The sequence below is a fragment of the Cyprinodon tularosa genome, unplaced genomic scaffold (assembly GCF_016077235.1).
Source record: "Cyprinodon tularosa strain WSP-4 unplaced genomic scaffold, ASM1607723v1 ctg457, whole genome shotgun sequence".
In the NCBI taxonomy this organism is placed as follows: domain Eukaryota; kingdom Metazoa; phylum Chordata; class Actinopteri; order Cyprinodontiformes; family Cyprinodontidae; genus Cyprinodon; species Cyprinodon tularosa.
The window spans coordinates 75,503-132,811 of record NW_024039182.1 but is presented as its reverse complement, the minus strand read 5'-3'; the positions used below and the strand labels follow the sequence as shown (position 1 = coordinate 132,811).

The window sequence follows — 57,309 nt, the reverse complement described above, 5'->3', positions numbered from 1 at the left end:
GTGCATGCTCCTTCTTTCTCTTGCAGTTTCCTTTTTATCCGCCTGTATTTTATCTCCTACTTGCGAATTAATCTTTCTGTTCTCTCAGGTCAACTTTTGTCACTTTCAGGGTGGGACCAACAGGATAAATTAAGCTACTTAAGCTACTTATGATTTGCTTTTAGGTTATTCCGCCTCTTAAGACAGAATTATTTTCTTCTTAGTTGCAGCTAGTGATGTTAGCAAAGTGTTTTCAGGCTAACATTTTTCTCATAGTAGCTTCATCTGGTCTGTTCCCGTTTGGCTGTGACACCATCCTGGAGAGAAATATCAGCTGTGTTGCTGCCATCAACACCTTTCTTTATAGATGTATAGATGTTGGTGCTCTGCCTCTTTTTCAGTGCAGTCTGGTTTCTCTGACTGTGACTAACTGTATGTGTTCTCCTTCATCCTCTGACATAAGAACTAGCTGTGGAGCTGGTTAACGGTTGCCTTTTATATCTCTGCTTCTTTCTGTATGTCTGCATCTGTCTTCTTGAACCCCAGTCGGCCTCGGGAGATGGCAGTTCACACTGAGCCTGGTTTTGCTTGAGGTTACTTCCTGTTAAAAGGGAGTTTTTCCTCTCCAATGTCTCTACAAGCATGCATGGTGTGAGGGATTGCCTTTCAATTAGTCTATGCAATCAACTGGTTTTCCTTAGATATAAAACTTTGAATCAATTTGACTATATGATTTGGTTGAATTGTAAATTGTCTTGAGATAATGAATTGGCGCTATATAAATAAGCTGAACTGAATTGAATTAGCAGCTGTTCCTTTCAACAGTAGAATTCCTGCTTTATATCCACCAGCCATATTTGTCATTAACTGACATTTTTGTAAACACAAAACAGGACACAAAAGGATACATCTTTACAGTTTCTGCAAACTGCTTAGAAATGTAAATGTTTGTGTTCAATTATAAATGAGAGTTCATTCTAGCCTCACTTTCCTTTAATCTAAACAGTGAATCTACCATTAGCTTAGCTCATAAAAAGTTCAAAATTTAACATTAATCATCATTTTAGAGTATACAACTCCTGCTCTCTGAACACATTTATGACTGAGTCAATTTAAGTTATTCAATGATGACTTCACTAAACCAATCTCTTTATCTCTTAAAGAGAGCAGTAATTAGCATAAAGGTGCGTTCCCAATGTTAGTAGCCAAAAATTAGAGAGAAAACAGTACTTTCTCAAGAGATGGAATTTCCTTAAAAGTAGGCGATCACAGCCAGCTTAATTTGTACCCTTAACAAAAAGGTTGACAGCTTCACATGTGAGTAGGAGAGAGGGTAGACGTGGAGGTGGGCCATACTGGGAATCTTTGTATCAATCCGAGACCAAGTAAATACAGTGTTAGTATCGCCCATAACAATACGTTTTATTTGTAACCTTGATGTATCACAAAACTATTGATGTTTTGCTTTTTACTATATCACTACAGTTGAACGGTGGAACATTAATTAAAAAAAAAAAAAGCTTTAAAGCATTTTAAACTGTGCAAAGGTTTTACAGTAGAACCCAACAGCTACCAAATTCTCTTAAACTTCCTTGACATCATGAAGCTCATCTTTCTTTATTTTTACCCAACAAAACACTTTTAAACAATTTATGTTTATGGATTTATGTTAATATTAACCTACATGAAAATTGGCTCTATTAACCAGTGTGTGACCTGTGAAATTAATCGTTGAGTTTATTTTGGGGTATATGACTAAATATTGGAGTTATTATTTTGCATTTAATCAACAATTATCCATAAAGTTATAGAAAAAAACAAATAAAATACTTAAATATCATAGTTATAATGGGACAAAATCTGAAAATTAACACTTTGCAAGGGAATTTATAAATAATGAATAATATCTGCATGTCATGCATAATAATAACGTGCAGCTTTTGTTTAGGTTTATTTACATTTTTAATGGCCATTTTCAGCAAAATAAATACATGCAAAAAAAAAAAAAACACGTTTACCTTTTTAAAGTTAATATTTCTTATATGATGATTCACCAACTTTTTCTTTTAATTAAATCAATAAATTTCACTTTCTTTGAGCTATAAGAAAGCCGGTATGTTGCTTTATGGTCACTAGGTGGCCTCGTAATACAGAAATTAAACAGCCCTATTATATATTTCTGATTTAAGGAAGTTACTGATTGAAATAATCTTGTTGCATACTAGTTTATTAGTAAATTATTAAGCAAATATTTAATATTTAGTACTGTGTGACTTTAATATTGTAATTGAGTTTTTAATAGCTTTTATTGCATTGTATGTGTTTGGCAAAATATCCTTTTTTAAATTGCACATCCACTTGATTCATTAAGTTTTAACTACTGTACATGACCAGGTCTTCCTTGAAAATAGATTTTATATCAATGGACCTATTGGTGTAAGAGTGGTTGAATACATGAATGGAATTAGTATCCAGGCAGATATTTACATTTTTCTATGTGAGGTCATCATGGCTTTAGTCTCCAATCTGACCTTACACTTACCATACTGTAGGATGTACCAGTTTTTCAAAAAGGCTGATTTGTAATCTTGTTTGGTTATCAAACCGAAAGTATTATCATACTAATTTCTTCAAACCGAAAATGACCAACAGTATAACAATGTTTGTCCCATTAGATAAAACCCAATGTCTGTTACAGCTGGCCTGCTGCTACACATGGTATGCACATTTAGGATTAAAATTCCCACAAAAAGCTTTTACTTCAACTAAATATGTGCCCTCTTTCATACCTTTGACAGGAAAACTGGCTCAGAGCTCGTCTGCTTCTTTTTTAGAAGGAGCCAAATGTGGAACTAGTTTATCAATACCTATTTTAACATAGAATCTATTCATAGATGGGTGCTTCTATGTTCATTTTGTATGTCTGTTTCTGTCTCCTTGAACCCCAGTCAGCTTTAGCAGAATGCCACTCACACTTAGCCCGGTTCTGTTGGAGGTTCCTGGTAGAAGTGAGTATTTTTCCTCTCCACTGTCCCCGCATGCATGCTCTGTGTGAGGGATTGATGTAAAAGCGTCAGCAAATACAAATATCTACTCTCCCCGCGTGCTCATCTAGGAGGAATGTGTCCTGAAAACTGAATTGAACTGAAAGTGATAATTGATCATAAAGGTTAAAGTCTTATTTGAGTTGATACCCTAGTTTTAAACCAAATGTCTAGACTCTGTGTGTTGGCAAACCAGGATTGCAAAGCACAACTTACAACATCAGCTTACTTCCCATTTCCCGCTTAAGATTTCCCAACAGTCACATTTCAAAGTCCATTAAAAAAAGGGGGACATTCAACTACAAAGTAAAATCTTCACATTAAAATAAATGCCCTTCCAGACATTGAGGTGACCTAAAATTCCCTCTGACTCAGTGTGATCATTACAGTCTTATTTGAAATGATCAAGGACAGAACGAACACAGATGGCAATCGCCTGATGTGATGTGGAAGTACATTGCTTAAATAGTTTCCATGCTGAGCCGATTGCCAAATCTGCTCGACTTCCTGCAGGACAGATTAAGGTTCTGCTTGAGCTACGTCCCTCGGTGGGAAATCAAAAGCAGCCAGTTAAAGACTAACTGTCAAAGCATATCAGAAAAAATATGTAGAGCTTACATTATAGGGAAATTTTACAGTTTTTCTTCAAACAACCTTTTGAAAAGGCATTCACGAATAAAAACAGAAAATAGCTTTCTGTTTAATTTTGATTATTACTTTAATATATTGTGGAAGTGTTGGCCTGGTGGGATAGAGCAGTGCACTTTGTGTTCTGAAAAGGTTGCAAGTACCTGGTTCAATCCCCACAGCCTCCACTCTGGGTTGCTGGGCAAAAACCCTTAAGCCCACACTGCCACCCGGGTGCCACACAATGGCAGCCCTCTGCTCCCCAAGGGGATGGGTTAAATGCAGAGTGAATTTCCTCATTGTGGGAAAATAAAGGGATTTACGTTACACAATATGAACTTTTCTACACAGATTTTAAGCCCTCTCACTAAATCAATAATTTTTTCCCCCTTCTACAGTTCCTATTGTTTCTGCAAGGGTGAAGTGACAGATGTCCATTTGAATCTTTTACCCATTTTCACAAAAAAAAAAAAAAAAAAAAAAATGAAATCAGATTATTACAAAGGGGATTGGGCAATTTGTTTAGCCTGACAGTTGTTCGGTTTCTGTCACATAATAATAAAATTCCATTAGAAATAAGCCCAGTAAAATGTATTTCTGGAGGAGGGTTTATAGGCTTGATGTCTTTTACTGCCTTTACCTTGAACTGAGTGTACCTTTCTAATCAAGGTGTAGAAAAAACAATCAGATGCTTAGAAGATAATTCAGTTTTTATTTTCTGTAAATGTACTAAGATAGTAAAAAAGGAGAGATGGCAAATGTGGTAGTTGGTGGAAATTCAGCATTGATATTGAGATTAAGTTGCTGCAGTTATACTTGTTTCTTAATCATGGGTGGAGCGAGATGGGGAAGCAGGGGTTGCCAATGATTGGCTAAGAGTAACCACGGTAACCATGTCCACAAAGGCTGTGTTCGTGTATTATATTAATCTGCACTTGCAATATTCACCAATATTTGTCACCATTTCCCTTATTCCTCTGAGCACGGAGCAGCCAGCTTGTTTGAACCCACAGTGAATCATGGGATACCCAAAGCTACGGAGGACACACCGGACCTGTCCTTCAAAATGGGCAAAAAGACGGCTGCATTTGTTGCCTTTATAAGAAGGAGTCTTCGATTCCGAAAAGGCCACGATGCCACACTGACTTAATTCGCAGATGAATCTGGCCTTTGGAGGACAAAACCGCCGGATACGAACACAGCTAAAGGCTAACCTTGTGGTTCCAACCACCGTTTTGGTTTTATATTTCATTATTTTACCTTTTCATCAGAAAACCTAATCCCATTTGTTCCCAAAACCAAAGGATTACATTTAAGATCTTTCTTGAGTCTTTTTTTTTAATGTAATTGTTTCTCTTCTGAACTGAAAGCCCAAATATTTATGGCACAACCAAGTCTTACCAAACTCTATGGTATTATGTTATTTTTTTTGGTGCAAAATGTGATATCTGTACATTTCCACAGAAAGTATAAGAACAAAAAGTAGAATAAAACCCCACAAACAAAAAGAGCATACTCTTTTAAACTTGTGTTTTTTATTTGATAATACTGAATATTTTGTCCTTTGCCTGGACTTACACAAAGAATCAAAAACATGCAAAGTCCTCTAATAAAACAATGTGTACCTAGTTCTCTACACTTCCCCAAAACCTCACTCTCACGTTACTCCAGCGTAAGAGGTTCATCTGATTAAACATGGCTAAAAACATTTGCTGAAAAACACAAACATTATGACAACTTTAATAATAATAACACATTAAAACACAAAGTTAATGGAACTGGAAAGAGTTTTCTTTTAAAATATGCCTCTAATATATATATATATATATATTAATATATATATATATTAGTTACTGTAGCCAAAGGTGTATAAAACAGCTTTCCAGGACAGCGATAAAGCTTTTATGTAATAATTTGAAAGACAAGTCAGAGCTAACATTAAGCATGTACCGGTAGATAATATTAAACTGCTGTTTGCATTTACAATCATAAGACGGAAATATCAACCCACAAACTCATCTCAATCCCTCCTTCACACATTCAGTCTCATCAAAAGTTTCCAAATACCCAGAACTTTCACATGTCTGCTGTTTCATTGTATTATTTTATTTTGTGATATGCCACATACAGCACAGACCTGCACATGTTCTTTTATCACCAGACAAAATCTGCATCAGAGGTGGATTTGGCGGTCTGGGCAAACAACAGTAAATGTCACATCCGTGTGCTCCGGGTCTTGTCTTTATCCAAATTCATTCTCAAAAAGTGCAAATCTAGTTCTAATGCAGTAAATAATTATCAAGTAACAACAAAAGGATATGCATAGGTACTGTACAGCTACATAACATAAAAAGGGAGGAAGATTTAAAGATAAGAAAAGAAAGAAAGAAAGAAAGAAAGAAAGAAAGAAAGAAAGAAAGTTTAACTTTAATTTAGATGGGTAATCCTAAACTACATTTTCTGTTTAAAGGAAGCATGTTGTGGGTGTCTAAAGTTACCAGCTACAGTGAGAAAATGAGAAAAGTGTTAATGAGACATTTAGATCTTAAAATCAAGAAAGGCAACTTGAAATTTGCTTTGGAATAAAATGCAGAATGAGGTAATAAAATTAGAAACAAAATGGAGAGTAAATGATGGTCTGAGAGAGCAATCAATGACTCATAGGGCACTGCTGCCCTGATTAAGAGCTATTTTTTGGGAATGGGAGAGCTCCATCTCAGCAAGAATTTATTGCCTCCTAACGCCAGCCTCAGGAGGAAGTTGCACCATCATTCCACCAGTCTATCCTTGTGTTCAAATTGTCCACTCTTTTCTTTCTAAGGTTCACTATAAGCATTTCAGCCATTTTGTAAAGCACAATACAGGGAATTACACTCCAATAGGAAAAATGAGTAATTAGCGACTAAGGTTTTACCTAACAGAGTAAGTTAGCTGTGAACATTAGCATTATTATCTCAAATGTTAGCAGGATTTAAGAAAAAACAACATTGGTAACTTTCAAAGGTTTATTTCTAGAGTAGCATTAACACTTTTCTTTTGAAATAAAACCAAAGTTAATGTTAAGCATTTAGCGTTAAAATTAGATATTAGATTGTAATCTAGTGCTAGCTGCTATCGCTAGGATGGTAACTGTTAACGTTAGGCACAGCTAGCTATCGCTTTGAATGTAAAATAGCACGCTGACTCTAATTTTGTTGAGTTTTTGGAATTTCATGAAGTAATTTCATTTAAAAAACTGAGGAAACAAATAGCAAATAATTTGCCATTAGAGTTAACATCACTTACTGCTAACTTAGCAGTTATTTGCCCTAGAAATCATCTGCAGATTTAGAGTCTTAAATTTGTGCTGAAATATAAGTTATTAAGTCTAAACATTCGTTATCTCACAAAATGACTTTTTTCTATGACATGCTAAACTGCTTTTAAGGGTAATATTTGGAATTGAGGAATATAGAAATTGCCTTTTAATGGGTACTCTGATTTCAGTACAAAAATGTATTTGGTAAATAAGTCAGATAATCCTAATTTCCATTATGTTTTTGTCTAAAACAGTAAAAAAATAAGGGTATTACTTCATATTTGGGCAGCTATATCTTACTGAGGTTCATTTATGAGATAAAAAGCTGTAAATACACTTGAAAGCGAACCTTTTATAAAGAGGGAGTGAACATTTCCAACACAGCCTTTAATCTGATGGTGCCATTTACTTTTTTCATGAAGATGCTGCATCCAAGGACAACCTCTGCACGTTTTAATCATGGGAAACTTTAGAAATAAAGTGGTCACATCAACAAGAGGCTTAAAGTTATTTTCAGAACAGCAGCTAATTTCTATTACTATAGCTTAACGTTTTTAAATAGCCTAATGTTATTTTTCAATTTCAATTGCCTTGTTTCCGTTTTTTTTTCTCTGTCAGATTGCTGACTTAAGGGTCCTCTGCATCAATAAACTCCTTCTTAGGTGGCGCTACCCCACGGTACCAAGAGCAGGAGCCATCCGCTCTCTTGACGCAGGCATAGTGGTTAGCCTGGCGTCCGTGCACCTGCTTCTCAATCATCAGGTCCGTCCACAGACACTCTTCTGGAGCAGAGATCTCACAGGGGAGGGAGGGACAGCGCACAATCTGCAGAAACACACAAAAAAAATGAAAAGTATGTACTGAGAAAACCTGAGATTTTGCTTTTTTTTTTTTATTATAAACACCTCTAAAAGGTCTCCAACATTTTCTAGATATAAGTTTTAGAGAACGATATATGCAGTTAGTGTGAAAAGGCATTTCTTTCCAGACTTAATCAAGATAACAGTCAAAGCAAGCACCATTCCTTATGGCTAGATAGTCAAGAGCCTAGAAATTAAATGCAATTCTTTGTTTTAATGATCAGTAAAACATAATCACCCAAATTGACAGAAACTTACAATGAAACAAATCTGAGTTTTTTTAATAGAATTTAAAAGTTGCCGCATTTAACAGAGATTATGAGAAACAATGTTTGTTGTGGCGTTTTTTTTAAAGTACAGTGGCCGAGGGGTGCAAATGGCATTCAAAAAAGATTATTTCATTGCAGATTCAAAAATGGGTCCTAAACAAAATGAAACCAGTGAACACAAAAAAAGAAATAGACCAAACATACAAAAAAAAACACACATGCAAAGAAAAAATACTGAAAAGAAGAAATATTGCAATCACAGAAAACAGAACAGGAGAATGGAAATTCCCGCAAGCACAGACCATAATTATTAGCCTACTATAAACGAATGTCTTCTTCAAAAACATTAACAAGATCTCAACCAGAGAACACCTGATGTGAAGATTAGTAAAGGTGAGTTTTCTTATGAATCTTTTTTTAAACACCATTCTCTCTGAACATCCAATTCGTTACTTTACTACTACTATTTATAAGTTGACGATTGTCTCCCCCTTGTGGTCTGGAGCTAGTTATTGAGAGCTTTTTTTTTTTTTTTTTTTAAAGGTTTTTGCTATTTGTTGCATGTATTTTGTGTGTTAACTTTGTGTAAGTATTTATTTTCATAATCGTACCTTCTCAATTTTGTCGCCCTCAACCTTCTCTGCAATTCTAATTTGCAAGTTTTCTTGTTAGTCTCATTTTAGTGTTTGCTAGTCTTGGTTTTATTTTTTTCTGTACATTAGGGCACCAAAGAGACTACATTAATCCTCACACAATTTTTCTGGAGGGTTTCAAAAGAATCTACTCCTTTAAAAAATAATAAATCAACTAGGGCTGCAACTAACGATTATTTTAAAAATCGATGAATCGGCCGATTATTTTTTCGATTAATCGATGAATCGGACAAAAAATATTTTTTTATATTAACCTCTTTATTCCAAAATAAACATTTTAGAAGGAACAAACAAGCACACAAGTACAGGTTGCTCATTAACTGTACTGGTGCAATATGAAAAATAAATGTTTGTGTTAAAACTACGCAAACTTACATGAGAAATGTAGCTGTACATCCACAAAATATAGGGTAGTTTGTTTCATAAAGCACAAAAAAGACAGGCATTTTTGTTTTTAAAAGCCCCTAAGGGGTTCAAACAATATGTCCCCCCATTTCAACAAATTAGTTTTTTTTAGACTAATAGAGTTCTGCCTTTTAAGACAGGAAAGTATAGCAGTTAAAGTTGCTACTTGAGAAAATACTGAACCATAGAGATAAAAATAGCCCTGTGGTTCAAATTATAAATTGTATTTGGAATAAAAATGAGAGAACTAGGGGTGCTAAAAAACACCTCCTCCAAAGACAGATATTTACATGGGAATGTGGCAGATAATTAATTGACATATTACTGATCTTGCTGGATTTTATTCTGCTTTACTTCCATAAATTGCAGGATCTTCTTTACTTTATCTTTGCCAGAAGATTTAAACTTTAAAAGCCTTGCCCTCATAATTTGCAAGTTAATTTATTTATAAAGGCTATTTTAATTATTGTGATCAATTTGCACCGTCAATCCCGGTGCATGTGCGCTTCATTTGTTGTCTGGACGCTGAAACATCCAGCGGGTCTGACAGCAGCGCTGAGAAGGACTCCTGCGGGAAAACGGGGTTGGGATGGGGGAGGCGCCCCACGGCAGCAGCTGCTGCTGCAGGACAAGAGTAGGAACGATACATGCTTTCACTTAAGAGTCTCCAAAAGCCGCCAGTGACACCGTAAAAAGTCGCCAGATTTGTCACTAGTCGCTTTTTAAAAAAAATAGTCGCTGGAGGGGTCTGAAAAGGCGCTAAATATAGCAACAAAGTCGCTGAGTTGGCAACACTGCGCACCTGCAGCGCTGGCTCGCTCTGCCGTATATTTTTTTTCTCCCCCTGTTTCAGTCAAGTGGTAGTGATGACGGCGGCGGCTGATGACGCATTAATCGCGCGACACAACTAATCGATGATGAAATTCGTTGCCAACGCTTTTAAAAGTCGATTTTTATCGATTTTATCGATTCGTTGTTGCAGCCCTAAAATCAACACCAATTGTATTCAATCATAACTTTGAAATTAATTGTTTGTTGTTATGATGCATGTTCTGTTTTCGCACTGCTCAGTTGTGTCTGGGTTTTTCCAGCAGGAACAAAATACCTGCTGCCTTTTTTGCTGTTTTGTTTAGTCATGCTGGGAATTAAAGAGACACAGATGGTCCTCTGCCGGCTTACCTTGCAGTCACAGCCCATCTGGTAGCGCTGGCTGAGGCTCTTTTTCTGGGTGGCGCTCAAGGAGTCCCAGAGCATGATGTAATCACAGAGGGTCACGTGCATGCGTCCGCCTGTCTCGGCCTTGCCTGGAAAAGAACGAATCGTGGCAAGGGGCATCAAAACAGCAGATGTGAAAGAACATTTTAGACAAGTTTAGGCAGAAGAGCGCTGGATGTTCCCATTTAATGAGCATCAGATAAGTGATTAGTTTATATAACAGATAAAGAAGCTGCTGCTTTCCAGACTGATGCCTGCAGGCACCTAAATAAGCACCTTTACCAATGTCTGTGCCGCCCACACAAGAGGCACTAGACAAAACAAGAAATGTCGAGCAGAGTTTACGGATCTGCTGAGATGCACGCCCCTTGGACAATATATCAGGAAAGCACATCTCAACTTGCTGAAAGCTTCACCTTGTGTGTCTGCACACAAGGCTGACTCACATTCTGCTGAAAATCTTCCAACTTTTGACCCTTCAACCAAAATAAGATGAATAGCTTTTCAAAGATGCCCCTCTCAGCAGAAAACCAACTTTCTTTGCTACTGTTAGAGACGTTGGAAGGAAACGCTGACTTTAGCAGTTCCTCCTCTTACAACTCCATGTAATTAGAGGGGGACGGATGATTGCGGGTGCATCTCTGTGTGTGATGGAGAAACCAGAGCACGAATAACGTCACGGTCTTCTAGGTCTCCTCTGCTCGGTCCGCTGTCTTATTCAGATGCTGTTGTTCCTCTAATTCATGACACCAACCTCTCTGAACATGAAGGCATTACAGTATGGGAACATTTTTTCAGGCTCCTTAAACTTCCTCAGAGTATAACTACAAAGTTCTAGTGATTGGGGTAAATAAACAGGAGTTTATAACTAAAAGGGAAAGGTATTTTCTACAAATAATACTAAATCTGAAAAGTGTGGTCATTAATTTGCATTCATCCAACCTGATTCAACATTTTATAGCGCCACCTTTCTCTGCACTTTAAGCGGCACTTCTTTTGGCACGTTTGAATAAGCTTTGGTTATCTAGCAATTTAAATGTTTACACTTTTGACACTTTTTCTTCTTTTCTTAGTAGCTCGAAATGTATCAGATTGCATTGAGAGTATTTGTTAACATTGATAAAACCTTAATTTTTGATAAAGCTTAAAGCTATAGTGGCTCGGGTTATTCTGATATATTTCTTTCATTATGCTGCTATAGGCTTAGATTGCTGGAGGACATAGGGAACAGTTTTCATCAATCTGCTTCATACTAGCCATCTATTCCCAGTATTTATAAGTTCAACCCTTAACTTTATGCTCTCTATGCTTTTTATTGTCTTATTAGCTCCATCTGGTCCTGTGTGTTGGATACATTCCAGAAGCTGATTTGTATTGGGATGAAAATATAAATAAAAGCAACAGTGGGACAGATCTTATTTTCTTTGCTTGGTTTTGCTAGTGTTTTTTGGAGGCCGTTTTTGAGTGGTCAGTTGCAAATGATCAGAGTTTTGCTAATAAGTTTGGCTTTGGCTTATTGAATGTCTTGTTGGCTTATATTAGAAATGCTTCACTCGGTGCTGCTACATGTGTTGTTGAAAAAAGGCCCACCAAAACACAAAGTTGGTCATTTTGGCTATCTGAGTGCTTTTTGGCACAGTGTTGGAGCTGTGGTCAGTGGATATTAGAATTAAGGAAACAGTCTTGTAAAGGAGTTTCAGATGAAGATCTGGACATATGATGAGTGTGAGTCAGTCTCAGAGTTAGTCAGCTAGAAGCTTATTATTATTGTTGTAAAATGATGATATTTTCTTTTTTTTATTACATTTTTTTTATCAAAAATATGAATCAAAAATATTACATTTTACTGAACACAAATGTATATAAATAATTGTTTTATAAATTTTGACAGGCCAAAAATATTTTGTTCTAGTCTCAAAAATGAAGGAAAACAAGGGTGAACATCAGTCAAACCTTTGAACGGTTTTGCTAACCTAAAGGAGCGATAAATGAAATTTTACCACGAGGTTTGGCTGTTGATTTCTATCTCTACACCAAAACAAGATGTGTGTCACTACCACACTATAGCTGCAACTCCACTCTCTTTGTAGAGAGAGGTGATGCTTCTGACAGATCGTGTTTCGGTCTACACACAGAACTCAATAGCAAGCATGAGGAACTTATCACAGTTAAATCTCTATGTAAGCAGAGCTCATCATTACATCCCCAATAATTACAAGAATAGATTGGTCTTTCATTAGAAAACATTGACAAAAGGAAAGAGTCACACGCTCTAATTTGCCTGTCGAGTAAAATATGTTCTATGAAAAAACAGCAGTTGCTAAGAGAAAATAAGACTGAAAGCAAAACATAATGTGACTTCAGACGGGTAAAAGTAAGAGGGCTTAATATTATACCCTGTGGATTTCCAGGGTGCCATTTCTAGAAAGAGGCATTTACCCCTTAAAGCTTCCCTGTGTATTAATATAGACACAATAATTACACCTGATTCTAGTTGTTAAACTATCAGAAGAGACACTGCATTATAGACAGCTACTCAAAAGGCCCTTAAAGACTCAAGTGTCCCACGGTAGAAGATCAGTCTCCACAGGGTTTAGACAGGAACGTCTCATTATCTATAATGGCATAAACAGTTTCCTCCCCCAGCATGCTCACTAGTCTTTATCTACCCTGCATTTTTTCTGGTTTTGCACACCTGCATGTTCCTATGTTAACATTAAAGCTGCAAACAAGAAAAACACAAAATATGTTACAAGGTTTAGTTATCTCTATCACTTTAAAAGGCACAGATCCAGTCTAAAGTTGAGGTGGTACTACCTTCTTTAAGTATGTGCTTATTGGCACGCTAGTTGTATAGCATCTAATCCGCATGAAAAAGGCATCAACACTAATTACGTGCACGAACCTGAGATTAGGTACTCCTTCTTCCCAGTTGCATCAAGGGTAACACCACAGACAGCAGAAACTGGTGCAGTGAAAACCGCCTCAATGTCCTGGTCAGGTCCTTTAAACATCTAAAACAGAAGGAAGCATAATTAGATTAGAGAAAGGAACCAAGAGACGAGTACTTCAACCTTTTCTTCTGCAAATATTTGCTACATTGTAGAGCAAGTCAGACCTTTATTTGTTTGACATCATACTGGATCCTCTTGATGGGATTTCCATAGATATCATTCCCAGAATCCACCTCTCTTACCCCGACCACCTTAGCACGGATCACTGGTAAGAGACACAGGGATACAGAGTCAAACCCAATGATTTAACTCAGAAATATAGATATGCACAGATTACCTACCCAATCTGAGAAAGTATAGCACTTTATTTTGGTATTTTCTAGGTGTGGATAAGTATGGGAAACGAGGAGTGTGGAAAAGCATGTATTTCAAGCTTGTATTTTCTACTCTGTTTTCTAAGTTTTCACATTTCTTCTTTTCTAATTTTTGTTTTGCTAAACCTCTCCATCCTTTTCTGAACTCCTTCATTGTGTCATGATGGTATTCTTTCCTTCATTTCTTAGGTCTTTCCTTCCCTTTTCATCTTTATTTTCCATCCATCTCTCCTCACTCATGTCATTCCTTATTTTCTCCCTTCTGTTAAAGCTTCCAGGTTCCGTACTTAAATCTGACTCTGTATAAATATAGGCTATGAATACAAATTGAACTTTTAAATATTGATATAAAAGACAAAGGACTATGGAAAGATGAGTCTGAGAAGTATGAAACTCTTTGTATAAAAGTGTGTGAATCTATGTCTATTTATCTAAGACAAATACATTCAAATATTACCATGAAAATCGATTTATCACATTAAATTAAAAAAAGTGGAATAATATATATTTTGAACAATTACAAAGCAAAACATTTTTTTTTCCTTTCTTTTACTTGTTAAACAAGTAAACATGTCCCTTATGACCAAAGGAGACTTGTAGTTTCATTGCAATTCAGTGCTTTAAAGCAGTGTTACCCAACCTCTTTTTTTTGACTTATGTACCCTTTTCCATCTCAAATAAAAAACAACATAAATATTTTGCCTGGAAGTTGATAAGAAATCAAAATATTCAAAAATAAAATCATATTATAAACCTGTACTTATCAAACTGGAGTTCCTCTGAGTAACTCCTTTATAATCATGTTTAAATTATATGAATTAGGAAAAAAATACAGAACAGAAATTATAGTAAGACGGATTTAATTAGTTTGACTTTGTTTTCATCAAGACAGCTGAGCTGCTTTATTGAGCTTCAATAGCTCAGTGTGAAGAACAGCTGATCCCAGGCTGTTCTCTACATCCAGTCTTTTCCTCTGCTTGGTTTGGATGTGTGTCAAAGCTGCAGGTGAACTCAAACATATAAGAAAAACGTACTTTTTGGTTGATAAAGGCTTGTTTAATTTTTCAATTAGGTCCTCACAGAGCAAAACAGATCCAAGCCCCATTTTATTTTACTACTTAAAAAATAAAAAATATTTTCATGTACCTCTTGCAATACACCCGCGGAATCACAGCTTTAAAGAAGCAGGAAGATTTTAAATTATTTTCTTTACAAACAGTAACAGTAACATTTCCATGTCGGTAGTTAAGGTCCTGGCAGTATTTTTTTTCTCCTATGAGACTAAACTGTGTTTCATTACAGAAACAATCCAAGGCACATAACAGTGTTCTACCCTACTGAAAATAAAATGGAGTCCTAACTGAATTTATTAGTTTTATTTGACTTTATGATCTGGTGAACTGTAAAGTGCCTTGAGATGACATGTGTTGTCAATTGGCGCTATATAAATAAACTGAATAGAATTTGGAAAATTTGGTTTTGAATTAATAACCCATGGGTTTCTTGCTTTGAGACTGAGATATTGTCTCCAGAGATCCAAAATGAAAAAGCGCAACAAAATATTTTATACCAAGAGGGATAAGACACAAGTAGCCTTCAGAATACAATATGAATGTTGCTGTTCACTGAAGTAGGAGCTAAAGCTACAGAACAGATTTCACTGCCAAATGTTTAGATATGTTAGCATAAAGCCTTACTTATACTGTTAACAGTAATAGCAAAGCTATGCTTAGGCAATTAGTGTCAGGAAAGTTTATACAGCATATAATACGTACAATATTCACAAGAATGTTTTTGCCTGCTGACCAAAACTGGTCCAAAAAAGAACTAAGTAACTTATAGAAATCAAAATAATGGATAGTAAATGGAGGGAGCAGCAATGCAAAGGAAAAACCAGCCATTTACAGCAGAACATATCGGCTGTTCGATGTCTCGGCCTATCACTAGTACTGATTCCCTGAGCATGAAGCATGAGTATGAAAAAAAAAACCCAAACCCTTACATCATCCTTCCTTCACTGGTTTGTCACACAATAACTAAGAAGAGTAAAGCTGTGTGGTAACAAAGTGAAGAGGGTTCTATCTTAAAATTCTAAAATATGGTTAAAACAAACACTTTTTAAGGTGTAATATTTATTAAATTACTAAAAGGGCAGATAACAGATAACAAGTGACTAAATGTACCTTTAAAGCATCAAAATTTTCAGTTTTCAATTTTAAAAATGGATTTGAATGAGAGGCTGCCTATTGCTCAAACTGAAGAAATGTATTCCTCTAAAGATGTTCTTTAAAAAAATAAAAAGTTAGATCATCAGCATAACGGCTGATTATTTCACAAATTACCCTCCAGATGGTGAAAATGATGCAAGATTTTCCTAAAGGATTTAAGGCCAGAGATTTAATGACGGGCTTAATCCTGTGCTAAACATTTAGAAGATTACATTCTTAGAAACAAACATCTAGACTCCTACGTTGTCTTCTGGCCAAAGTCTCATAAACCACCATGTGTCCCAGCAGCTAATTATAAACTTTGTGCAACCAACACTTCCTCTTAATAATCCCTCAAACCTCTGATTCTCCATTCAGGCTAATAACAGAGTCCAGAACACCCTAAAAACCACAACAACCTGAACTTGCAGCAAAACAGAAGCAGGAAACAATTGCAGGATCAAATTAAAAAATTGGACTCGCAGACTGCAGCTGAGGGAACGACTCGGCTGTAAGTGTGCCTCTTATTGTGTGTGTTTTAATAGCCCCACTGACTTCAAGCTTCAGCTATGCTCAGAGTATTTATTTTAGAATGGAAAATATGAGCAATAAGACTGTGGGTGTCTGTGTGTTTGGTGGTAGTGGCTACAATTAGCACGAATAGAGGATATGAACAGAGATAAATACACATACATTATCGTCTTGCTATATATATAGTGATGACCACGTCCCCATAACTATAATTGATTTTCTATTGTTTTCAACCTTTTCTATGCCTGATTATAAACCTAAACAAGCCATTTTGAGTGCATTCACAACCTTAACCTGAACTCTCTTCACACCTTCGTTCTAAACTGTTAGAAAAAAAAAAGAAGTGTAGACGAGCAATGTGTCCTCACTTTGGTACAAACAGTCCTTGCACTGGTGCCAAGCAGGAGCACACAACTAACGTCTGTTTTAGGCTCAGTTTACTCCGTGCTTGGAGGTTGTTTTTTTTTTGCATTCTTTATAATTTAACAAATTTAATGCACAAGTTTATGGTTAGAATATACGGTTGAGCTAAAAAATGAATCATACTCCTCTAGGTTTTTTCTTTTCAGTTTGTCTGAGAAAAATAATAGGATTGCTCTGAAGAGAAGATTATAATTTATAGGCTTCTTATTTATGAGCAGTTTGGCCTTTTTTTGGTTAAAGAAAAAGTTGGGGGTTGGGTGGAGGATATGGTACGATTGGTGCGGGGTCTTTTGTTTTATGATATTTAATATGCAGAAAATTCTACTGGTTCAATGGTTACTTATTTGCCTCAAAGCGGAGTGAAATTTTTGATTGGGTACAGCCTGTCTAAGATAAGGAAAAAAACAGACATTATACATGGAGGACGCAGTGTCCCGAGGCCTTGCTCGGCACCGCGAGGTTAGGGGAAAAAAACAAAAAAGGATTACAATGGGTGGGATAAGGGGAAAAAAATCATGTCAGTTTATGCTTAGTGGGATACACTCTGAGATCATATAGGACAGTGTGGCCGAGCGGTGGCCCGCGCTGGATTAAGTCTCCAGTCTCTTCAGGGATATGGGTTCAAATCCCACCGCTGCCATCATCTTTGACAGAGATGGTAAATCACCCGTCCAGCAAACAAGAAGCCTGGGTTCGTATCCATTGGCGCCGCCAAAAATGTTTCATGGGGCGGCGAGGTGGGACCACTAAAAATTTTGGGGTGGGCACACTGAAACTAAAAGCCATAATTTCGGGGTTTGAATCTACTATTGTGGTAAACCTGCCTGTAGAAATCATAAAGACTTAAGTAAACACCTACTCATATCTTGGTTTATTCTGTGATTTTTAATGTTACGTTGCTGGCTGTGCATAATGGGTGAGATGCTAAATTGATGCTACTACAATTAACCCTGGCGAGTGGGGTGGCCAGTTAGTGGCCACCTCCAGGGGGTGCCACTACTCGTATCCCAGCTAAGGGAAATGAGCTGCCTGTGTGTGTCATTAAGACCATTCAATTCCTGCTTTGGGGAGTGGCGGCCTAGTGGTTAGGGCATTGCTCTTAGGGTATCCTAAGATTCTGCGTTCAAGCCTCACTCCCACAGACTGCCACTCTAGCTCCCTGAGCAAGACCCTTAACGCCACACTGCTCCCCGGGCGCTGCACAATGACAGGTTTGTTTGCTCTTTTGCATTCCCCAAAGGGATGGTTTGAATGCAGAGAGTTAATTTCGTTGATCTGTACTTGTGACAGTGTAATGATAATAAAACGCTGGAAAAAGCTGGAGATTGCCAAAAACCTCAGCACAAAGAAGCAACACAGATAGAAAATAACTTCTTGCAGGAGGAACGGCAAAGGCGGTATGAGGGGTGCATATGTTTGTATCTGTGAGTAAAGCCATGCTTTTGTAACCTTGTGGGGAGGATTTCCAGTAATGTGCTACATTTTGGGGACTTACAGGTACATGTGGAGACAAACGACTGGTCCCCACATGTAGTTCCCTTCTTAGAGACATTATGCCATTCACTCCAGCCCTTTAGGTGACTGTAACACCCTTTTGCCACAGTACAAAAAGGAAGAGAGCGATGTAGGTAGCACACACTTGCATGCATGTGAGCTGGAAGTTAACATCAAAAACAAATTCCTGACACTCTGAGCGAGAGCAAATGATAAAGAAAAAAAAAAAGGCACAGCCGCTAGTTCAAAAAATTCAAAAGACCCAGAAAAAACCTGTATAATTTAGCTGCACTTTGAAGCTTATGCAAATATATTCAGAAGCATCAGCCAGGGTACACATACCAAGATACATGTTGAAGTATACCTGGCTGGAAATTTGGGCTGGATTCCTATAAGTTTTTCTTCTCTCTCTTTCTCACATTCTGAGTCTAATAAATAATATTTAATATATTTACATCAGCAACAGGATGCTGATGAAGGAAAAATGCCCTGTTCTCATCAAAGATCGCTTCTCCTATATAGAAGGTTAAGGAGGACAAAATTAATATTTAATTTCAAAGTATTAAAAAATGAACAAATGTAAGATTAAATAATGAAATGTAATGTGAAATAAAAAATTTACCATTATATAACCAAATGTACCATTTAATACACCATTAATTAATTAAACTTCTTAAATTATTACAAATTAGAAATTATTTCAACAATCAATTTTACCCATCAAATGAAGTGGGCGGGACTTGGTACGCTCCCATAGAAATCCTGACGTCTGATTGGCTGCTTCTCTCTGAGCAACAAAATACTTCTCCCGGGGGTTTCTTTGACTCTAATGTCCATTTTATCACTGAATAAAGCAGAAATAATTTCAAAAACAAGTTGCAATTATTTTGCCACATGGCAGGGAAGCAAACCCAACCTGTGTATCTATAGTTTGGTATAGTTTGGTATAAATATAATACGCTTACCTGCGATTTAGAGCCTAGAGTTACTCACCCCATGTGCTTTAAATAACTGGCAACACTTTTTTGAACTTATTCCCCATTTTACCGACAAATATATAGACTTAAGAGGGAAAAAGAAAGTAAAGAAGTTGTCTAGTCTTTCTTAGAGATGCAGCCAATCAGAAGTCAGGAACTCTATAAAACACCCTAGTCCCGCCTACTGACTTTGATGAGTAACGCTGACAGCTTGAGTAATATAATGAGAGAGCATTAATTAAATAAATATAGAGTGAAATAATAAGCCCTATATTAATTAAAAAGAATTATATTTGATGTTATAATTTAAATATTTCAATATTTAATTGTACATTTAGTTATTTTTAATTTTACATTTTATAATCTCAAGTTAGATTTAATTATTTACCAGTGTAATAAATTAATGTTAAATTTAATTATTTAATGCTACATTTTTCTAATTCATTACATATCTACATTTTTTTTAAATTCATGACATATTGATATATTTATTTAATTCTGTCCCCCTTAGCCTTCCATAGTGCTGCATTACAATAGTTTTACAGTGCAGATATGTTTGTTCCAAAAAGACAGGCTGAATCAGGCTGGATTATCCTATCCTGCCTGAATACTAGGCTGCAGAGATGGCAGAAAGATCTTATCCATGGGATTCAACCCGCAGCCCTCCCCCAAAAAACCCACTGACTGACCCACATTTTGATGGCTCCCCATCTCTGCCAATATAGATGACGCCTAACGACTTATACATCTGTATTATTTGGAATACGCAATGCTTTCCATGCAAACCCCGTATGAACTCTCACCACACACTAACTGCCCCCCTTGCTGATTATTTTTTTTTTTTTTTAGCATAGTGACCACCAAATCATCTCAAATTCTTCTTTGGTGTGGTTTAATCAGCTCCAGGCGTATGTGGGCCTTCTGTTTAACATGTTGCAACCAAAACAGATCATAAAAAAAATTAAAAAAACTCAGACAAGCCTCAGATTTTCAGGCAACATCTGTATGAAAGTGTTAAGGCTGGGTATTTATCTTCAGAACGGCGACATGCAGAACACATAGACAATCCCACTGATGGTCAAACATTATGGTGGTGTAAAGTCTGGGGCTGCTTTGCTTCTTCGGGTGCTGGAAAACTTCCTTCAACAGGTTTAACCTTTCGTTTTGCTCTGGCAGAATATTTCAGGGAAAATGTCTGGCTAACCATTTTCAAAGCACAGGTTTTTAAGTGGACTATTTAAAGAATGTCTCCATAGTAAATGCTAGCTGTCAGAAACCCTTATTACTGCCCAAAATGATTAATTTTAGTGGGTGATTAGTTTATCACATGAGGAAAATGAGAAATTAAAATCATTTAAATTCCTTCAGTTTTATCTGTTCCAATATCCCAATTTTTTGCATATATGATCCTTTCCTGATTGACTGTAATAACCGCAGGATGATTCTGGTCTTCCAGATAATAAACCAGACTGCAGACAGTCAGTCGGACTGGGAAGGGCAGTTCCCCTTTGAGTGTCTGAGTGGTTTATTTTAAAAGAGGATGCTTGCATCTCTGCTTGTACATTCCATGTGGGACTGTGGGGTAGGCGCATGACATGGCGGGACGTTTGATGGCCTGAGGTCTGACCTGCAGCATCACTTGCATAAAAAACGATGATACATTCACTGAGTCGACCAGCCCGAGGCTTCACCTTACCAGACAGAAAATCTAAACTTGGTTGCATTTGTGCACGCTTCCCCAAGATGTTTCTCTCCACAGGCAGAGTCATCTTAAACCACAGCTCTGCCCTCACCTATTCCTCATCTGTGGGCGCTTCTAAAGCAGGCCGGTTCTGTTGCAGCTTTACCCTTTAATCTGATGAAAAATCAATGAAACAGGGAATTTCTGTGGTTTGGTGGTCTGCATGACCATTAAAAATGTTTTCCTGACTCATGCACCCTTAGGTAAAAGAAAAAACCAACAACAAAAGCACACCTATACACCTCTCATGCTAGACATCCTGTCTCTGTAGCTGCCACCAACCCAGTTTGAGTCACGCCTGAAAATAGAGCCTTCGTTTTGTGCAATCACAGAGAGCCACACATACTTCTCGTAAATGCGTGTATGTGTGCTTTGAGTTGAAAAGCAGAAAAAGCTGGAGCCAACGTTGTGCAGTCCCCCCCCCCCCCCCCCCCCCTCCAACTTTCTCAAGGATACCATGCATATTTTAACTTCCAATGCCATTTTTATTGCCAGTTTTCCCCCCCTTCCTGAACTGACAGCCAGATGTTCTAACGGAGCCAGGGAGTGGGAGCATGGCATGTCCACGCATGGCATGGACAGACAGGCCTCTGGTTGTCTCTGCGGTTGTGAAAGCCCGCATGGGTGTGCTGTCCCCTGACCGGAGCCAAGAAGCTGGGAAAACCCCAGAAACATTCCTGCAATTCCTCCCAAGCACCACCCAGCGCAGGGAGCAAAAATGCACAGAAGTGGGATTTTAGATGTTTTTCTAAATGAGAAAAGTTTGTGGCATTACATATTCTGTGTTTGAATTTAACCCAGTATTCTCAGTCTCTCCATCCTCTTGTCCCCTTCTCCTTTCTGGTGCCACGTTGCACCACAAAAACCCCCATGCTTCAACCCTGGAGCTTCAGAGCTCAGTGCACTGAGGTAGCAGTTTTCTTTTGTTATAAAAATAAGCTGGTGCACAACAAGAAATAATAAAGCATTACCCAAAATTATCAACTTTTATAGGTAGAAATCAAGTCTGGATGTTTAGGAAGACTAAAGCAGGGGTGCCCAAACTTTTTCCTGTGAGGGCCACATAACTTTTCCCTTCTCTGATGGGGGGCCGGGGTCAGTTTGCAACAGAAAAATTGTGACGATTGCAAGAGTGCCTAAATTTATGTTGGAATTTATGTCTTTATGACGGGAATTATAGTGTCTCTGCAGGTTATATTCTTTGAATACTGCCACCGCCCCTGGACAGATGAGACAGACAGCCTTTTCTTTGCATTGAACAAAAAAATAATTGTTCATCCAATTCAGGTTAAATGCCCTGCATTCTGAATCAATTTTTCTCCTACCTAATCTTTTCGCCAATATTCCGTTCTCTCTTTACGAAAGAGGATTAGGGTCATTCAAAAAAGACTATTCAATTCTGACTTTTTTTTCCTTAGAATTCTGACTTTTGTCGCAGAATTCTGAGACAAAAGTCAGAATTGAATAGACTATTATTTTTATGGCCCTAATCCTCTTCCGTATCTCTTTGAAAGGGGCAGGTTTAAGATTTTTTGCTGGGGGTTGCCAGAGAGGGGCACAGACCCCAAAAGTGTGGAACATTGTCACGTTATATGTGTGTATGAAATAGTTACTAATAGTTAATAATGAAAAAAAACTTCATAATTAAGGAACATTTTATTGCAAATGTCTAACTTTATTATCAAATACAAAAAAATAAAATAAGTAATACACTTATATGAAAATACTCTCTGGTATTGTTCAGGGGCCCGGACCAAATGTGGAGGCGGGCCGTAGTTTGGGGACCACTGCTCTAAAGAATAAGGAAAGATCAAAGAGGGGACAGGTATATTAAAAAGAGGAAAGCCCTCAACTCACAAAATGCAAAAACTAGCTTTGGAAATAATAAAAGTCCTACAAAGGTTGTGAGAACATATCTTATCCGAAGCAGTCTTCAGATGGCCCTTTTTATTTCCATCCTCATAGTTAATGCACCTTACTGCTTTTCTGTTAAACTTACCTTCTGAATACAGTGTCATCAAACCAAATAAGTTTTCTTGCAACCGTATCCTTTTTATTTATTTTTTTAATCACACTGATATCAAGTCTGGACCCATGCAGTAAATGCTCCATTTAATGATGCCGTGTTGAGGGGGAACCTTTAATAACAGACAATAAATGTATCATCTTTAGTAACATTTCATGAGGACAAGTTCAGAAAACCAATTCCTGATTGCTCTAATGCAATTAGCAAACTTGTGTGAGTAAATCCGTGAACCAGAACTAAACATGGAGAAGCAGCATTTAGTTCCTATGCTCCGCTTATCTGGAACAAACTTCCAGAAAACTGTAAAAGTGCGGAAAGCCTGAGTTCCTTTAAATCAAGAATAAAAACACTTTTGTTTAGGATTGCCTTCGACTGTTCTAATTAAGCAGTTCAACTTTTTTATTTTCTTTAGTCCAACTGTTTTTAATTTTCTTTTTTGTTTCTGCATTTTTTATTATTTTTTCCTACTTGCTTTGATTCTGTTTTATTTTCCTATATTTTAATCATGTAAAGCACTTTGCATTGTCTTTGTATTGAATTGTGCTATACATATAAATTTGCCTTGCCTTCACCACATCTCAAAGTTACCTAACTGGATTAAGCTGAGCCCAGGGGCCCCCATCCTCCTTAATGCGGCCCTGTAGTTTTACATCTAACGCCACATGAGCAAATTAGAATTGATTATTGATGATTTCATAATGTAAGCTATATATAAATATATGCAAATAGATTTTCTGAAAGACTTCTGCATTCCAGAGGACATTAAATCGCAGAGTGACAGAAGAGATAATTGAATCTGCGTAGGGGATGGAAGTATGCAGCATGAATGTGGTGCAAACTGTGTGAGCCTTGGCCTTAAAGCACCCTCCCTCCCCTCCACTCAGCTGCAGGCTTTCCAGCGGTTTCCACCGGCCACAGGCGGCCGTCCTCGGAGGCTGCAGCAGCGGCCGGTTAAACGTAAACAACAACAGAGCTCCACTCACCTACATCGGCGTTGCAGAACGCCTGTTGCGGATGGACCGGAGCGCAGCTGCACGCCTCCGCGAGCTCCTCCGCGCGCCACAGCAGCAGCAGTAGCGCGAGCGCTGAAAGGATCCCGTTAACGGGAAACGGCATATTGGTAAACACCGCAGCGGGAATCCTCCTCTTTCTTCTTCTTCAGCCTATTTGTCTGTCTGCGCAGATGCGTTGCGGAGTAGATCCAGAGGCAGCGCTTCCCTTCCCTCCTCTGATTTAACACACACACGTCAACAACAAACCGGACTGGAGTTGCCGGTTCGGTTCCGATGCTACCCGCTGAGATCGTCGCTGTCAGCAAACTGCCTGCAGTGTTTTAACCTCAGGAATCTTTGAGGTTTTTCTAAAGCTGCGGCTCCTCCCCGCTAGATTCAAAGATGACCGGCAGAGGGCGCCATTTCTACATCACAGCAAACTAACCTTAGCTCCCTGAACTGTCTAGTTTCTCTAAACTTCTGCAAGTCTTTCAGAAATTTACTCATTTTTACGATTTATTTTTCTTCCTCACATGTTAATTTAAAATAAAATCCAAGAAGTCCAAACAAAGATCCTGTAAGAAGAAGCATCCTTATCCAACTGCAAGCTAAGTTTAAGGCCCATAATGGCTTTTAAGGAATTTCCTTTATAAGCGCCAAAATCACCAGCTTTTAATTTAACATTCTTAGATTCTATTTGAGAGAATTTTTCTGAGGTACCTTTTTTAAGATTTACTTTTGTGCACTTTTGCAAAAGTTTAACTTCCTCATATTAATTAGCTGAGGATCTTGTATCACTCCCTGAATTAGTGTTGCAAGAAAAAAAAAATGCAATTACTGTTGCAAGCTGTTGTCGGAAAATTTAGATTTCTCTTCATCAATATATTAATTTATCCTATGTACTCACTGTTTTCACTCAGTCTGTTTCACCTCCAAGGCCACACAATTCTCTACGTGAGGGTTTTTGCAGACCAGACATAGCTTCTTCCCATAACAAACCAGATTCTTTCTCAAGGTTTATTCATAAAATGTTACTGTTAACCAAAGTGTCTGTAAGTTGTTTTGACTTTTACTACTTTCCATTGTTGTAAATAAGGGGGGGGCGAACACTGCTCTAGCAGAATAGGGCAGAATGCTTTGCCATTAGGGCTGTATGATGAACTATTCTCTATTTGCAAAGATATGAAGAAATGTGCCAACTGAGTGAAATCCATTCATTTCCGTTTATTTAACTAAGGTGAATAGTTGAATACTTTTTTCCCCACTACAAAGCTCTCACAAAAGATTAGCAAGATTCATGTTTTTTTTTTTTTTTTTTGCAAGCTCCAAGTTATTTTTGCTTTACTATGTATTTTTGCAGGAGTCCTTTTTGTTTTTTTTGTAAAATTCCAAGTTACTTTTGCAAAATTCCATTATTTTTGTAAGGTTGTTTTTGTGAGCTTCTAGACTTTTGCAAGCTCGTACTTTTTTCTTTCTTTTGTAAGTACTAAGGCAAGATCCTATTTCAAAACAATTTTGCAGAAGTTTACAAAAGTAATTCATGATCTGGAAAAATAACTTTTTTTCTTTCCACCAATGTGTCTGAAGCTAATCTTACATTAAGAATTAACACACTATCTTTATATATATATTTTTTTTTTTCCTAAATGTAAAGCATATAAATCAATTTCACAATATATATGTATTTAGCAGGCTCAGAAAGTATATATTTTTGTACTAATTTTTAAATAAAAACATCTGTAGATTTTCTCTTTATCAACACACAAGAGCAATTTATTAGACTTCTGAAAGGAAAACTCTGAGGCACTCTGTTTTAAAACTGTAGTTTATTCCAACTCATGCTGAGGTTTACGTTTGCACAGATAAACTCCTTTTTTTTTAAATGGAAACCATTTCAATAGAAATGGTTCGATGAATCAATACTGAATCTCCAGCCTACCTCCTTTCTGGCACAAGAGGGCAGCAGCTTCCACTAAAACTGGGGACGTTTTAAGACTTCACAAGTTCATAAAAGGCATTTTAGGATTCCAGGGTGAAGCTAATGCTGTTGAACTAACCTAATATAACCACAGCTTAGCAGTGTTGCTCTAGATTCTCTTCAAAAGGCACAGACTAGGGAGGATCAGAGCCCTGGAGGCTCATTTTGCAATGAAAACAGCAACAAAGGCAAAGCAACGCTATGTTCCTGAGATGAGATTGTTTGGTTTCCATACAGAAGCCTACAGCAACTTAAAAGCCTGTCCTTCCTGCAGACATAGGATTAATGAAAAAGGGAAATTGAAAAGAAATAATAAGATTCTGAATGAAATAATAGAACCTAGAAATCACTTCGGTTGATAATTAAAAATGAGGGAAAGGTTTTTAAAAGCCCTGACTGGAGCATCAACTGCTGTGTCACAGTGAAAACACAAAGCTGTCCTCTGGGCCTTAGAGACCTTTGTTAAAGTAAACTAACTGGACTTTATCTCCATATTGAGACACGATGGAGTCTCTGAGCTCGGGCTCCAGCTTCGACACGGCCATAGAGCTGCAGAAGGAACAAACAAGATCAGTCAGTCAATGAAAGCATAAAACAAAAACTGATTTATAACCACTATTTCACTCCCAAAACTTTTAAAAATAAATATTATTATAGCTTGATTACTTATTGAATCATGGTACCCTCACTGTTAGAGCAGCATGACTGTAGTTTGATCCTAAATTATATGTGTATCCCCTTCCCACAAAAAAAAAGAAAAAATCTTTATTTTGTAAAAGAATTTAATCCTAAGTGATGCACAAGATTTGAACTAATTTTTCTATGAGTACTGAGGCTCCGTCGGTGTCAGACGTCACTTCTCCACTGACTGCATCTTAATAAAGCTTAGCTCACCATTAAGTTTTCTCTCAGACATTTTATTTCACTGTCTGAAGTCAGATAACAGGGATTTATAGATTTGTTTGCAGGTCATAAAAACCATCTGTTAGCCAGACAGCAGAAGCAGTTTTATGACTGTTTAGTCATCCAAGTAAATCAACATGAATGCAGGAAGGAAAAAACATCTGGACTGCTCAGCAGCATTTAGCAGAATTTTTCTAAGTTTGGGAGTTTCTTTGCTGGTGTAAGGACTGCCTGATGCAACACTACACAGAAAGTGACAGAAAATGCTTTGTGCATTAAAGAACTCAAAGTTAGAGGTTTAAATATGGTTAACAAATACGCTAAATAATGTCAGCTGTGGTATTTTGAAGCAAAATGCTGCACTTTGTTTGGGGACACAAAAGATTAATAATTCCTAAAATAAATAAATAAATAAAAAACTCAACCCTTTTTTTTAATATCCATAAATGTCATGTTTAGGCATTTAGGCACTAGATTCACAAAAAGCCCTGATTAAATAATCTCACCTTCTGACCTTCCAATAAGCGATCAAAGAGGTGGCCAGATGGGGAGCACTTTTATGATATTACTAAAACATTTTGCACTATGGGAGGTGGGGAATACACTTCTAAAATAGGTCTGCTTTGTTTTTGTTTTTTTTTGTTTTTTTATTTTACAATCAACATCAATATTTAGTTGTGTTAAAAAAAAAAAAAAAAAACAATAAATCCAACAACCAACTGGAATCCGTATCTATATGTGCTAACAAGCTAGAAATTTGGGCAGATGACTTAAATTTAACATCAGGGAGGGGTTTAAAAATCAAACAGAGGATGCACAGGGCTGTATGAACCTATTTATCGAAAAAAATATATTTTCTTAAACAAGTCAAGATGTGTTTGCAGTCTTTTCAAGCTGTGAGAGAGCAAGGCTTTTAGCAGATAACAGAAAGGCGAATGAAAGTACAGCAAAGTTTCTCTGTTTTATCCCTTGAAGCTTCCATTCTTTTAGTAAGCATGTGCAGCCCTAAAAATGAGACTCGTTTGACTAACGCCAACTCCGCTTACAACACTGGTAAAGATGCTGAAGCGAGTAAAAACATCAGCTACTTATTCATTTCATAAAACTTTTTCTTCTTCTTATACAAATGTTCTTGACACGATTTAGAATCAGCCAAAAATGGTCTCAACAAGCCACAAAACGAAAGAGACTAAATGATTTTCATGTTAAAAGTCTGAACGGAAGGAAAAAAAAAAAGGAAACTGTTTTAAATATTTTTCCTTTCATTTAAATAAATTATTCTACATTCATCCAGCCAAAAAAAAACCGACTAAGCTTTCGCTCAAGACTACACAGCGGCAAACGTTTCTGGTGACTTTATCAGCGCACAGATTGTCATTTTCTTTCCCCGTCTTCAACTCGTTTGACCTGATCAGATGTAAGGTCAATAGAAACAGCGACAGCCTGTGTGGGATGAGGTATTTTAATGTGAAAGCATGTGAGAGGAAAGGATAGTTTCATTACCATCTCTGAGGGAACAGGGAGCAGGCGGCCGGCACCATGAAGATCAGACTTTTAAAGGTGGAAAAAGACCAAAGTTACCAATAATCTAACATCTATTAAAACCAATGTGATCCTGCAACCTTTTGTACTCACAAGACTCCCACCAACATGACCTGGATTGGTCCGTGAAGAAACGTGATTCTCTGTTAACGGACAGAAACCGGCATGAGGACGGGCGGACATTATTACGAGACATTAGCAGAGGCACACTGATGGAGACAAAGATCTGACCTGCATGAATTTGTACTTTTCCAGCCTCTGCATGATGATGGGCAGAATGACTGAGAGAGGAAACAAAGGGCGTCGATTAGGGGAGAGGAATGAATCTCGGAATGATGGTGAATAAAAAAAAAAAAAAAAAAAAGGAGCGTTTGTCGTTCGTACTCATTCCTGGTGCTGCCATGGTGATCCGAGAGACGACCACCTGGGTGATGCCTTTGGCTGCTGCTTTCTACAGGTGAAAGGTCAAAGGACATCAAGCTGAAAATTGACATGAAAACTAACCGGGCATCTTTTGATTTAATACCAAAGTGTTCACTTTAACTAAATGTCTAGAAAAGGTATTGCTGGATTCTTTATTATACTTTTAATCAAACTCTAGCTAAGGAACAAGGTTGTTCTAATTCACAACACCTCTGCATCATCAGTGTGATATTTTTGTTCTTGAAAACACATGCAGTGAACAGAAAACGTATAAAAGATTATAAATGTATCAAAATTGATCCAAATAAATAATATAATTTAACTTATACAAAATGAATGTTTTTCAACGACAACTAAAAAAAAATTGGATTTTCTGTCAATTATTTCATGGTCCAGGCTTTAAAGGGTTAATTAACTTGAGACTGTTTTAGGTGAAAATGTTCCATCTCAAAAAGCACCAGCAGCTATACGGGGAGACTTTATAGTCAATGGTTTTTATGATAAAAAAACTAAATTTTTTCCACATTTAATGTGTCCAAAGTATACATCCTCAACTCAGCTGAATTAAAAACATCTTAGTAGGAAATTCATTAAAAACCTGCAACAAACAGGTATGCAAACACACATTTGCATAGATAATATGAATCTTTTGGATGATAAAGAATGTCCTCCCCACCCTCTTTAAATTACTCCACTGATTCAGCTCTGCTTTCTAGCTAGGCCTAATTAAAAAACACATGTTAGGTTTTTCTTGGTTGGGGTTTATGTTGGAAAACAGAAATATCTCTTAATTTCCAGTTCTTAAGCTGATACCTGGGGTCTGTTTCACAAAGCAGGTTTAACAAACTCTGAGTCAAATTCTCAACTCTGAATTGATCTAGCCTAAAGTTGGAAACTCTTGAGGTTTTGGTTTGCCAACAGCTGGTGTGAGTTAGTTTAATTAACTCTGAGTTGGTACACTCGGAGTCGAGTGCGAGTGTAAAAACTATGAAAAGTCATTATCAGCACCTATACGATGGGTCACCATGACGACAGGCATGAGGCAGTGCCTCTTTCACATCACTGGAACTAGAGATTTTTAATGCAGAATTACAAAGAAATATTGGAGAAAGTGTTTAAAAGAGAGAAATGTCTCTACAGCTGAGAAGGAGATGAAAAAGGAGAAGATTGCTATGTATATATGTAGTCTGTTATGGCAGGCCATTTGGACATTTATTAAAATTGCTCTCCTCTCCGTTTCTTTCAATTTCAGATCACTAAAATAGGGTTCTTCCTGGTCAAAATCACATTCCTAGTCAACTCTGAGCGTCCCCTAATCTCATGGTTAACAGAGTTTTTTAATAAACCTACTTTGTGAAACGGAACCCCTAATGGATTTGGATTAGAACTTGTATCTAAAAAACTGCTCATAATTACAGCCACCTTAAACAGAAAACCCATCTCCACCTGAAGGACAGCTAAGCCCAGAGCATAATGCAGCCACCACCGTGACCAACAAACATTTCAATATTATGGTTTTAATTAGTAGATCCTTTTAGATTGTATTAGAGTGTGAATGTTTAGTTTGGAAGATTGTGAAGAAATTGGAGCAGTGGTCTTTCTCCATTTTTAGATATATAATATTTAACAGGCGTTCAAGCTCAGTGCTTTAATAATTCATTATTTGACCAAGGTGTTAAAACAGAAATCCATCTTAAAGTCTCAGGAACCCAAGCTCTCCAGAACTCGCGTTCCGAACCGCTTCTGCAGTTTTTGTCGCCCTCTACTGTCTGACGCTGATGAGCAGACATAACCAAAGCCCAAAATAGTAGACCTCAACTTCAATACAGCTTAATTAAATGATCTATTGTGCTGAAACAAATGTTGTTCAATGAAGTATTATTATTAAGTTAGTCCCATTTATCCAAGCAGGTTTCCTATTTTTTAATAGATGGACAAAAAACAAACATCTTATTTAGGTCATTTTTGCAAAAACACAAACTAATTACTGGTATTATTAGCTAATTATCTGCTAATAAACGCAGCTGGAAAATGAAAATTAGTAGACTTTAGCTAAGCTCCAGTCTCACTCCATACTTTGAGTTCTGGAACTCCTGGATGTAATTACCCATCTATAAATCAATTGCTGACCTTCGAGTGCCCAAGTTTGTTGCCGTTTTCATCCGTGACGGCGATGCCATTTAGAATTTCCCTGAAAAAATACAAAGAAAAAATCAATACATGTTACAGAGTTGGTGTAGAAATGTTTTCATAATGCGATTCATAATTTTGAGGCCTATTCAAAAATCCACAAGCAATTGAAATGAAGTACCGTATTTTCCGGAATATAAGCTGCTACTTTTTTCCCACGCTTTGAACCACATGGCTTATAAGAAGGTGCAGCTTTTTCCTAACCGCCGGGGGGGGGGGGGTGTCAAAGTTGGAAATGAAATCAGAGGGAGCTAATTTTCATTTAGGACAAGAACACGGTAGCAGTAGGGACAACGGAGAAAAAATGTCCCAAATTCACAGATTTTGACATTTATGCCTCATTAAAGCTGCCGAACCAATGAGGAGACTGGGCTCAACTCAGAGCTGAAATAAAGAGCCAACGAAGCCCCATCTTTCAGTAGAAACTCTTACTGCTTGTCTCTACCTGATCCGTCCCGGAAGCACGATCCATTCTGTACATGCGCAAATAGATATACATCCTGGTGTCCATATATAATGTCATTACGGTACTAAAATTGGTTATTTCCATCCTTAACTGACTAAAGAATGCTAATATGCATCGGTAAAACATGTTTTATTACTTTTGTGAGACAATTTTTATGCTTTTTACATTTTCTTCGTCATATCTGACGTCATCAGACATGCTCAGAGCAGTCCGGCAAAATATGATTAAACCATGTTTATCTGCATTTTAGTTGTTTCTTTCTTTAGATTACGCACTATATAGCATAAGGTTAAAACGAAACGAACACAGACAAAAAGACTACATTTATGTTTAAATCCAAAGCCGAAAAAAGTTAGCCACGGGAAATAGCGTAGGATCCCATTTCCGGTGCAGATCGGCCAGAGACGAGTGCTGAAACAGAAAGGATTTTAAGGCATTTTAAGGAATTTACTTTCTCAGGAAATAGATTATTAAACTTTAACACATATTTTCGTATGTTTACTATTTTTGGGAAGGGTAAACGTCATTTATGTGTTTTTAACAAAATAAAATAGAGGACGACCCGGATGTATATCTTAATGTGCAAATGAGCTGATGGCGCATGCGCAGAATGGATCGTGCTTCCGGGACGGATCGGGTAATGACACTGCTGCGAAACAACAAGCTAGGGGTTAGAGCTCCCCCTAGAGGTTTAGTGGGAGACATTTCAGTAGATAGTGCAGCTTATACATGTACATTTCCAGTTTTTCAGGCTTATAATGAGATGAGCTCTATAGTCCGGAAAATACGATTGTTATATTACTCATCAAGAAGTCTGACAACAACAACAACAAAAAGTATTTTCTAACCAATCAACCAGTAACTGAATGTGACACCAGAGTTTCAGGAGTATGAATACTTTCCTCTTCGCCACAAGACCAATAATTTTGTGACTTTTATTTGACCACTTTGCTAGAAAATCTGCCTGATAAGGATGTTACGGGTGGAGGACTCACTGCTGCCTCATCATGGGGATGTTCACACAGTTGGCTGCTGCCACGGCTGCGAATGGAACCCAGCGAGCCACGAGAGGAGGAGCTCTCTGCAGGAGAAGGCGGAGACAAACCATCATACACACAAATAAAACCCCTACCTGCAGGTAGACGATGAAATAACATCTATTTTCGGGTCTATATAGACTCTAAAGGTTTTACAGTGTGTTTGTACCTTTGTGTAAAGGTTGAGTCCCACTGCTGTTGCTAAAGCTGTGCTGGTTGCTGTAGCGTAGGCCACTCCGATCTGCCTGAGAAACAACAGAAGCCGTTAATTATGTCAAAAAAACAAAACAAAACATCTGTTGTGTAAATTCAGGGGATTTTCTGTCTCGATGGGCATCAAACGAAAGATTTGTTCTCATAGATGCATGTTCATTCTAATGTTAGCACTAGGGCTGCAAATAACAATGACTTTGCAAATTGATTCATCTGTCGATTATTTTTTCTATGAATAGATTAATAATCGGAGAGCAAGAGGTTCCTTAAAGATTTTGTTATCAAATCAAACCAGGTGAAACTAAAACTTTTCCACTTAAGGAGTTCTGCATAGAGCATATTGATAAACATTTTTTTATTTATTTTAAATGCAAAATGTTCAAATATTTTCTTACAATTTTGATATAATTACTGATCTGAGTAGGTCGCTCTGTCAGCTAAAGGCATGTTTTACAGTCTCTATACTCCAGTTAATGTTGAATTGATTACTAAATTATTTGACGATTATTTCAATACCTTGTTTCAGCCCTAGTTGGCACACAGGGTTGACAGGTCTACTACGTTTTAAATGAATTTTCTGCATGCAGATTTTGCAGAATGACAAAGCGGTGCAAAAGATAACTTCTAAAATGTAAATAAGAGTATTCATAAGACAGGGTAAACTTTTTAAAACTAATCCAGTCATTTTGTTTCCCTTTTAAGGAAGCGTGCATCAGGATGAAAAATGCATCAGACATCCCACACTAACCCAGACTACTGGACATTACAGATACCCTCTTTTTAGCAACTTTATACCAACTTTAAACCATCTAAAGCTCTTTGAACATATATCCAGAGAGCTGCTGATAGAAGCTGAACTGAGGAAGAATTTGCTTCACACAGAAAAAGATAAATCCAGTTTTTTGGAATTTTTGGACAATCAAAGGGCTGAAAACAAAAGGTTATGCTACCATTATAGGTTATAGGACCATTACATCATCTCCCCCATGTGGAATGCAGATCTGCTTATTAATCTCCATCCAAATAATATAAACGTTGCAGCCTCAGTCTTTAATGAATTCCTGGTTAGAGCTGCTGCCAATATTCTGTCATCCATTATAAATATAGTTTATAAGTTCTTAAGCTGAACAAAGCAAATCTTCAAAGATGTCTTTTTGTGTCTTAATTCACCTTAAATTAAATAATCAGCTTAAATCGTTCCTCAAACTTGAGGAAAGTTTGAGGAAAGGTGTTTTGTTTGTTGCCCTGACAATAGAGTTTCAGCTTCAGTTGTGTCATTTCATCCTGTACAACGTTCCGTTTTCTATTAAGCCGTCTCTATTTGACCTATTTTACTGAATAACAAAATAGTTCTCAACAACTGCAAACAGTGTGCGACTGACCCTATGTTCACCTATATGACTGATAAAGCTGAGCTAAACTGAACTGAACCGGTTCAATCGGGAGGCTGATAACATTTGGAAAAAAAAGAAAAAAGCAGGTTTAGCTTGTAGGCGTTTAGCTTGGATTCCCGACACGCTGCCTTCCTCCTGGGAATTTTTTATAGGATAAAAGCAAAGTTTGCAAACAGAAGGTTCACCTCAAACAGGAACACTTCAAGAAAATGTGTGTCGATGGACGCCTGCTGCTCCAAGTGGCTCCATTTTATCCTTAAACCTATAGAACTCTGACACAGGGGGCATCTTTGACACGTTTAAATTCTGGATTTGAACCTGAAACCTGAACAGAACCGAATGAATAATCCATCCTAAGAGGCGGAAGGAGTAAAGATCGAATGGACGTCCCGATGGAAGGTGGGCAGAAAAATGACAGCGAAGAGGTTCACAAATCATTTCTCAAGCTTTAAAGACGAATTTCTGAATGAAAAAAGTGTATTTAACTCTAGCCTTGTGACCTGCTTTAGGAAACAATGTTTTAATTTAATTTTACTGATATAAACTGAAACAAAACAAGCAACGAACAGAATGTGCTTTTTTTTTTTTTTTTTCCCGGCACAACTGTCTCGTTTCTATGGACAGTTAGCTGACATGAAAGGGGGTATGAGAGAGGGGAAGAGAAATGCGAGAAAGGACCACAGGCCAGATTCGAACCCGAGACGCCTGCGCCGAGGACTAAGGCCTCCATACATGGGTCGTGTGCGCCAACTGTTGCGCCACCAAAGCACACCAGGAATTTCTTTTCTTTTGAGAAAAATGGAAGGGTCCTATGATGACGAATAGCTTAAAATAGGTTTTTCTCATCCATTTTAACACAGTTTTTAAATGGCTCGACCTCTATTCAATGAAGCTATAGATGGCATTAAGAGATAAAAGCCCATAATGGATATTTGTCCAGTTCTCCGCCTTTAATTGGAGAACCTACTAATGTGGTCAGAGTTGCTTGATAAAAAGATTGTATATCAATAATAAAATCTTTTTTTTTTGACTCAGGCTGAAATGTGAGTTTCTGACATAAAATATAAGATCAGATTCCTGCAGAAAAACTTTTTACGAGTACTGATTTCATGATGATTAACCAGATCTTACTTTGGAGTGATAGGTGAGGCAGCGTTGCGGTTGGTGTAGTTGACCAGAGCGTTGAAGGACTGATTGACCCACTGCCAAAACACCACAGCAGGAACAGTCCTGTAAACAGAGCAGTAGTTTCTCTTCAGCCTCCACTTTACAGCAGAAGGACCTGCTGAGCTCCTGTCTGCTCCTGGCTACCTGTAGAACTGCAGCATGAAGCCTGTGATGGCCATGCCTCCAGGAACCTGGAAGGACATGCGACCAATGAGGTTCATGCGGTCTCCTGTGTCTGGGTGGAAGGCTGAATCGTATAGCTTCTTTGCATAGTGGAGCTGCTCCTCTGTGGTTCCTGGAGGGACGGATCCAGCCCTGCAGAGAACGGCTCCAGCTGGGTTAAAACATCCCTAACAGGTGTTACGGATGGAGGTAGGTACATTTATTTCCTCACCTGCAGCTTTCTACTAACGCTTTGGCTTCATCCAGCCGTGCGTCGGAGAGGAGCGCGGTTCTGCAGTCGGTGATGTTGAAGAAGTGCTTCAGCCGCCCCATAAACGTGGACTGATCCCACCGCGGCGCGTCGATGTCGAAGGAGCTCAAAGCCATGGCGTTAGTCAGGGAGAGGCTTGATGCACCCTAAAGTCCTCGTTATCCCTGCAGGCGGTCACCAGGAGCTTCAGACCGCGCCTGAGGACCATTGGAATAGTTTTTCATTAAAAACCTTAGATATTTATATCATATAAATAGAGTTCTTCAGGAGAGCTAAACTTTTTCGCAACATAAAGCTGCTGTTTTAATCTGGGAGAATAAAAACAAACTGTTTTCAAAATTTTCTTAAGGCCCATTAGACTTCCAGTTGAAATCATTTACCACCTCTTGCTGAACCCTTCCATGCGTAGTCGTTTTGGATTCCTGCAGATACTGTGTGCTTCCTATTAAGCACCAAGACGAATCAAAACCTCCTGACGAAAGAGCAGAACATCCAAACTCCTTCTCTGCATGTAAAATTTAACCTCAACATTTAGGTGGAAAGCAGATTTAGTGCTCAAATGAAAAGAAAGACATATACAGTGTTAGTGTCTGAAGGACGGGCCTGGCTGGAACTGGTTCATTTCTGAAGCTGTTTGCTTAGAAAGTAGGTGAAAGGGCTGCAGATGCCGGTGGGATACGCAGATCGCAGGGCCAAAGATCAGCGTGTCTCAATCCGTGAGAGTTAACGTTAAAACAAAAACGGCTTACTGCAGCTAAAGGGTACAGGATGTTATTTTAAAAATCTGTGGACACGAACAATCCTGCATGCACAAAAATGTACCCCACCCTTCACATAGTAACAGTTTTTAGAGAGAAAAAGAACCAGAAGGGTAGAATGATGAGCAGGGGGAAATTTCTCTATAGCACAGAGTGAAAAGTCATTCTATCTGACAAAATTTGAGCAATTTAACACATAAATATACCTTAATGATGCCCTGTTTAGATGCAAAAAGGGAAAGCTCCAGAAACAGCACATACAAAAAATGAAATTAATCATTGAAACTTTTTAAACCAGACCCTCAACAATTATTTGAGTAAGTCATTTTACGCTTCCTGTTCTGGCAGCCAGCTATTCTTTAGTTATTTAGATTGAAATGTTGGAAAGCAAAAAAGGGGAAAAAAAAAAAAAACTTGTTTAGTTGCAACCAGTCATGCACAACCCATTGGTTTAAATTAGAAAAAAAAAAAGACTTAAAAGTGGAATGCAGAAATAATACATAAGAAATCAAATGTCTTTGTGCAATTTAATCTCAGTATAAATGTTCTGTAAAGATCCTAGAGATTTGTAAGAATGGATTAAACAGCATGACGAAGACCAAGGAACACTGCATGGTCCTGCAGAGTCCTCCCAATTATCTGAGTACTTGATTCAGGTGTGTTGAACCAAAGGCACATCTAAAAGATGCAGGATACCGGCCCCCAGGAACTGGAATTGCCCACCCCTGATGTAGAGGATGTAATAAATGTGGGGAGAAAAATAAAAAAAACACCAGCCACACTCTTAAACATGGTGGTGGTAGCATCATGCTGTGGGGTAGCTTATTTGTCTTCCCCAGCAGGCATTGGGAAACCAATCAATTGAGGGTAAGCTGAGTGAAGCTGAATACTACTTATTATAGAAGGTAACTCAGAGAGACCTTCCAGTGGACATCTTTTAGCAGAACCATGCAACCTTCTGCAAGACCTATGGCCAGCAGGTGAAATGCATATTGCTATTATTCATCAGATTGGATTTAAGATTCATTTCAAGATTCATTCATCTCACATGGACTTTTAAAACCAATTTTAAATGATTTTATGGTTAAAAAATGATTTTAAAAATCATTCAAGATTCTTCTCTATTCTAAGGATTACCCCAGGCTTGACAAACCGGATCTGCAGGTGAAAGCACACCTGGATAAGTTTGCCAGAACCATTTCAATAGCATACGTGCATGACATGGACTGAATAACAATCCATGGTTTGGACCTGAATCATTCTGCCTAAGTGAGTTTTACCTACATAAGAAAGGTTAGGATAGTAAAAAAAAAAAAAAGGCAAACATGTCAGGTTTAGCTGAGAGTGATGCAACCCAGGTATAGAGTTACCAGCTCAGCAGCAGCAACACCCAACCTACCTGAGAGGGATCCTCAAAACGCTACACGGGGCGACCTGTCAGGTCTGCTCACGGGATACCATACTAACCCAACGCGCACGTGGCACGTCGTCATCCAATCAAACGCATAGGATGATCCCCCCACCCCTTAAAAACCAGCAAGAACCAAACCTAAGTAGAAAGAGCAGACTGCAGCCGCAGGTTTTCAACCATGTGCTTGAGATTTACCTCCGTGACGTGGATCCTCCTGTCACTTCAACAACAGAACTTCATAAAATCCCCGCACGAGCAGGCCTATAATAAATCAAACTTTGTGGCGTTTGCTTCTTCTTTCTTTTTGCATATTTAGCATGTATCCTGCAGCTAAACAAACATGTTCTCCATACTTTGAATCGTAGTGCTGCGTTCAGGTGAAATGGTTTAAAACGTTTGTACGCATGCGTCACCAATTTACGTGGCAAAACTTTAACACGCCTCCCGAACGGAAATAGTCTTTTTTTTTTTTGTTATTGATTTTAAACAAATATGATGTAAAAATCAAATATCATTCAAGTGCTGTTTCCTGGCACATTAAAGTGAAAGACAGAAAAACAGAATGGTAAAGTAACATTACATATTACACGTAAACCTGCAAAATAATTTAATTAAAATCTACAGAAAAATACGGAAGATGATTAAGGCCACTGGAAAAAAAAATTAACGGATTTTTAAATATTTTAGTTTAATATGGGAAAAAGTGAGAATTCTGACTTTAATCTCAGAATTCTGACTTTAATCTTAGAATTCTGACTTTTTTCTCAGAATTCAGACTTTTCCCCTCAGAATTCTGACTTTTTTTCCCACATTAAACTGAAATAATATTTAAAAATCAGTTAACTTGTTTTATTCTTTAATTGACCCTAATCCACTTCCATAGGAACATGTTAAACAGGTTTTCAAGAATTTCAGTTTCCTAACTATTACCTTAATGTTGTCATTAAGACTTCATTGTGAAAATAAGGAAAGAAGGTTCAGTTAGAAAAAAAGACATTTGGGAATGAAAAATGTGCACCAACTATAATATTAAATATCCCTTTATGCTTTTTTTCTTTTTTCATAATGTAATTTCTTTGGCCTTCAAATAAGATGGAGATATGGGGAAGCAAATAGCGCACATCGTCTATAATGCTTTACAGAACACATTTTCATAAAAACTATATTGAGTAAAATATCTCTTTCACAAAATAGTGTTATCATTAACAATAAAATGAAGTCTGAATCACTGAGAAGATTTCAAAGTGGACCTCTAACTTTTTGGAGGAATAGGAAGTATTACATTATTTGTTCTGATTTTAACATATATATATATATATATATATATATATATATATATATATATATATATATATATATATATATATATATATATATATATATATATATATATATATATATATATATATATATATCATATTGGAATTTTTTTAGATGTGTTCTAGATTCGTTATGAAAGGAAACAACTAGTAAAAAAAATTCCCTAATTATAGAATTTTAAAGTTTGTTATTTGCATAGATCAATGTAAAGAAAAAATAAATTGTATATGATATTTGGTGTTGACAGTTGTTTTTTTTTGCTTGTTTTTTTTCTGTGTGTCTCAGCCTGCCATCCAGTTAGCTTTATAAAGTTGAACATTCTTTTTTTCTATTTTATCACTTTTCCTAAAGCCAATCTGTCACCAAAATTTCGCAAATTTCTATGATGTCTAGCAGGATAGGGAAACAGAAACACTATAATCTTCAAATATCATTATAATTTGATACGCCTTCACAAAATTCATTAGCAAAAATTTCTCTATAGCTCATCTAAAAAGTAAACAGAAATAAACAGATCAGGACAAAAAAACTAATTTAATCTAAATGATGTTCAGCTATTTTACAAAAAAGAATGGCAAGAAAATTATGTGAAAAATCTTAAGTCAGATACATTAAAAGACTTGAAAGAGCTTGGAAACAAAGTAGCTTTTCGGTTTGATAATTATGAAACAGCCCAATTAAATATTCTGAATTTTGTAGTTTCAACTTAAAAAAAAAAAAAACCCAAACAAAACAAAACAACAAACAAACAAACAAACAAAAGACTAATACTATCCATTGAAATTCAAGCAGTAATTTTTTCCGAGTTCTATGAATGCACCGCCATCCCAGACGTACACTTTACGTGTGACGTCACGTTTAGCGGCGTCTCCAGGAGAGAAGATAACAAGATGGTGAGTTTAATTTATCCCAATAATTAGCCATTAACTCTCAACATTAGACCCGCTAGTGTGTTCGTTTTCATTAATAAAGCCTCGTTTTTGTTAAATTCTAAACTAGCGGCTCCTCCTGTTTGTATCCTAAGGATAAAAAGCAGCCGGTGCTGCGGTGTTGTTGCTCTGTCAGTTACCAGGGGAGATTAGCCCAGCTCGTTAGCTCAGCGCAGCTCCTGTTCCTGTACCGTTATTTATGCAGCACTGCGTGGAAAGAGACTCAAGACACGCTGAAAGTTAACTGTTTTTATCGCAACCTCATGCTACGGAGTTCTGAATTATTCAGCTGTATAATGGTTATAAAAATAAGTAACGTTGAACTTTATTTACTCTTGTATGGCCTGTTGGTAAGGAGACCAGGTGAATGCAGGGATGACTGACTCTACAGAGACTCCTCTTGGCCCCCAGGCCCTTCACGGATTAGTAAAATAAATGGGGCCTATAGGCAAACAAAAACCACTTAAAAAAAGAAAAAACAACTATTAAACGGGCCCATACAAATAAGCTTAACCTGGTAATTTAATTTTTCTATGTTGGGTAACTCTGTGTATCCGTTTGGCAAGGCAGTTTTAGTTGTACAGCACAATTCAGTACAAAGGCAATTGCATGAATTAAACAATAAAAATAGAGGAACAATAAAATCAAGTAAAGATTAAGTAGGTAGTAGAGCTGGTACAACAGTTGGTGTAACAAAACATGAGGTTATGTTTGTGATTATCCTAATATCTCACCAGAAATACTCCAAATAATATTGAGGTGTTTTTTTTTTTATCTCCATAGAAAAGTTTTTCTTTGTAATTTAATTATTTTAAGCCTCTTCCTGCTGTGTTATTCAAGTTTTACCAAAATGCATTAAAGACATTTTGTTAATCCTGCCAAGTGATCTCTGTCATTTTTGAAGAAGCCAGCATTTAAACCAGTGTTTATTTGGGATAACATTATTTTCCTCACTTCATTTCTGTCATTAAGTTTAAATATACAGATTAGACCAGGATAACCTTTACCTTTTGCTATACCCTGGGATTTTTTTTCCTGTAATCTGTCTCCCCCTCCTTGACAAATGAACCTGGTCCCTGTTTCCTACAGGGATTGCTGTCCATTCTTCGTAAGCTAAAAAGCACCCCAGACCAGGAGGTCCGTATACTGCTGCTGGGTTTAGACAACGGGGGGAAGACTACGCTTCTCAAACAGCTGGCTTCAGAGGACATCAGCCACATCACCCCTACGCAGGTAACCCAAACCTCTCAGCTGTCCCCTTCTGAGGACACTGCTTCTCTTCCTGCTGGTCTCGTTTAAAGTACCAATCTGCTTCAGCTCTGTATTTTTTCCGCTCCCTGCAGGGATTCAACATTAAGAGCGTCCAATCTCAGGGGTTTAAGCTGAACGTCTGGGACATTGGAGGCCAGCGGAAGATCAGGCCGTACTGGAGGAACTACTTTGAAAACACTGATGTGTTGGTAAGATTATCTCCTTCTCATGAACTTTACCTTGTTGCTATATTACATTGTGGTGTTGATTTGCGAACGTGAACCTGTTGGAACTGATATAAAACAGTGTTTTGTTGGTTTCAGATATATGTCATTGACAGCGCTGACAGAAAGAGGTTTGAGGAAACTGGTCAGGTAAGTGAGACCAGCATCTACTGTCAGGTTATTGATGATCTAAATTCCAAGCTGTGAAAAGTATTAAACTCTTTCCTTATTTCTTATTATCTGTTTGAATTAGTTTTATTAGAAAAACAAACAGATATTTTTCTGGGATCAGGCAACAAACAACAAATTAAATAAAATTCAGGAGCAAAACTCTATGAAGAGGTCGAGTAATGCTTGCCTTAAGGCACCAGTTCAAACAGAACATTCTCTGTCTACACCAAAGGAACTCAAACGCCTTGACGTTTTTTTTTCTTCACATTTTCAAGCTTTATAAATAAAAATGTTGGTTTCTCTTAAAGACAAAGAAGCTCATTTATGCAAAGAGTAAGTGTTTTACTACAAAAATGTCGCTACAGTGAAAGCGGTTGCCTCCAGAGATGATAGTTGTGGATAAACATAAACACTGGAAATCATCCTGAACACATCCTGATGGTTAAATATGGTGGTGGCATCATCATTGTTTGGAGACACTTATGGTCACAGATGATTAAAGGATGGGTGGAGCTTAATAGAGGACAATCCTTGATGAAAACTGTTAGAGGCTGCAGAGGGATTAAGACTTGGCTAGAATGGAATGGCTTGGATTAAATTACATTCCTGGGTTAGAAGGGCCCAGTCAAAGGTTAGATCTAAAGTTTCATTGGGAGTCTGTAGAGAAAAGGGAAATATGATTCTCACAGCAGAAGAAAGGAGAAAAAAATTCTGCATATAGATGTCCAAAGATAGTGGAGAGACAAACAAAAATAACAAATCAAATCAAGTTACTTTTTTTGTTGTTCTTCTCTGTGTTTGTCACTTTAAGTCACAAAATATATTAAAAAAAAAAGTCTGGAAAAAAAAACTTTCTGCAAAAATTGTACAAATTTTTAAAAAATGCATTTCCAACTAAATAATTGATATTTTTCATCAGCTTGGTTCTCCCCTTTCCCTCTCTGGATCTGTGAGTCTGATGGACAGATGTGCTTGTCGGTTGCAGGAACTGGCTGAGCTGCTGGATGAGGAGAAGCTGAGCGGTGTTCCCGTGTTGATCTTCGCAAACAAGCAGGACCTGCTGACGGCAGCTCCGGCGTCAGAGATCGCAGAAGGACTCAATCTGCACACCATCCGCGATCGGATGTGGCAGATCCAGTCCTGCTCCGCCCTCACTGGAGAGGGGATTCAGGTAAACAGGAGGCCATACAGCTGGACCATGATGTACTGTCGGATCTTAGTAAAACAAAACATCAGGTATTTAATATGTGAGGTACGGTTGATGAGAGCTGATGACCTGTTCTGAAGCCACAATGAGTACAAGTTACTTAATTAAACTTTGGCTTCACAATCCTCTCAAAGGTGCATTTATTTTCTACCACATTTTTTTCCTCCACTCAACTTTTCCATTATATGTTTGATTGCATCTCCAAGCTAGATTCCTTCATCCTAGCAGGGGCAGAGTTTCTAAATTTTCTGACAATTTTATTGAGATGCTGTTGTATTTTTGAGCCCTATGTTCTCATTAAAATCTGCTTCTTCTGCTTCTTCTTCTCCTCAGGAGGGCATGAACTGGGTTTGCAAAAGCGTCAACTCCAAGAAAAAATAGCATCGTTTTCAGTCATTTACGACTCAGGAGGAGCAGCAGCGTGCAGCCACACACTGACACACACTACACCTCCTGAGCCTTAGTACAGCGGGATTTATCTGTGAATGTACGCACACTACTAATCCAACATGGACTTTTTCACCCCCCCACCCTCTCCCATGCATTACTGCATCGCCGGCAAGCAAGAATCTCAGTGCATCGCCTTGCCTCCGTTATGAAGGGAGGCGTTTGCCTTCAGAGGGATCCCCCACCAGCGAAACCAGCACCACCTCCAATGATTCTTCATGACATTCTGCTACGGTGGCCTGTTTGACAGCTGCTGCCTGCTCACACCTCCTCTCATTCCTAATGTGTTCATTTTATTTTTTTTTTTTTATCATTCCTCTCCAGCTGTGAGCCCCTCTCCTGCTATTGCTCTGTTTGAAGTGAGGTCTATTTTTGCAACTGTTTTATTTATGGTGAAGTAGAGCGCTTTCAGTCATCCAACGTGGCGTAGGAGAGAATATACCAGACTTTTCCCTTTTCAAATGGTACCTTGTTAATATGTATAAAGCAAAAGGGAAAGGAACACTACATTTTGGATCAGTTGTTTATAGCACAGCCCTTTTGTTCATGTTAAAGGGTCCTCTGCGTCTGACTGTAATCTATAATATTTGCATACCTAACATGCGCTGGCAGATTTGTAACAGATAAATGTACTGTGCGGTCCAATGCATTTCTAAGTGCTCCTTGGGGAAATTCACTGTTTTAGCCATTTCCTTTTGATATTCTTGATTGTAATCTGTCCAGTTTGAAAGAAAAATACATGTGAATAAAGAAAGTTTTGAAAAGTTTATGAACAAAGAAGGGGGTTAAGATTAAATGTGACAGATTATTTACATACAGACCCATCTCAGTGAATTATATCTGGTTCATATATGGTCGGTTATTTTAGTGATTTAATTTATACATTAATAAAACTTGTTTATATCAAGCATTTATTTCCATTTTGATGATCAATATATATAAATATATATATTGGTGATTATGTTTTATGGAACTTCAGCTCATCTGAAGATCACTTAAAATCTGGTGTCTTAATTCCCTTACCTGACGCAAGCTTCACTAATTCTCCAAACCAGGGGTAACCAATTAAAAATCAGCGGGGTCAGAATAAAGAAAATCAACAACCAGTAAAGATCCGGAGACATTTTTAAGTATAATCTGTTAATTTAAACAGAATCTAACCCTGAAATAAAATGAGGTGTTTATGCATCCATGTTATACATTGAATAAAAAAAAAAAAATTCCATTTTAAAATCTAAATTTTTTTTTTTAAGTAGAGAACAACAATCTTTCAGTTTAGTATATAGACAGTTTCCTGATTCACATATTTTATGGCTTAATGAGAGCAGTGAGCTTTAGGCTGAGCTGCAAGGCTTTAAAACTGGGTTTGAATGGAGATAAAGCCACTCTCTAGCACATATCAAGGTGCTCATTTTGAGCCTGGATCCATATTTTTCATTTTGTTCATGGTGGAGAATCCTGCTTCACAGCAGCAGCTAGAGCCAAACATACTCAAAATGTGCAGGGTCATCTTTTAGCACGCCATTTCACTTTTCTGTCAGTTCATCGCCATTTTTCCAGAGTCTTCTCCTTCTTTCCAATCACCCGGCTTGCCACAGGTTTGCCTGCTGTGTCAAAAAGTAGCCGGCAGCAGCAACCCAGACTGGAACAGCTCATTGGATAATTTGTATCACGTGTAGCCTAGTCCAGACGCTCCAGACAGCTTACCGTATTAACAGGAGAAGCAGCGCAAGTGAAGGTAGACACTGTCATTGTACAAAATGCTGTAATTTATAACCTCTACTCTATAAGGTACAGCTGAGTACTGGTTGTATCATTACAATAAAACAGATGTTACAGAGAAATATAACCATTTCTATAAAGCTTGCCAGCGAGTAATTTGGGTTTGATAAAACAGTGAACCAAAACCAAGAAAATCGATCAGTTCCGGAGGCTTCTCTCTGGACCTCTAGCAGCCTGCATTCTGTGCCTGTCCACTGTTCATCCAGAATATTTAACCTTGGTTTCCTAATGTATCATTTACTTTCATTTTTCTTCTACGATTTTCTCTGCAATATTTTTTCCTTCCACTAAACCTTCCAGTAATAAGCTCAGATACAGCCCTCTGAACCCAGTCGTGCTCAATTCAAAACCAACTTTAACACCCAACTGAGCAACAACTATAGCGCCTTATTGTCATTGGTTAGGTAAAGGTAAAGAGGGTGAGGTTAAAGCTGCGTTCATCACACTCTGCAGCAGCTACACTCTCAGCCACCTTCTTCACCAATAACTGTCTGCATTTCCTTCAAGGATTGCTTGGTCCTTGTTCTATATATATATATATATATATATATATATATATATATATATATATATATATATATATATATATATATATATATATATATATATATATATATATATATATATATATATATATATATATATAAAAGAAAAATAGAGTGAGACATCGCACCTTAAATCCTTATGCCTAAAACTGACATATCTGCATTCTTCTTGTCTATGAGTGATACTTTGTGCACACTTTGCAGAACCAAATGCCGTTTCTATGCAAGTCTGCAGCAACGGCTTAAAGACAGCAATCAGATTTGATTTGTTCAAACAGGCTGACAGGTGGTGCTGCGTGCTGCCTGTATAAGATGTGAATGAACCAGAGGCTGGACAGGACAAGCTGTACAGCTCTATTCTTCACCCTCAGCATCACAGATATCTGGAAACAAACACCAGGCTAATCCACCTGGAAAAGCTGCTGCTTCTCCAGAGACCACCCACACGTTAAAGAGATCATGAGGGGTGAAACATCTGCTCAACAACATCCCAGTCCTTTCTCCACCCCGTGGTGGAATGTATTTAAGGTCCACTTAATATCGTAGCGGGTTTCAGAAATCATTTGTTTATCTATACAGCAGCGTTCCTAAACATTTTCAACTTTTCCAGAATGTATCTGTTTTTAAGATAAACAGAGCAGAAGATCAACATGAAATAATGTAAGATATTTCAACAGTGTGTAGTATTAAATTAAGGAACTTGGATAACCTTTGATTGAAGGAAGGAAACTGAAGAATTAGGGCCGGATCTACAGGGGGGGAAATGGGGCCAACTGACTCTCTGCTGTAGACGTCATTACAAGGCTTGGAATAACTAATCCTATTTTTGTCCAAAGGCACCTTACTCATTAATTTACCAAATACATATAATATAGTATATATATAGTATATATGTTTATATTATGCATAAAAAAAAGAAAAAAGAAAGCAATGAATTTGCTGCCTTACAGATGCGAGTGATCGATCATTTCTGGTTTCAGATTATGATAGATGGGTTTAGTAAGTGGGTTAATTTTCCAAATCTTAATGCTTCCACATTACAGATAATACATTGAAACATTAAGAGTCCAGACATTTCTAGTTTCTTTGGAAAAAAGTGAAGGTTGAGAATTAAGAAAAGACTTAAAATAGAGCAAAGAAGAATGATCAAGAGACCAGGAGAGTCACAGGTATAGTATATATATATATATATATATATATATATATATATATATATATATATATATATATATATATATATATATATATATATATATATGTATATAAATATAAAAGTAAGACCGGCAGAGAGGAAACATGCAAGGAGAGAAGATATGACAAAAGATTGGAATAGGTCAGCATATGGTTTTTGAGATTCTATATCAAAGTCATTTGATTACTGTAAATGGAATAAGATAAAAATGAAACTTTGAAGTACTTTATGTACATAAGTAACTGGTACTTGGTCTTTTCAAGGCAATCGGTTTGCATCATTTCAACAAGTAAATCAGAATTGCTTTTTAAGTAACTAAAAACAAGAAATTCTAAGTTGCAGGAATTGTCACATTAGTTAGCCCAACTTAAATAACTGTGTTTAGAGTACATACAAAATACAGTTGACATGGAACTACTCAGTTGTTTGAAATAGTAATCCTGAGTACCTTATACTAAGTAAGGAGTACATCTGAAGTAACCTGTCAAGTACACAGCACACATTTTCTTTAGTTACTTCAACTCAAGATTAAGTTAACTATACTAAACAAGGAATAGCTAATACAGCACACAAAGCCTATTCCATTGTACTTAATTTTTTTAGTGCAATCGCTTTGCATGCTTTTTTTAAGTAAGGTTAACTAATTGGATTTTACAGTGTGTTAACTATGTGTCTTAATCAAGGATAAGTTGAATTCAATGAACAGAGTAACTTAGTACTTTTATTTGTTCAATCACAAACTACCAACGCCAAATGGGTTATTAGGCCAAATGAGGCCAAACAGAAACTTTGCAGATATTGGGTCATATTGCACAACACAATGCATTTATGCACAGCAGCACATTTACAACTAAATAGCTCTAAAAAGCTTAGAGGTTAGATGAAACGAGATGAGATCAAAGAGAGCTGAAATGGTGGCTTATGCGGTGCCAAACTTTTGGTTGAATTATAATTAAATGAACGACATAATTTAGACATACCGTAAGCAATGCCAGCATTTTAGTGACTTGTTAAAACAGATTCCATTATTATCAGAAATATCTGATTTAAAAGTCTCCTGAGACAGGTTTTACTTAAAGATAATAAAGATGATTTCAGTAAACAATCTTTGGAGATGTGAGATGTCTAGCAGTGTTCTTGGTGCAGAAACAGGGAACAAAGTGTTTTCCACTGCATAATACTAAGGGCCTTCCAGACTTTTAAGCAGCCTCTTCTTCTTCCCTCACAAAGATTGTCATTGTTCAGCCTCCCTCTTCTCTCTAATGACAGAATGTTACGAGTTTTGCTGCTCGTCATGTTTGGCTTAGTATTCCTCTCACATTATCAGGCTCTAGCAAATCAATGCTGGGAAACATGTTTCGCCAAGACTCATGTTTAGAAAGTCTATTATACAGTGAGGAAAATAAGTAATTGAACACCCTACTATTGGACAAGTTCTCCCACTTAGAAACATGGAGGGCTCTGCATTTGTCACTGTAGGTGCATGTCCACTGTGAGAAATAATCTAAAAAAAAAAAAAAATCCAGAAATCCCAATGTATGATTTTTCAAAACTATTTATTTGTATGATAGCCAGTATACATTTATAAGAAATGTAGATGTGTGTCTGATATGAAGCTGCAACCCTCCTCCACCATCAGCTTCGTTTTTATCTCGCTTCAGCCTCCATTTTAGCAGCAGTGTCAGCTCTGTGTTTGGTCCTTGTAGGCGGTGAACCTCTATCACAATATAAAGTCTTTGGGCCTCCCTAGTGAAGACAAGCTTCCCAACAGCATGATCAGTTACCTTGTCACGTGCAATGTAGCTCTATGCGTTTACTAATTAGAGGTCCTGTTTTATTAGGACTCCTAGGGGCACGTCTGCTGACAGGAGGGACAAACGGGTCAATTGTCCCAGGCCCAGGACAGAGGGGGGGCCCAAATTTGATACTCTGACCATTAAAAATACAGGCAGAAGTAATGTTTCAGAAAATATTTGTGTGAAAAATATTTAATATTAACTAAATATACATATATTTCTGCATTCGTTATATATAGGTAATATATATATATATATATATATATATATATATATATATATATATATATATATATATATATATATATATATATATATATATATATATATATATATTTTTTAATCAGGGACCATTAGAACTCCACCAACACCAACATAAAATGGACAACGGTGGGCTGCAACGTTTTGTGTCGCTGCAAACTAAGAATGTCAGGTTTTCAGAAGTCCGGTGCACAGAAAAAAAGAGAAAAAGGGAAAATGACATCAAAGACTAAAGGGATTTTAGGAGTAAATATTAGAAATAAACTGAGGATGAGTCAGGAACAGGTCCAAGAATGGAATTGCAGAAGAATGATGCCCATTCAGGAGTAGGTATCAGGGGGAAAACATTTTCTTTTACAGAAATACTTGAGTTTAGCACCAAAACAGCAGAAAGATGTCAGAGGTCCAGGTGCAGGGTGAAAGAGAGCTGAGCAGAGATCCAGCTGAGGCGGGGAGCTCAGTTGACAGAGAGAAAGGACAGAGTAGCAGCTTCGAGGTGTGGGGTAGGGGACAGCGTGTGTTTGAGGAGGAGACAGAGAGAGGAATGGTGGCTCTGAGACGGATACACTGTTAATTTCAATGGCCAACAAAAATGACCGATTTTAATCGAGTCAATGTTATGCGTTTACTAGCAAAAAGCAAGCCTTTCTTGCCAAATAAACTGCAAGCAGATTCAGAGGGCAGAGAATCCTGAAAATATCTAACCTATTCTAACTCCCACAATGGAAGGGAGAAAATCGTTAGGGAGTGGCTAATATACAGCAGGTCAAAAAAGGTAATATTTTGCCTGCCATGCTTGCTGTTCTCTCATGAAGAAGAGAAAAGTTCAACTAGTGCACTAAATTTAATAGATGGGATAAAAATATCCCACATAAAATTTGGAAAGCTTCATGAAAGTTTTCCAGGGCATGAAAGAAACTGTGCACACAAACGTTGTTATTGGAAATGCAAGAACCTGCAACATATTTTCATATCTCTACCTGTGACTGACTAGAGGTGAGCGGGCCTTCAGTAAAATGAAAATAATAATAAACCACCTGTGCTGTAGGATGTCCAAGGAAAGGTCCAATGATCTGGCAATGCTGTCTATAGAGCATCAGCTTTAGACTTTAAAGAAATCATAAATGACTTTGCCACTAAAAACGTTCATCGTTTGGCATTTTGGAGAAGAAGTCTAACCACATTTATGAAGTGAAGTTATCTATAACTTGTTTGGAGGAGAAAAAAATATTACAGTAAACAGCAGATTATTGAATACAATAAAAGGAAAAGAAGAATGAAGTATACAGTTAAGTTGACTTTTTTGGTGTGTGTGCGTGTTTATACCTGTCTAGCCCAGAGTGAGATTTACAATAATAATAGTAATGCTTTTTGATAAAATATTAGTCTAATAAAAAGTTGGGTTACTTGCTCAAAATATATTTGAGTTTGATCAATTTCAATACTAAAGGCAAAATATTGGATTGGGACTCGAAATCGGTTTGGATTTGAGGTTCAAAGATCGGATAAGGATCGGAGGCCTAAAATGCTGATCGGGACATCCCTAATAGAAACGGTTGAAATCCACTGAAAATTAATGGAAGTCAATGGTAGTCAACACATGGACCTCACAAAGATGGCAGAACGAGTAGGTGTGTGTGTGCGCGGTGGCAGGTGTAGAGGGGGCGGCTAAAAAGACTGTGTTGTCCCGTACCAATGCATACCATGAGACTGACAATATGTGGCCGTTTTTAAAACATTCATTAACATTGTGAAATAGAACAAAACTAAAAGATTTGGTGGTCTGAATTTTTACTGTTTTCTCCAATCCATACACAAATTTATAGCCACATACATGGAAATATTTTTTTGCAAAAAAATATTCAGCCAATAAAACCAGAATATCTAACCAAAATATCTAAATTCAGCGCACATGCAGAACCTTTGGGGAAACTGTTCTGGTATTTTTAAGTGGCCACTTCTCAACAGGCATCTCCTACTTTTCAAAAGTAGCATGCACAAATAAAATGCACATCCCACACATTTTTATATGTAAAAAAAATTGTCTTTGTCCATATTATAAAATTCCCTTCTGCTGCATTCCATTTACTGTCACATATTGACAACATTGTTTTTTTTCTGCAAAAGTTAACCTTCAACAGTTACAGGAGGATAAGTTGTCAATAAAATGTTTTAAATTCCATTGGTTATAAGAAACAAGTCTGTATTTGTCTTGTGAAGGCTGAAAATGTTATCTATGTTTCCATCTGAAGAGGGCGGGCCAGGTCGGTTCAGTCAGAGTGTTGATTGTAGATCAGCATACATGAGACAGTTTTCTAAGTTTTCTTTATCTAGTCAAAGAGCCATATACATCAGTCACGTTGGTTCATAATATTCATTAAAACATAGTAAAATGTGTTGCATAAAGAGAAACAGTTGTTCTTTAGCGAACCTCTGATGCCTTCGCAGAACAGCTGTATTTATAACGAGATCAGGCTACAAACAGGTGGACTGTTTGCTGACTTATGGGTTAACATCTGAAGGCTGCTTTAAATGAGTAGGAATTAAATGCTTCATTTCACTCTGTTAGTCTGCGACATACAAATCTGAACAGAATACACTTTTTTCAAAAGAGGCTTTTTGTGAAAGCTTGATTTAATGACAGTATTCCCATTATAAAAGATTGAATTAGTCAACCCTTTATGTTTCATTTTTAGCATCACCACTCCATGAAGACGACTGATGGTTTGAAACAAACAATGTCTAGTTTTTATATTAAGGATGGAAAGCTCCTCTAACCATGGAGCCATTAAATACAAATATATCCGTCTCCAAAAAATTGTAGGCTGTTCCTATGCTGGCTGTACCTTTAAATTTTGTGAGGAAAACAGATTACAGTGTAGTCAAGAAGATCTACTGTCTTTTAAGTGTCTCTCATTGAGATAACTAATACCTATGTGGTCCTTTTGCAAAGTTAAGTGAATAACTGTTCTCCCCTTGCTGTGTGTTTCGACGTGTTAGTAATTGAAAGGACAGTGTGCGCTTGTCACTGATCCATATCTGAGATGTAGGCGACCGGCTTACTGCCGCTCTTCTGGTGGATCAAGCAGCTGTTCAACAGCTGTGAACACAAGTGTGAGAAAATGTGTGTCAAGAGATAAAAGAGGGAGTGTTTTTCAGTGAGAGTGTGTGTGTGTGTGTGTGTGTGTGTGTGTGTTTTAGAGCGAGAGACAGAAAAGCAGCGCTGTAATTTATGCTTGCACCTCTGACCCCTCGGCTCTTTGGCTGCTTGTGTCTCTGCTGAGGTTTGCTGTTGTGAGAAGAAGAGGAAGAAGAAAGGAGAAAAAAAAGCACGAGGGAGTTGTGCTTCATCTCGACAAGGGAAAGAGGTGGGAGGAACAGAAAGGTGGAGCAAGATTCAGAATGACTGAGAAGTTTGGTTTGTTCGTCAACCAACCGCAAAGTTCGATGGGAAAGAGATCTGGTCTTTAGAAACTCAAACTGAATGCATGCCTAACAAAACCATGATAAACACAGGAAAACATGTTTAATCTTCACAATCAGTAGATGTTCTTACCTGTCTTAGGACAGCAGATGCAAATTAGCTGTTGTGCTAATTCTGGCATATATACATTGATGCTGACATGCTGATAAATGTGCATGGTCCTGATTGAAATGAATAAATAGATTGTTTAGGTTTACAGTTTAGATCTGGTGAGTGGCAGCCTAGTGGTTAGGGCATAGTGCTTGGAATCCTGAGGTTCTTTAGACAGACCGCCACTCTGGGTCTCTGAGCAAGACCCTTTAACCCCACACTGCTCCCTGGGGGCCACACGATGGAAGCCCACTTCTCCCCAAGGGGATTTGTTAAACGCACAGGTAATTTTCTCCAATGTTAGATCAATACAGTTCAATTACTTATTTTCTTTTTATTATTACAATGTTTATGTTGATCAGATTTCTATTTGAATGAACCTGGCAGCTAAAGAGACTTCTACCTGAGCCTCTTGATAACCCAAACTGCTCAAGAATTAATCAGTGTCTTAAAATGTATAGTTAATAGAAAAATGCAAGGTTTAACTTTGATCTCCAAGGCTTTATTATGCATAACATTTTCAGCTAAAATTACACTTGCACCATCAGATATCATGGCGGCGCCTGCAGGCAGTGGCCTGATGCAGCTCTGGGCAATTCCACAAAATATGCAGCCTGGAACGCTACAAACCAGGCACAACCATCCCACTACTTCCATATCAATGCATTTTTGCATGATTTTTTTTCTCTTCCACACTGTTTACATTTGATCATTGCTGCACTTTATGGAATGGAAATGTTCTGGAAGCTGTCCAAAAGGAAAACAGTTGTCTAAGTAACTTGTTTGTGGTTTGGTTGGTATGTACCTTTCGGACATAAATCTTCCTTAAAATGGAATTGGAAAAAGTATTATAAATGAAACAGGAACCCTTGCTATTTAAGTAAAAACTAACAGCTTTTTTTAATGAATTGGGTGCAAAAACAGCTCTCAGGGTTGTAAAGGTCACTGAACCCTATTAAAAAGTTCATTCACGCTGCCGGTCTGGTGCAGGAAAAGGTTAAAATGAGACAATTGACACCTTTGGTTGCATCGGTTTCCTTTCACACAGATTTTTAGAGCGATCCAAATGTCATGCAGTTGCCATGGACTGTTTTGGAGGCTTTATTGCTCCAGCTTTGTGCTAATTGATGAAAAAAAAAAGCATGAAGAAGAAAGTCAATCTCATGGAGTTTTGGTTGCTGCTTTGGTGTTTAAATGTAGTCGTGCATTTGTAGCTCTTTACGATCCATGTAAGTTAACATTTTTAAACAATGTGTTCAGAAGGAGTGGGCATCTAAAATAGTTTGGAAATGGCGTAATAAAATCAACAAACTTTATATCCCCTTCCTGAGACTTGGACCCTCCTCCACACCAGTGGATCATCCCTGCTGTGTGAATGGGATTGAGGCTCAAAGTGCTGGGTAGGGGAAAGCTGTAATGCAACAGCTTAATCAGGCTGAAGGGAACAAACACGCACACACAAACACTCACTGACTGAGCAGTCATCTCAAGACTTTCCATCCTGTTTTCTCTCTGCAGTCATCCGCCCCCATGCACTCCTCTTTGCACTGAGTGGACACAGAAGTATTTAAGGTTTTGACTAAATGGGTTTTTCCACTATCAACGTGTCCTTTAAGATAAATGAATACTCCACCAGATCCAGCAGAACAGTGGAGCCAAGCAGATTATTTGCCCAACTAAGAGGGCACAGAAGAAGGCACTGTGGAGAGTTTATTGCATACGGAGGGTGAAAGTTGTTTTTGTGATCAAATGATGTTTGGATGTTGTTTTAACATCAACATTAATAATATGCAAGTTGACCTTTTTCAGTGGGTTAAACTTAAGAACTAATTGCAAAAATCTGACGTGTAACAATAAAAACAATAAATAGATGAAAACACTAAAATCAAATTTCTTTGCATTGCAACGAAGAGGAATTTCTATGGAAGAGGATTTGGGCCACTGAAAAAATAAAAAAAGTTAACTGATTTTAAAATTTTATTTCAGTTTAATATGGGAAAAAAGTCAAAATTCTGAGAAAAAAAAGTCGAAATTCTGAGATTAAAGTCAGAATTCTGAGATTTCAGTCAGAATTCTGAGAAAAAAGAGTCAGAACTCTGACTTCCCATATTAAACTGAAATAACATCTAAAAATCAGTTAACTTTTTTTTTCCCCAGTGGCCCTAATCCTCTTCCATAGAAGTAAGCCTGCATTATTCAACTTAAAACCATATTGGTTTAGTATCCTTCTGAGAGAACATCTAATTGTGACGAAGTTTTAACCAGTTTACCTCGTCTGTCACTCTTAAATAAAAAGAGATATTACAATGTTTAAAGCGCTTCTAGCGAACCATAATGACTTATGCCTCTGGACGAATTTAGCATCAACATAAATTGAAACCTTTAAGTCTTTAAGAAACGGAAAAGATAAGGACTTATTGGTGACAATAAACTCTGATAAACACGGTGGGGATATGTTGAAGGCCCTGCTGGTCACACTTCCACTGCTCAGAGGATTGAGAAATTAATCTGAACTTTAACAGACAGCGGGATTGTTGGAATTAAGGGTTCTTCGTCTATTTAAACAGGTCAAAATCTCATTTAAAACTAATTTTAGAATGGATATAGCAAATGGGCTATATGCACTACTTGTAAGACAGCTCTTTTGTTTCTTGTCTTTCATTTCTGGAAGAACTGATTGATCCAGGTGTGCCTGACCTCAGTAACCATGGCCAGACACACCTGGATTAATCAGTTAATCCAGTAATAAAAGACAGGAAACAAAAGAGCTGCTTTGAGGCCAGGAAGTAATGGAGTTGTGCATAGAGCCCGACCCAATCCCAAACCACTAACCCTTCACCATCCAGTGTGTGGGGAGTTTAAACGGGAATGGGATGGCTTATTTCCTCTGGGAAAGCATGTGCGTGGCTGTAGCTCTGTGGCACAGGTTAACATAGCATTAAACATTTGCCCCTTTCTCAAAACAAATGTACAGTCAAATGAAACTATTTCAAAGAGAACCTACCATTTTTGGAATTATCTTTTTTTTTTTAATATACTAACTTCTGATTTTCTGTCGGTGTGACGAAGATGCAGCAAACCAGTGGTTTCATCCACCACCAGGCCGCTGTTACACCTGCTGCTGAATTCCAGCGAGCCTGTAACTGATGCAGACTCGCTATATAAGGGCTGAATGTTCCACTGGCCCTTGGGATTGAGCCCCTATTAACATTTCACCAATGGCAGAAATGTTCCAATTATTACCAGCTCTGATATCTATCCATCTATCTTGGGATAAATAACCAGACAGGAATGCTAAACAAAGTTCACAAAACAAACCTGGAAAACAAATTACCCATTAATAACCAGTTGTAATATTCCCCATAAACATTAAATCTATGGAACAAAAGTATGAATCAAATACATTTAAATACTAAAACACTTCTGAGTTTGCCTTTTTATTTAATGAGATTTATTTACAGTAACAAAAATATAGGATATCACCACTTTTATCCTTTAAATGAGATGATGGGATTTGCACATGGACAGTTAACAGCAGAGACCAGATTAAATTTATTTGTTTATTTGGAACCCATCTCCAAATCATGTCAGCAACTTCTATTTTTTTTTTTTCCATTTCCCATTTCACAAAATATTTACAAAAAAAGAGAACGTTTCTTTCTCCTCCTTATGTTAGGTGTTGTAACAGCTCCTTTGTATGATGATGAATCGTTTCTTACATCTTTCAGCTTTGTTGTTCTAGAAAAAGACCATGAAAAAAAAAACTTCCTCCCACCATTCTTTTATACACTCATTTTAACCCCCCCCCCTCCACATTGTTTTCTGTTTCTGAGTGCTTTAAAAAAGAAAAAAAAACATTCTTCCTTACATGCTTTCAGCTGCAAACAGGAAGTCAATAGCTCATGTGCTTTTTTTTTTTTTCTCAGAGGAAGTGACATCTTTGCCCTGCAGGAAGTACAATTACAGCATCCTTAGATCGTCCAGATGCATGATTGGTTTTGTGAAGTCTTTGTCTACATGATTCCTACAGATGTACCAAATAACACAAAGTCATATTAATCACAAAGAAACCAGGGAAAACAGTCTTTAAAGTCTTTAGTCTGTCCTTCTGTGGCAGCAGGAAGTAAGGGGGGGGGCCCGTCCTTAGGAAGGCGTCCACAAGTGCATTGTGGGTGTTCCGTGGAAGAGCGTTTTGCGTTCAAGCTGTGCGATGCATCCCTGAACTCAGCAAATGAAAGGAAGAAGTGCCGAGATGATCAAAATAAAAAATAAACAAAATGCGAGGATGATCTTCCCCATTAAAAAAAAGGATCAAACAAAGTCAGCTTGTGGAAAAATATCATAAGGCAGCTGGGCCTCAGCGTAACTTCAGGGGTGATTATATCGAGAGGAACATGAGCTGAAGCCAGAAGCCTGTTCTCTTCTATTTTTTCCTTGGTGAGAAATTGTGACAAAGCATTAAAAGCATTTTTTTCCCTAATAAGAGTTTATTTTCTATCAATTTGCATCCTACTCTATAAATAAAAAGATAAACGTTGCCTTCTGAACCCTTGTTTTTTTTTATAACATTTTTTATTCCTCTGTAACACAGAGCCAAGTTGTGCCAAAGTGGGCAGAGTTTGTGTT

General features: G+C 37.4%; 4 protein-coding genes across 6 annotated transcripts in view; 1 reads left to right on the top strand and 3 right to left on the bottom strand.

Annotated features, from left to right (window-relative positions):
- Positions 1-5,165: 5,165 nt before the first annotated feature.
- On the bottom strand, positions 5,166-24,454 carry timp2a (TIMP metallopeptidase inhibitor 2a). The gene is made up of 5 exons (XM_038300807.1): positions 24,061-24,454; positions 13,469-13,569; positions 13,256-13,364; positions 10,315-10,439; positions 5,166-7,773 (listed from the first exon to the last, which is right to left on the bottom strand). Exons 1-5 carry the CDS (start codon positions 24,191-24,193, stop codon positions 7,576-7,578), a joined length of 666 nt encoding a protein of 221 aa, XP_038156735.1. The 5' UTR covers positions 24,194-24,454; the 3' UTR covers positions 5,166-7,575.
- Positions 24,455-25,878: 1,424 nt separating this feature from the next.
- On the bottom strand, positions 25,879-38,384 carry sfxn2 (sideroflexin 2). 3 transcript variants are annotated; one of them, XM_038300814.1, is made up of 12 exons: positions 38,180-38,384; positions 35,777-36,012; positions 35,527-35,697; positions 35,347-35,445; positions 32,778-32,853; positions 32,567-32,652; positions 31,046-31,106; positions 28,877-28,943; positions 28,724-28,773; positions 28,586-28,635; positions 28,454-28,501; positions 25,879-26,596 (listed from the first exon to the last, which is right to left on the bottom strand). In XM_038300814.1, the coding sequence occupies exons 2-12, from the start codon at positions 35,929-35,931 to the stop codon at positions 26,497-26,499; spliced, it is 963 nt and encodes a 320-aa protein (XP_038156742.1). In that variant the 5' UTR covers positions 35,932-36,012; positions 38,180-38,384; the 3' UTR covers positions 25,879-26,496. The 3 variants fall into 3 exon arrangements, with proteins under 3 accessions (XP_038156742.1, XP_038156743.1, XP_038156744.1); XM_038300815.1 differs by lacking the exon at positions 38,180-38,384 and adding an exon at positions 37,973-38,048; XM_038300816.1 differs by lacking the exon at positions 38,180-38,384 and adding an exon at positions 36,199-36,384.
- A 1,743-nt stretch (positions 38,385-40,127) lies between these two features.
- Positions 40,128-44,310, top strand: arl3b (ADP ribosylation factor like GTPase 3b). The gene is made up of 6 exons (XM_038300817.1): positions 40,128-40,197; positions 41,323-41,466; positions 41,577-41,693; positions 41,808-41,858; positions 42,865-43,050; positions 43,420-44,310. Exons 1-6 carry the CDS (start codon positions 40,195-40,197, stop codon positions 43,465-43,467), a joined length of 549 nt encoding a protein of 182 aa, XP_038156745.1. The 5' UTR covers positions 40,128-40,194; the 3' UTR covers positions 43,468-44,310.
- An 11,801-nt stretch (positions 44,311-56,111) lies between these two features.
- The window catches only part of trim8b (tripartite motif containing 8b), a 13,285-nt gene continuing 12,087 nt past the window's right edge, over positions 56,112-57,309 (bottom strand). The window contains exon 5 of the mRNA XM_038300779.1: positions 56,112-57,309. This exon is cut by the window's right edge and continues 881 nt beyond it. The gene's annotated coding sequence lies outside the window, so the exon portion shown is untranslated.

Excerpts from the sequence above, each read along its gene's own strand:
- timp2a (XM_038300807.1), bottom strand. The coding sequence starts at position 24,193 with ATGCCGTTTCCCGTTAACGGGATCCTTTCAGCGCTCGCGCTACTGCTG. Across the intron at positions 10,440-13,255 it reads GAAGGAGTACCTAATCTCAG|GCAAGGCCGAGACAGGCGGA; the intron begins GTTCGTGCACGT and ends GTTCTTTTCCAG. Across the intron at positions 7,774-10,314 it reads AGATGGGCTGTGACTGCAAG|ATTGTGCGCTGTCCCTCCCT; the intron begins GTAAGCCGGCAG and ends GTGTTTCTGCAG.
- sfxn2 (XM_038300814.1), bottom strand. The coding sequence starts at position 35,931 with ATGGCTTTGAGCTCCTTCGACATCGACGCGCCGCGGTGGGATCAGTCC. Across the intron at positions 32,854-35,346 it reads GCCTCACCTATCACTCCAAA|GCAGATCGGAGTGGCCTACG; the intron begins GTAAGATCTGGT and ends GTTGTTTCTCAG. Across the intron at positions 28,774-28,876 it reads CATGGCAGCACCAGGAATGA|TCATTCTGCCCATCATCATG; the intron begins GTACGAACGACA and ends TTCCTCTCTCAG.
- arl3b (XM_038300817.1), top strand. Across the intron at positions 41,694-41,807 it reads TTGAAAACACTGATGTGTTG|ATATATGTCATTGACAGCGC; the intron begins GTAAGATTATCT and ends TGTTGGTTTCAG. Across the intron at positions 43,051-43,419 it reads TCACTGGAGAGGGGATTCAG|GAGGGCATGAACTGGGTTTG; the intron begins GTAAACAGGAGG and ends TCTTCTCCTCAG.